Raw genomic sequence first — 72,089 nt, 5'->3', positions numbered from 1 at the left:
TAAAGTCAACTCCCGGTCAAACTTTCTAAAAATCTTTTATTTTTTAACTTTCGCCAAAATGCGTCAAATTGTCCCACGGACTTCCAAATCTAAATACGGACATACGCCTAAGTCCAAAATCACCATATGAAGATATTGACATCATCAAAATCCTATCCCAGAGTCATTTTCTCAAAAGTCAAACTCCGGTCAACTCTTTTTATTTAAGCTTCAAAAATAAAGATTGTTCTTCAAATTTAATTCCGAACTTTCCAAAAACCAAACTCGACCACACACGCAAATCATAATACGCATTACTAAGTTGCTCGAGATTTTAAATCGTCGAACGTGATTCTAATTCTCAAACGACAAGTTGGATCGTTACACTTACAGAGTATATGGGATCGGTTGTACTCATACTACACTAGAGTTGGTCCCAACGTCATACTGTAGATTTGCTCGGATTCAGATATGAGAGGAGACTTGAGGTATATCTGCACAACATTCGCAGCTCTGAAATCCCCTTCTACTTTATCTTAGCTATGTGCTTTCTTTCAGACAACTTTATTTTTTTCAATCCCTTGTTTGTATTAATCTAGAAGCTCGTGCACTTATGACTCCAGTTATGGGATGGTATTTAGACATCGTTATTATTTTGGTTTGTTAATTTAAAATTCAGATACTATTCCGGCTGTTGGTTTCTTTACTATTTAATTAAGATGAATTGTTAAAAATGATTAAAATTATTCTAACATTGGCTTGATTAGGAAGTAAAATGTTAGTCGCTATCACGGTCCCGAAGGTGAAAATTTCTGGTCGTAACACCCGTGTTATTGTCTATGACTTCAAAAATGTACTTTACCATAACTTCGCCTTCTCTACCCCTCGTTAGGCTCCTGCAGCGTAGACATATCGAGAAAACAATTTGCACCAGGTATATTATATGTATAGCATAAACAAGTACTTAAATCACCACCCACGACTGTTAGGTCCTGGGTTCGATTCATATTGAAGGGGAAGTATGGAAAACTATATGTCCTCCAAATTTGGGAGGAATTTTTTTTAATTTTGATGATTACAATAGCTCTGTATGGTGATTTTGGACTTAGGAGCATTTCCGAAAAATTATTTGAAAGCCCGTAGCTAAATTAGACTTTAAATGGCTAAAATAGAAATTTAAGTTTGACCAGGGAGTTGACTTTTTGATATCGGAGTCGGAATCCGATTCTGGAAATTGGAATAGGTCCATTATGTCATTTATGACTTGTTGCAAAATTTGAGGTCAATCGGACTTGATTCGATAGGTTTCGGCATTGAATGTAGAAGTTGGAATTTTTTAGTTTCATTAAGCTTGAATTGGGGCATGATTCGTAGTTTTAGCGTTGTTTAATGTGATTTGAGGCTTCGCCTAAGTTCGTATGATGTTTTAGGACTTGTTGCCATATTTAGTTGAGGTCCCGAGGGGCTCGGGTGAGTTTCGGGGTGGTTTCAGACCATTTCTAGGCCATTTTTAATTGCTGGTTTTTGTCTACAGAGGTGTGCACCGCGATCGTGAATATTTGGTCGCGTTCGCGAAGAGCAAACAACAGTTTGGGGCCTTGTGAATCGCGATCGCGGAAGCTCTTTCGCGATCGCGTTGAATAAAATCTCTGCTGCACTGACCCGGCTTTGGAAGCTTATATCTTGCAATCTATAAGGAATTTGGAGATAATCCAAAAATGAAAGTTGTAGTCTTGATGTCTAGTTTTCAGAAAGTCAAACCATTTGGCATTTGGAGTTTTGTAGAAAAATCTATGACTATTAAACTAGAGGCTATCTGGAAGACTTGGGGAGTTTGTTCTTCGCGATCGTGAGTGGTTTACCGCGATTGCGAAGGGCAAATTTTGGGCTGAAATTTTTTGTGTTTCGCGATCGCGAAGCATTTTCCGCGATCGCGAAGAGAATGCCTGGACAGAAGCTATATTTTGAGGTTTCGGCCATTTTAACACATTTGGAGCTATGGAGCTCGAATTGAAGCGATTTTTGACGTGATTTTCACCATATGGATTGGGGTAAGTGATTCTAACTCAGTTTTGGTTAAATTATACGAATCTATTGTTGTTTTTATCAACATATTAGTCTTTTGGGTTGAAAATAGTAGAAAATTTCATAGACTTTAATTTGGAGATTTGAGGGTCGAGTTGATGTCGGAATTTGATAAAATTAGTATGGTTGGACTCGTGGTTGAATGGGCATTCATATTTTATAACTTTTATCGGGTTTCGAGCCGTGGGCCCTACGGGGTATTTTTGAGTTACTTTCGAATTTTTATTGAAAAATTAGTATTTTCTTGTGGAATTAATTATAATAATTGGTATTGACTGAATCGAATTAATTGTGGCTAGATTCGAGCCGTTCAGAAGTTGATACATGCAGAGTGAGCCTCATGGGATTATCGTGAATGGAATATGTGTTAGTCATTCTAGTGCTGGAGTTAGGATCAGTTACGCTGATTCATGTGTTCGATGAATTTGGAGACTAGGAGTTCTCAGAAGTAAATTGTTTCGGGTTGCGGCCTATTTGAGGTGAGTATTTTATTTTAACTCAGTGGAGGCACTAGTTGCGTTAACTATTTGTGATAGCTACGCACTATAAGTGTGCATATATGTGAGATTTGAGCCAATGTGCGGGCATTGGGGCAGGTATTTATACTCGAAAGAATGCTTAGGCTATGATATGCCTAGAGTTGACTGTTAAGTATAAAGTTATAACATTTCTCGTGTTCTTACCTTTGTTGAGAACTATCTGGGCTACACTTGAGGTTACAAAGAGGCCAATTCTCTGAATAAATGGGGTAGTTACTATTTCTGCGTTAAATTGCCGATTTGAAGTGTCATAGTAGACTTTGCACATGCTTACACTATGACGTGTTATTTATACCAGTCCTAGAGCATGAGAATCTTATTTCATTATCATATACAAGTGTACTTATTTAATTGCTCCTGTATGATATGCTTGAACTGGAAGCCTGTGACCATGTCGGGCGATTCATATTATTGGCACGTGAGTTGTCCGTGCCATGTGTGGGAATTTTATTTCTATGATAATTTGCCTGATTCATTAATTTCCTTCTTCTACAATTGTGCACATGTGCCTATGGTTATCCTCTTCACGAAATTTGAGGAGTTGGTTGTAACATTGTGGTTGTAGTGGTGCTTGTTGAACTTGCAATATGGTTCTCTTCCTTGAGACATCTCCCATATTTGGGTACACAGATTGCGCAGTGGTGGCTGGAGTTATATTAATGTGGTGTGTCGGTGGGATAGTTGTGTTTAATAATATGAGGTCATTGGACCTAGAATGGGTACTATCAGGTTTGATTACGGTATATTCGGGAGTATAATATTGAAAGTCAACTTAGGAAGTGATTATTGTTATAGTTGGGGCGAGAAAGCTCCATGAGTTGTTGATCTGATAAGGGGTCATGAGATTTTCACGTGTTTCTTTCATTATCAGAAGTGTACGAAGGTTTTGGAACGAGGTTATGTTTGATATGAGGTTTAATATCAGTACCAGGTTGTTTTTGGAGTAGTTACTGTGATCGGGAATGGTGCTACGAGCATACAAGTGGTGTAGTATGTTATGTGATTGTATCCGTGGTTATGGTTATGGCTTGATGCAGCTTGTTCAGAATTATACAGTGTGTAAATGTGAGATTCGGGTCTTGTAAGAAATTCAGAATGTTGGGAATTGAATTCCAAGGGTTTTACAGACTAAGGTTAAAGTAATGATCTTCAATTGTGTTGTGTTGTCAGGCCTATATGGAATAGGGTGGCGTGGGATCACCCCCGGGTATGTGCGTGGTAAGGTGGAATAGTGATTCGATGGCTTGGAAATAACTCTTGGCATGTTCGAGGACGAACGTATGTTTAAGTGGGGAGAATATAACGACCCGACCGGTCGTTTTGGGCATTTATGCTCCTTTCTACTATTTGAAGTCTTGAATACCTTCATACGATGTATTATGACTTGTATGAATTGTCGGTTTGGGTTTTCAGTATTTCGGAGTTAGTTTGGAAGAATGAAACCTAAGGCTTAAAGCTTAGGTTAAAATAGTGACCGGATGCCGACTCATCACATTCTCCACCTCTAAAACAACCGTTCGTCCTCGAACGGACATAGAAAAATACTCGGGCTGGTGAAAAGGTGGGGATATCTACTCCACATATCGGACTCGGACTCCCAAGTAGCTGCCTCAATATGCTGACCTCTAAACTGCACTCGAACTGAAGGGTAACTCTTGGATCTCAACTGGCAAACTTGTCGGGCTAGAATTGCCACCAGCTTCTCCTCGTAAGTCAAATCCTTGTCCAACTGGACAGAGCTGAAATCTAACACGTGGGACGGGTCACCATAATATTTTCGGAGCATAGACACATGGAATATCGGATGAACTGAGGATAACCCTGGAGGCAATGCAAGTCTATAAGCTACCTCCCCCACTCTCTCGAGGATCTCAAATGGCCCGATATACCTAGGGCTCAACTTGCCCTTCTTTCCGAACCTCATTACACCCTTCATGGGTGATACCCGAAGCAGTATTATTTCTTCAACCATGAATGCAATATCACGAACTTTATGGTTAGCATAACGCTTTTGCCTGGACTGAGCTGTACGAAGTCGATCCTGTATAATCTTGACCTTGTCCAAGGCCTCCTGAACTAAATCTGTACCCAATAATCGAGCCTCCCCCGACTGGAACCACCCAACTGGCAACCTACATCGTCTACCATATAATGCCTCATAGGGAGCCATCTGAATGCTCGATTGGTAGCTGTTATTTTAGGCAAACTCTGCTAACGGCAAAAACGGATCCCAAGAACCTCCAAAGTCAATAACACAGGCGCGGAGCATATCCTCCAAGATCTGAATAGTACGCTCAGACTGCCCGTCCATCTGAGGATGAAATGTTGTGCTAAATTCAACCCGTGTACCCAACTCACGCTGAACTGCCCTCCAAAAGTGCGAGGTAAAATGCGTACCTCGATCAGAAATGATAGACACGGGCACACCGTGAAGACGGACGATCTCACGAATATAAATCTCTGCCAACCGCTCCGAGGAATAGGTAACTGCCATAGGAATAAAATGCGCTGACTTAGTCAGCCTGTCCACAATGACCCAAACTGCATCGAACTTTCTCTGAGTCCATGGGAGTCAAACAACAAAGTCCATAGTGATACGCTCCCACTTCCACTCAGGAATATCTAACCTCTAAAGTAAACCACCAGGTCTCTGATGCTCACACTTTACCTGATGGCAATTTAGGCACCGAGCTACATAGGCAACTATGTCCTTCTTCATTCGCCTCCACCAATAATGCTGCCTCAAGTCCTGATACAACTTGGCGGCGCCCGGATGAATAGAATATCGGGAACTGTGGGACTCTTCAAGGATCAACTCACGAAGTCCATCCACATTAGGCACACAAATACGACTCTGCATCCTCAAAACTCCGTCATCTCCAACAGTAACCTGCTTGGCACCACCGTGCCACACTGTGTCTCTAAGGACAAGTAAATGAGGATCATCATCCTGCCGATCTCTGATGCACTCAAATAAAGAAGACCGAGCAACTGTATAAGCTAGAACACGGCTGGGCTCAGAAACATCTAACCTCACGAACTGGTTGGCCAAGGACTGAACATCCAATGCAAGCGGTCTCTCACCAACTGGAATATATGCAAGGCTACCCATACTGACTAACTTTCTACTCAAAGCATCGGGCACCACATTGACCTTCCCGAGATGATATAATATGGTGATATCATAGTCTTTTAATAGCTCCAGCCACCTCCTCTGCCTCAAATTGAGTTCCTTCTGCTTGAACAAATAATGCAAGCTCCGATGATCAGTGAATACCTCACATGGCACGCTGTAAATATAGTGCCTCCAAATATTCAGCGCATGAACAATGGCTGCCAGTTCTAGATCATGAACATGGTAATTCTTCTCGTGAACCTTCAGCTGCCGTGAAGCATATGCAATAACCTTGCCACCCTGCATCAATACCGCACCCAGACCAATACGAGATGTGTCACAATATACTGTATAAAATCCTGAACCTGTGGATAACACCAATACCGGTGCCGTAGTTAAAGTTGTCTTAAGCTTCGGAAAGCTTACTTCATACTCGTCTGACCACCTGAACGGGGCACCCTTCTGGGTCAATCTGGTCAACGGGGCTGTTATGGATGAAAACCCCCCCACAAATCGATGGTAATTGCCTGCCAAACCAAGGAAACTACGGATCTCTATAGCTGATGTGGGTTTAGGCCAGTTCTGGACTGCCTCAATCTTCTTAGGATCCACCTGAATACCCTCTGCTGATACAACGTGACCCAAGAAAGCAACTGAACTCAACCAAAACTCGCATTTTGAGAACTTAGCATATAACTGGCTGTCTTTCAGAGTCTGAAGAACGATCTGAAGGTGGTGCTCATGCTCCTCTCGACTGTGGGAGTAGATCAAGATATCATCAATAAACACAACCATAAAGGAATCCAAGTAGGGTTTGAACACCCGGTTCATCAAATCCATAAATGTTGCTGGGGCATTTGTCAGCCCAAATGACATTACTAGAAACTCATAATGCCCATACCGAGTGCGAAAAGTTGTCTTAGGAACATCGGATGACCTAATCCTCAACTGATGGTAGCCAGATCTCAAATCAATCTTTGAAAATACCTTGGCACCCTGAAGCTGATCAAATAAATCATCAATCCTCGGCAATGGATATTTGTTCTTGATGGTGACTTTGTTCAACTGCCGATAATCTATACACATCCCCATCGATCCATCTTTCTTCTTCACAAACAACACAGGTGCACCCAGGGCGAGACACTAGGTCTCATAAAGCCCTTATCAAGCAAATCTTGCAACTTCTCCTTCAATTCTTTCAACTCTGGCAGGGCCATGCGATATGGCGGAATGGAAATAGGCTAAGTACCCGGAGCCAAATTAATGCAGAAATCAATATCCCTGTCGGGTGGCATCCCCGACAGGTCTGCAGGAAACACCTCTGGAAACTCACGAACAACCGGCACCGAATCTAAGGAAGGAACCTCCGCACTAGAATCGCGGACATAAGCCAAATAAGCTAGACACCCCTTCTCGACCATATGCCGAGCCTTCATATAAGAGATAACCCTATTGGCAGAATGGCCAAGATTCCCTCTCCACTCTAATCGAGGCAACCCCCGCAAGGCTAAGGTCACTATCTTGGCGTGACTATCTAATATAGTATGATAAGGTGACAACCAATCCATGCCCAGTATGACATCAAAATCAACCATGTCGAGAAGTAGAAGATCTACACGAGTCTCAAGACTCCCAATGGTGACCACACACGAATGATAAACACGATCTACAACAATAGCATCTCCCACTGGTGTGGACACATACACAGGAGCACTCAAAGAATCACGGGGCACAACTAAATAGGAAGCAAAATAGGAAGACACATAGGAGTAAGTAGATCCCGGATCAAATAGAACTGCAGCATCTCTACTGCAAACTGAAATAGTACATGTGATAACAGCATCAGATGACTCAGCCTCAGGCCTGGCTGGAAAAGCATAACATCGGGGTTGGGCCCCACCACCCTGAACTACGTCCCTGGGATGACCTCTAGCTGGTTGGTCTCCACCTCTAACGGCCTGACCTCCACCTCTAACTATCTGGCCCCTGCCTCTGGCTGGTTGAGCAGGTGGTGCAACAACTGGTGCCGGAACCATGGCACGAGAACTCTGATGCTGTGAGCTGCCCATTGCCCGAGGGAAAAATCTAGCAATGTGCCTCGGATCACCACAAGTATAACATAACCTCGGCTGTTGTGACTGCTTACCTTGAAACTGACCTTGTCAACCTAAATAACCACCCTGATAACTCTGGAGTGGAGGTGCACTAATATGAGCTGGTGGTGCATTGTAGGCTAGCTGTTCGGAATAATGCATCTGAGGACCACGACCACTTGAGGCACCGTGGGATGCTTGGACCGCTGAATGAAACGGCCTGGGAGGATGGTGGCCTCTACCAAAATCACTCATGCCTCTAGATGAGGCACCACTGAACTCACCAGAATGATGAGGCCTCTTGTCAGACCCCTGACCTCCCTAAGTAAGAACCATTTCGACTCGTCTGGCGACATTAGCAGCCGCTTGAAAAGAAATATCACTCCCAGTCTCCTTTGCCATCTGCAATCTGATAGTCTGAGCAAGTCCATCAATAAACCTCTTCACCCTCTCTCTCTCGGTGGGAAGCAGAAGAATGGCATGACAGGCCAAATCCACAAATCGGATCTCATACTGAGTAACAGTCATACTGCCATGTTGGAGACGTTCAAACTGACGGCGATGCTCCTCTCTCAATATGATAGGCAGAAACTTCTCTATGAAGAACTGAGAGAATTGGTCCCAAGTAAGAGCAGGTGACCCAGCTGGTCTGGTCAACAAGTAATCTCTCCACCATTTCTAGGCAGAACCAGTCATCTGAAATGCAGCAAAATCGACCCCATTGGTCTCCACTATACCCATGTTCCGTAGAACCTCGTGACAGCTGTCATGATACTCCTGGGGGTCCTCTGAAGGAGCACCACTGAAGTGAACAGGAAAGATCTTGGTAAACCTGTCCAATCTCCATAAAGCCTCAGAAGACATAGCTGGCCCATCTTCGACTTGTGCCGCAATAACCGGCTGAACTAATCCGAATGGCTGAGCCGCTGGAGCCTAATACTGGGGAGCTATCTGCTCCGGAGCGGGAGTGGTAGGATTCTGGGCTCCTCCTCCAGCCTGAGAGACTGCTGGTGCCATGGGAAATGCGCCAGTCTGGGCCACACTCTCCATAAGGCCCACCAAACGGACCAAAGCGTCCTGAAGTAGTGGGGTAGCAATGAAACCCCTCCAGAACTTGAGCTGGTCCGACAGGAACAGTCTGGGATGGAACTTCCTCGTCAATCTCTATATGAGGCTCCACTGCTGGGGCTGCTGCTCGGGCCCTAGGCTGAGCCCTGTCCCTGCCTCGGCCTCTGGCACAACCTCGGCCTCGACCTCTGCCCCGCGTAGGAGCTATCACTGGAGGCTCTGGATGCTGCTCAGCTGAGGAAGCGGTACGTGTTCTCACCATCTGTGAGAGAATAAGAGTAGAAGAGTTCAATCAGTATTGAGAAAGCAAAATCGCAAGACAGAGAAGAATAAAAGTGAAACTTGTTCCTAAACTTCATATCCACTGGAAGATAAGCACAGACGTCTCCGTACCGATCCTCAAGACTCTACTAAGCTTTCTCGTGAATCGCGAGACCTATGTAACCTAGGGCTCTGATACCAACTATCACGACCCAAAATTTCCCACTGACGGGACCGTGATGGCGCCTAACATTTCACTTGCTAGGCAAGCTAACGTTAGAAAATCGTTAAACCAATTCCTTATTTCCATTCAGTAAATAAGAATAATTAACTCAATTAAAATATAATAAGTGCGGAATATCATAAAATGGTATTAATTACTACCACCCGGATCTGGAGTCACAATTCACGAACATTCTAGAATTTACTACAAATAATAGTTTGAAAGAAATACAACTGTATGAATGAAAGAAAATAGTAGGACATAAAGGATAGACGGGGACTTCAAGGTCTGTGAACGCCGACAGATCTACCTTGAGTCTCCGGACAACGGACCAATAGCAAATCTCGATCAACCTGAGCCGGTATCAAAATCTGCATAGAAAGTGCAGAGTGCAGCATCAGTACAATCGACCCCATGTACTGGTAAGTGTCGAGCCTAACCTCGACGAAGTAGTGACGAGGCTAAGGCAAGGCACCTACAATCAACCTATACAATTTAACAGTGTATACGCAAATAACAAGAATGAAGAACTAAACAGGAAATGTCGGGAGGGGAGACATACTGAGGGGAATACAAGATAAAGAACTACAACAGAATGATCACCAGAGCAGTCAATATACCATGAATCAACATGAATAGTGAATACAGTAAAGAAAAATGCACGACATCACCCTCCGTGCTTTTACTCTCAATCTCACCATAAAATTAATATAAATGGCACGGCATCACCCTTCGTGCTTTTACTCTCATATCATGGCACGGCATCACCCTTCGTGCATTAACACTCACAATATGGCACGACATCACCCTTTGTGCATTAACACTCACAATATAGCACGGCATCACCCTTCGTGCATTAATACTCACAATTTGGCACGGCATCACCCTTCGTGCATTAATACTCATAATATGGCACGACATCACCCTTCGTGTATTAACACTCTCCCTTACCATAATGCAATACATAAATAACAACAGGGAGATAGAATAACAAGTACAAACCTTACTTCAATATTTGATTCCATAATATCAATCTCAACTTTGAAATAAAGACTTAATTATCACCAGAAAAATCCATAAACATAGTAAGAATGATAATTTGGACAACACTAGTATAACACGTAGCAATTTGGCATAGGAATGAGACAATATCAGAAAAACAGAGAAATATGGAAAAATAGGTAAATTGGCGGCGCATAGGTACTCGTCACCTCACATATACGCCTCTCACATGAATTTCACTTAGCAAATAATCTAAGGTTCCTAATTTTCTCAAGTCAGGGTTAGACACAACACTTACCTCGCTCCGAAGGCCACTTAATTCTCAGTCACAGCTTTTCCTTTGAAATTCACCTCCAAACCACTCGTATCTATTAAAAATGACTCAATAATATCAAATATTGCTAAAGGAATCAATTATATTGCATAAATTAAAATTTTCAATTTTTCCTCCAAAAAGTCAAAAAATCGATCCCGGGCCCGCTTGGTCAAAACCCGAGGTTCTGACCAAAATCTTTTTACCCATTCACCCCCGAACCCGAATATGTAATTAGTTTTGGAATCCGACCTCAAATTGAGCTCTAAATTCCCAAATTTCCGAAATCCCTATTTTCTACCCTAACCCATAATTCTACCATGAAAACTCTAGATTTTAGGTTAAAAATTCAAGAAATATAATGGGTAATTGAAAGAAAATGGTTTAGAATCACTTACCAACAATTTGGGGAAGGAATGACTCTTGAAAAATCGCCCCTCACCGTTTGGTTTTTGAGAAAAATGAGTTTTTTGTAAAAATCCTGTTTTCTATTCTGTTAAATGCTGGGCGACAGTATTCATCGGGTTCGCGAGAGCACTGTCGCGTTCGCTAAGTGTATGGGCTGCCAAGCCTTCGCGTTCGCGATGAAGAAAAGGCTAACTCCTCCTCCCCAGTGCCTAACGCTACGCGTTCACGATGAGAATTGTCGCGTTCGCGATGGGTTACGCCCCCATTGCTTCGAGTTCGCGACCAAGCCTTCGCGTTCGCGAAGAAGAAATCCTCAGCTGCCCAGTTTACTCTTCACGTTCGCGAGAGTACCTTCGCAAACGCGAAGAAGGACATGCCAGAATACAGATTCTGCAGAAAAACTAGATTTCAAAAGTTCAAAACATCATGTGGCCTATCCGAAACTCACCCGAGCCCTCGGGGCTCCAAACCAAATATGCACACAAGTCTAAAAACATCATACGAACTTGCTCGCGTGATCAAATCGCCAAAATAACACCTAGAACTCTAAATTTAGCACCAATTCAAATGAAATTCTCAAGAACACTTTTAAACTTCTTATTTCTCAACTGGATGTCCGAATCACGTTAAATCAACTCCATTTCTCACCAAATTTCACAGACATATCTTAAATATCATAGTGAACTTGTACCGGGCTCCGGAACTAAAATACAGACCTGATACTAACAATACCAAATATCAATCAATTCTTAAAAACAAATAATTTTCAAACTTTTAATTTTCATCAAAACTTCATAACTCAAGCTAGGGACCTCCAAATTCGATTTCGGGCATACGCCCAAGTCCCATAATTCGATACGGACCTATCGAGATAGTCAAAGCACGGATCCGGGCCCGTTTACCAAAAATATTGACCAAAGTCAACTAAAATTAACTTCTAAGGCAAAAATTCTTATTTTTCATCAGTTTTCAACATAAAAGCTTTCTGGAAACCTGCCCGGACTGTGCACGTAATTTGAGGAGGGTAAAAAATGAAAATTTTAAGGCTTAAGAGCGCAGATTCGAGTTCTAAAACATATATATATATATATATATATATATATATATATATATATATATATATATATATATATATATATATATATATATATATATATATATATATATATATATATATATATATATATATATATATATATATATATATATATATATATATATATATATATATATATATATATATATATATATATATATATATATATATATATATATATATATATATATATATATATATATATATATATATATATATATATATATATATATATATATATATATATATATATTTGATATTAAATATTGAATATTAAAATTTAGGATGTTATAATTATAAAAAGTTTGGGGTTAAAATAAAGTTGGGGGATTAAATGGCTATTTTATAAATAGCCAACAGCAATTTTGGCAAAAAAAAATGGCTAGATTTTAAATGCGATAATGGCTATAATGTGGCAGATTTTTTTAAAAAAAAAATTAGCCATTGGGCCCGGATAGGCCCGTTTAGGACCGCTTGAACCGGCCCACTTCCCAGCTGGTCCCGGTCTCGCGGGCCTCGCCTATGGGACCAGCCCACTACCTAGCCCACCTCCCCGCAGTCCCGGTCCTATCCGGTTAGGACCGTTTAGGCCCACCGTCCATATGGGCTTGCGGTTCTGGGCCGGGACCGGTCCTAACCGGTCCACATGCCACCCTAAGTAAGCAAGCATGTTGACGGAGAGGAGCCTCCTAATTCCCACTTATTGAATAGTAGAACAAGCGATCAATTTGATCTTTCTATAAAGTTAAAAGTAGTAATTTTTCAAAATCACAATTGAATTTCACCATGATTTATACATGAATATGCTAAATTTAGATTTTCTTAATTCACAATAACAAAAAAGAAAAACCACTTTTAATTTATAAAAATGATTGTTTATCAAAAATGAATTTTACTATTATTTTATAAAATTTTAAAAATGTTTATGCTAAAGTTAAACCAATTTAACTTGCAGTGGATAAAAGAGAGATCATTTTTCTTTTACGAAAAATGAGCTTTGTTTCGTTGAGTGTAATTACTATTGTAAGGAAAGATGCTTATAATTTAAAGATGGAAAAACATGTTTAAGAAAAAATTGTGAAAGCACAAATGCCCAACAAAAAAAAAGAAGAAGATGGCGGTGACCCATGTGAACAATAGTTATGAAATATGGACTCAAATGGGCCCCAGTTTTGTACGTTCTTCAAAGTTACATATGAAAAAGATAGAATTTTTTAGGCCCACAATTCAAACAACATATAAGCAAGTAAAAGTACACCTATGATGCAATCAAGTGCAGCAACATTAAAGTAGAAAAATCATGAAATTACAAAACTATCCCTTTGTAAGCAAGCATATTGACGGATAGGAGCCTCCTAACCCCCCAAAAAAATTCCTATTAGCATGCAATTTATTTGATTAGTTATTAGTTAAGAGTAGAATTTTCTGAATATTTAATTTCATTGGTAAATCTACTCCGCCTTTTAAACTGATTATTTTATTTAGATTGAATAAAATTTCCGCTTTTTTCTCTTTACTTTACTAGTACGCGTATCATCTAATTTTTTAGGGATCATTACATTATCTAAGATAACATCAAGCGTCATATATTGTAGCATATATGATAACAAAAAATGTAGACTTTTGATTAAACTAATTAATATTGTATGACGAAGGGTTAAACCTAGTTAATGATAATAACTTCAGATCTATAATCGATTAACACCAATCACGCAAGAGCGGTGTTGAGAGAAGATTAAATGTGATGTACATTCAATGTTTCAAGATCATTAATGATGGGGGAATATCAAGCAATAAATAACGATAAGTGACATTAAAGTAAATAAGGAGAATGATTCACCCAATATTGAATGAGGTGGATGATTCTTCTTTCTAACAATGGTGAATAATAGACAAATACTAGAATGTTGGGACCCTTCTCGGATCTAATGGAAAAAATGTAGAATAATAGACAATCGAATCTCTTTAGAAAGGTAGTGATTGTCTTTTTTCTAGAGAGAAAGTCTTCTTTTACAAGACTGTTCTTATAAGATAATATTACCCCCCCCCCCTCTCCCTATCTCTTTTCTATTTATATGGGACATTTCCCAGTCAACCCTAAAAATATAGACACTAAGAATATTCAATAGAATATTCTATTACAAAAACTAGTCGTTAGCACTCGAACTCGGTCGTTATTGACTACTCGGCTATGAGCCTCGTTATCTACTAATCGACCTCGACCATATTACTTTATACAATACCACTTCGTGTCAAATATTAATGAAAGAAGATTTTGACCCATACAGTTAGTCCCTCTGCTTGTTGATGTCGGCCCTGGGCGACCTCGATGAGCGGACTCTGTCTGTCAGGCTTGAGGAGTTTTATGCGAGCAAGTTGAGTAGTAGCGCTTCAGACAAGATGGAAATGTGGCCTTTTGTGATCCACAACCTAGGGTCACATCGTTTCTGTCACGCCTCAAAATCGTGGAGCGCGACCGGCGCTCAACCGAGTAAACCCAGTCGAGTAAGCCTAATTTACATTAACATCTCATCATTACTCATGCATGATTTACCATAACATAATAAAATCTTGACTTTCATATTAAATACACTTGGCTCGATGGCCCATATTTTCTTTCTTGTGGTGGTTACACAGCTCTATAAATAACTGTAAATACTGTAAACATAAATACACGACAAAACTTAAACATTTAATTACATGACCCACAGTGTACATGGAGCTTCTATGACAATGGATACCTATATACATAAAACGAACAAGACCCAAACACCCACTAGAACTGTAGCGGGCTCACCATAAGCTGAGTAGTGAAGAAGAATCCTATCAAAGGTCCATATCATCCTGTAAAAGTATACCTACATCCATTAAAAGATGCAGTGCTCCCGGCAAAAGGGACGTTAGCACTGTCGAATAGTACTAGTATGTATAGCTAAAAATCTTCTTTCAAAATAAATGCCCATATAAAAAAAAGGCAACACATAGAAACAAATAGTCACAATCCACAATATCTAAATGTCTAGTTAAAAACATGATAATTTTCTAAAATACGAACTTCATATACGATTTTGTTTGGGAGATCATTAACATCGATATACCACTATTCACAATATCACTATTCACAATACCAATGTTCACAATACCAGTGTCCACAATACCAATGTTCACAATACCAGTGTTCACATATCATATTGTACACATATGCATCTCATAAACCGTTCACAGTGTTCTCTTACACAATACAAGTACACAAATTCAAGGGCTTAGAAATTCGACATGAATACGATGAATCATAGTAACAATAAATGGGCTTAGATAGCCGTCAACGTTAAGAAAATTTATTTAGAGCTTCCATTAACATTTATAGACACTCAGTCGGGGATCCTCTATAACCACCTTCACACAAAGCGGCAATGTCGCCTCACCCCAACATAAACGGGTGGAGGTGTATCACGATACCACAATCTCTACACAAAGTGGTCATACCGCCTCACCCAAATACATGCAGGTGGAAGTGTATCACGATACCACAATCTCTATATAAAGAGGCCATACCGCCTAACCCCAATACATGTAGGTGGAAGTGTATCACAATACCACAATCTCAACACAAAGCGGCTCTACCGCCTCACCCCAATATATGCGGGTGAAAGTATATTACAATACCAAAATCCTAACACAAAGCGGCCCTACCGCCTCACCCTAATATAAGCGGGTGGAGGTGTATCACAATATCACAATCCCAACACAAAGCGGCCCTACCGCCTCACCCCAATATATGCGGGTGGAAGTATATCACAATACCAGAATCCCAACACAAAGCGGCCCTACCGCCTCACCCCAATATATGCGGGTGGAAGTATAATACAATACCTGAATCCCAACACAAAGCAGCCCTACCGCCTTACCCCAATATACGCAGGTGGAGGTGTATCACAATACCAGAATCCCAACACAAAGCGGCCCTACCGCCTCACCCCAATATATGCAGGTGGAGGTGTATCACAATACCAGAATCCCAACACAAAGCAGCCCTACCGCCTCACCCCAATATATGCGGGTGAAAGTATATTACAATACCAGAATCCCAACACAAAGCGGCTCTACCGCCTCACCCCAATATATGCAGGTGGAGGTGTATCACAATACCAGAATCCCAACACAAAGCGGCCCTACCGCCTCACCTCAATATATGCAGGTGGAGGTGTATCACAATACCAGAATTCCAACACAAAGCGGCCCTACCGCCTCACCCCAATATATGCAGGTGGAGGTGTATCACAATACCAGAATCCCAACACAAAGCGGCCCTACCGCCTCACCCCAATATATGCAGGTGGAGGTGTATCACAATACCACAATCCCTACACAAAGCAGTCATGTCGCCTCACCCCAATATATGCGGGTGGAGGTATATTCCACAATACCACAATCCCTACACAAAGCAGTCCTACCGCCTCACCCCAATATATGCGGGTGGTGGTGAATACCACAATACCACAATCCTTACACAAAGCGGTCCTACCGCCTCACCCCAATACATGCGGGTGGAGGTGTATCACAATCACAATACCATATATAAACACAAAGCAACATAGTTTGTCATTACATTTAACGTTGTAATTACTCATATCATTGGAATATGGCATGTTCATGTTCATGCTCATCATGGAGAAATACAACTCATTACATTAGCGCATGCATGATAAATAAATAAGTCGATTTCAATGGCACATGGGCCCAATTCCTTTTCTTAAGGTTTACCGTCATTTATCAATGGACATCTCCCTTCCATCTTATTATTCACTCCCTTGACCTCTTGAGGTCATTATCTAGGTTCATGACTCTTGGGGACTTAACAATCAAAGTCATTTACATATATTATTTCGTTGGCTCTCTTGGCCATACACAAGATTCTTCTTTCATGGCACAATGGCCGTATTTCATATTCCACACTTTCACCCCTTTCAATTTCAAAGATCACCATCGAATATCAACATGTAGAATATTTCGGAAATCATATACTTCAAATCCATTTGAAATAGAAACTTCAAACACACATGGTTTCTTCCCAAGAATGAGGCATACCAACAAGCAATTGAAACACACATCAAAATCATAAACAATCAATACACCATTTATTCTTGCAATACTCTTCCCCAGAAATGACAATGTACAATTTCAACACATGAGTATATGGAACTCAAATCACCCTGAATATATTTATAAAGCAAAGCATTAGCTAAAGCAGCCACTTATGGGCATTAATTGAGTACAAAAGCTTTTAGGAAATTCTATTTTCGAAGTCCTTTTTAAACAATTGAGTCGAGTCTCATTTCATATTCTTTATCACATCCTCTCAAATCATTTGCACTACTAGCCACAATCATAACTTAAATTCTTGGCACGTTGGCCACATTCTATATCCCCAATTCACTTATTACACTTCCAACCATCTTTATAGATTATCAACAATAAGACATTTACAAATCAATACTTTAGGTACACCTATGAGCAATTAAAAGTCTTAGGAATATTAAGATTTTCTCACACAATATGGCCTCATAACCTTCATTTGGAACACGACTCAAAGACATAGCATTTTAATACACATATCATTCTTGAACACATTCCCAAAGGGTAACATAATATGATAGGAATATTCGGGACAAGTTTTGATTACACAATTCTCATCACTTTGCTTATTCGGGACAATCGAATTTATTGGAAACAACTCGGAACATAGAATAAGGAACTTGAGACGAACATACTTGGAACTTACAGGAACATCATGGAATTCGTTTCCAAGAGAGAAAGTTTAGCCAACATACCTTGCTTTGAGCTTTCCTTAAATTACTACAACGTTCTAGAAATTCTAGCAATCCCAATCTATTTTGAGACATAACAAAATTGAACCATTATTAGGAAGATATTCATGGTCTCAACTCATTTGAGCATTTTATCTAACAATATATGTGCAAATTGGTTACAAGATTCTTCCACAAGATTTCTTTCACTTCACAACCCGATCTTTACCCATTTGAGCTCAACAATCTCCCCATAAATACTTATTGGTACATGAATGTATAAATAATACTCTCACACCCAAGAATCATACTCCAAATCAACCATCTTTTACCCAAATTTGAAATTGAAAACTAGGGTATGGAACCTTACCTCTTAGATGAAGAACTTGAGGGATTTCTTGTTGGATTTCAAGGCTTGGACAAAATCTTGATGAACAAAGCACTTGAGCTTCTTCCTCTCTCTAGAACACTCTCACTTCTCTCTAACAATATCAGATTTGTTTTGCTCCAAAATGAGCTTCAAAGCTTATTTATCGAAGTTGGGTCGGGTTATAACAATAAAAGAATGGATATTTCTGAAATTCCGGACCAAGCTACAAACCTGGCCTCGCTAGGCTAAAGCCTGGTTAAGCCTGGCTTTTGGCTGGCCTCGCCAGGCTAAAGCCTGGTATTCCCAAATACCGTTGGCGTACTTTAAACTATTAAATCGTTAGAGAAATTTTTCGGGGCCTTACAGTTTCATCGTGACATCATGTCATCATGCGTCATTATTATGCGTTTCTCAATACACCATGTAGTTTTTTGTGCCTCTGCCGCTTCAATTTTTGAGCTAGGCAACTGCGGTTGCTTCATCGGTATTGATGCCCTAACTCTTATAAATGGGGATATCCAGTTCTTAGGTTCACTCTTTGATTTCTAAAAATCCGATTTTCATACCCTCTTCTTCCTCAATCAGAATCTGTGCTTCCTTGAGCTTACTTCATACTCCTGCCTTTACCGATTTCGGTGGTTTTTGCTACTCGACTCTTCTGCATCTGCATCTGCACCCCCTCTATTCATAAACAAAAATGATTAATGTGTCTTCCCATTCTGGGGGGATACCTAATCCTGCTCCTTTGGTAGTGTACATGGCTCCCCATGACGGTGGGGCTGCCATTACCGTAGAAGATGAAAGCTTACTTACGGTGGAGGAAATAATTCCCCATAGCGATAAGGCTAGAACTGACTTCTAAAAGCTACCCGAGGATCACCCTGAGGCCGTAGAGTCTAAAATGGACGCGGCTGCCTTTGCTAATTTCAGGGCAAAGTTCAAAATTCCAGTTCACATCGATCTGGTCCCGGCTGGACGCGATTTGGTGCAGATTCATCGCCCTGGATATTGTGCGTTCTATGCATATCCATTCTATGTGGGCTATTCTTTTCCCATTATCCCATTGGCAAAGGAGCTCTACCTCTACTACGGCGTCTGCCCGGCTCAGCTTTCTCCTTATATCTACAAGCTCATCCTCATGCTGTCGAAGTACGTGGAACTGGCTGGCCGCGAGGTCTCTCTTCTCCACCTGATGCACCTTTTTGCACTGAGTTTTTATAGAGGGACGATGTTGCACCTTCGTCACCGTGGAGGCAAAAGTTTGGTAGTAAAGATGGACGATAAAGTGAATCATCGATTCTGGTTTAATTATTTCTTTGTCAAGACTGAGGACGTGGTGGCGAACGAGAACGGATTTCTTGAGGCATGGAATTACACTCGTAAGTATTTTCACTAAGTTCTCATTTTGCTCGTTCTGGTCGTAGTCTAACCGTTCTGTCTTTTTCTCCTTCAGCTATAACCAAGCCCCCTCCATTGGTCGCAGATATTCACAAATAGGTTAGCCATATCTTGCCCTACACAGTGGGGATTCATGGATGGCCGACCTTTTTCCAAAAGTTTGGGCCCAAGCTTTTAGCGACTGGTGAGTTTGTCCGTTCATATAGTGACTTTTTACTTATACCGTCCTAGCCTTGTGGTCACGTGTTCGTCATGGCTTTGATAGTTTCCGTTCTAATCACTTTTGCAAGATGGTCTTCGAAGAGGCGAAAAGCTCCTGCTCCGGCATTCCGTAAGAGGAAGGTCGTTTCTATTCCTATTGTTGCGGTGAGACCTGCTCGGTCGTCGACTACTGTGATGGGTGTCTCAACTTTGCCTCTATGTCATCTAGTTGACGAGGACGATGAGGAAGGATCATCACCACTGATGATAATTTGCTTTGCCACAAGAGGCGATCTGTCGGTATAGGCGAATGAAGTGTCCACGTGGGAAGTTCGGTGATGGATAGTTTCGTCATCATAGAAACAACGACTATAGATCTCAGAGTTGGTGATGAGCAGTCATCCAGGATCTTGTCGCAGTTGGGGCAAGGGATGTACTTTGCTCCTTGAGGTCGAAACGGGTTTTGAAGGGTTAGGATGATGGGGGAAGGACTTACCCGGTTTGAGGTGAGGTTGGAAGGGAGCATGTGGACCATTGCGATCCCTTTAGACCGGGACCTATTAGTTGATACAGAGGACGTGGTCCCTTCTCTTAGTCCACTCTGATCCGATGTGAAGGGTAAGACCCTCGAGAAGCTGAAGGATTCCACTTTGTCGAAGAGCATAGTCGGCCTTGCTCTTAGGGTATGTTTGGTATTGTTTCCTTATTTGCTTTTTATGTTGATTTTGACTTTGTTCTTACCCGCTCTGGCTTTCTTTTCAGACCGTGATCTTGGAGATTGAAAATTCCCGCCGAGAGGAGAGGCGTAAGGCTATCTTTTTAAAAGATGGAGCAGAAATATCGCGAATATCGTGATAAACACCGTGAGCTTTGTCGGCGAGTTGGTGGTAGCAGCAACTTTCGAGCCCTCTGAAATGAGCTAAAGGAGAAAGATGATGAATTGGTGAAGGTCATCGGAAAATGTAGTGAGCTTGAGGGGGCTTTGAAGGACAAAGAGGAGGAGCTCGAAGTGAGTAGGGTGGTTGAGGCCCAGTGCACCAACCTTCAGTCCCAAGTGGTCTCGATGCGTGCCGAGCTGGAGGAGTGTCAACTTCGAGCGGCCGTTTTGAGTGGCGAGGTCGCCAAGAAGGTAGCGGATTTGGAGAGGGCAGAGTCGGCCCAGTTATTAGCTGCGCGTAGAGCTGCAGCTTTAGAGGACGAGATCCGTGTTATTCATTTTGAACGGGATTGCGCCATGGAGACGGCCAGGCTCAGAGAGGAGCGGCTTGATGAGCAGATTGGGGAGTTAGAAAAAGAGATCGCGTACCTTAGTGGTCGAGCCGAGAAGGCACAGTTATTGGCGCAACCATCCTCATCCCGTACTGCTTTTCCTGATGTTCCTCGGGATCTGTATGAGGAATGGATTCACGCAGAGGCCCAGCTGGACATATTCAGGGATCTGATGGGGACGGTGGCTGTTTTGGAAGCCGACTTAGCGAATGCATGTGCAACTCGGTTTGCTTGTGGCTATGACCCCGCCACACCATAAGCTGGTGATGTTGAGGAAGACATGGAAAGGATTGAGCAAGATGTCTGGTACGACGATGAGTATCCCTGCGGTGAAGGTAGAGAAATGGGTGGAGATGGTGCTGCTGAGTTAGGTAGCACGTAGTTGTTTTTCTTACTTTTGCTTGTAATTATTGTACATACTTTTGCTGGTATCTGTTTTAGGTTTTGTAAGGAATATTTTTGAAGTAAGAAATGTCGTTTTAATCAAAAAAATTGGTTTTCGCCATGGTCTTGGATTAGCAGATGTTTATTCAAACGAGGTCAAACATAACCTGTATTGAGTTGGTTCGAGCAAGGTCGAATGTGAGTCGACTCGAACAAGGTCAAATGCGAGTTAGCTCGAACGAGGTCAAATGTAGTTTAATTCGAACGAGGTCAAATGTTGTTTAATTCAAACGAGATCGAATGTGAGTTAATTAGAACGTGGTCGAATGTGGTTTAATTCGAACAAGGTCGAATGTGGTTTAATTCGATTAAGGTCAAATGTAGTTTAATTCGAACGAGGTTGAACGTAGTTTAATTCAAACAAGGTCGAATGTGAGCTAATCCGAACGAGGTCGAATGTAGTTTAATTCGAACGAGGTCGAATGTGAGTTAATTCGAACGAGGTCGAATGTAATTTAATTCGAACGAGGTTGAATGTAGTTTAATTTGAACGAGGTCGAATGTAAGTTAATTCGAACGAGGTCAAATGTAATTTATTTATTGCGGCCAGGGGCCGGGTTGATATTGAGACGATGTTGTTCTCGCGAGAACATGGGTAGACTTCATACATTTGTGTTTTGCTCATACTTGGAGAAATTTACATGTTTTTCGGGCTAGCATTCCAGTCCCAGTCTATCTAGTCCCTTCATTGATTGACCTGGAGACGTGTTGAGAGGTTGGGCAATAAACTAACCGTCCGGTGTCTCTTTCCATTCTCATTTCGACTTAGAAGTGTCCCCCTTGTCGCCTGGTTAAAAACCTCCCCGAGAAAACCCGATTGGGACAAAACTCAAGCGAGGGAAAAAGAGTGCGACTTGGAGGACACTTTTTCTTAAAAGTTGAAATACTTGAGGTGGGCGATGTTCCAGTTGTTTGGCATTAGTTTTCCTTCCATTGTTTCTAGTTGAAATGACCCTTTATTTGTTGCTGCCATGATTTTGTATGGGTCGTCCCAATTTGTCCCTAGTTTGACTTCCCGCGGGTCTTTACTTGCTTGTGTTTTGGCCTTGAGCATGTAGTCCCCGACTTTGAGTGGTATGATCTTGGCTTTTTTGTTATAATAGCGTTCTGCCTGCTATTTTTGGGCGACCATCCTTATGTAGGCCATCTCTCCGTTCTTCGACTTTGTCGAGCTCTTGCCTTTTGCTTTCATCGTTTCTCGGCCCGCTCTCATGGGCATATCGCAAACTGGGCTCTCCGACTTCGGCTGGTATTACCGCATCAGTCCCATAGACAAAATAGTAGGGTGTCTCTCCCGTACTCGTCTTTGGCGTTGTCCGATAGGCCCAAAGAACTTCTGGTAATAGCTCCGACCATAATCCCTTGGCGTCTTCAAGCTTTTTCTTCATGATGTTCAGTATTGATTTATTGGAGGATTCCGCTTGCCCATTGCCCGCGGGGTGGTATGGTGTGGAGACTATTCTTTTGATATGCCACTTCTCAAAAAATTTGGCGATCTTTTTTCCAGTAAATTGGGGTCCGTTGTCGCAACTGATCTCTTTGGGGAGGCCGAAGCGGCACACGATATTTTTCCATATAAAGGCGATCACTTCTTGTTTGTGTATTTGGGCGAATGCTCCCGCTTCTACCCATTTTAAAAAATAGTCAGTTAAAACCAAAAGAAATCATACGTTACCTCACCCCGCAGGGAGGGGGGCGGCGATGTCCATTCCACATTTTATGAAAGGTCAAGGGGAGGTGACTGAGTGGAAATGATCGCCTGCTTGATGGATCATTAGGGCGTATTTTTGGAATTGTTCGCATTTTTTTACGAAGTCTGCGGCCTTTTTTTTCATGGTAGGCCAGTAGTATCATGGCCGTATGAGACATCTGATCAGAGCTCGATTGCCTGAGTGAGCTCCATAGTGGCCTTCGTGGACTTCTTCCAGTACACGCCGCGTTTGATTCGGGCCTAAGCATTTCGCTAAGGGGTCGCCATACGTCCTTTTGTATAGGTCTTTGTGAATGATGTTGTACCTGGCCGCTTGCATCCGGAGTTTCTTGGCTACCTTTTTATCATCTGGGAGCACGCCGTCCTGCAAGTATGTAACAATATGGTTGCGCCAGTCCTAGGTTAGATTTATGGTCCTTACCTCAATTTGATCTATCGATGAGTGGAGGAGGGTGATGTAACGACCCGGCCGGTCGTTTTGACTATTGCAATCCCGTTCCCCTATTTACTGCTCAAATTGTGAATTATAGTTGTTATTTGGCTAGCCGGGGTAATTGGTTTGGGTTCGGTAAGGCTTTGAAATGAGTTAGAGCGCTTAGTTCCAAGGTTTAGAATTTAAGTTGAAAAGATTGACCGGATGCTAACTTATATGTAACGACCTCGGAGAGTGATTCTGCGACCATTATGCGGTCGCAGAATCACTCTACGGACCGCATAATGGTCGCAAAGTAGAACAGGAGGAGGGCAAGATTTGAGGAAAATCTACGGCGCACTATGCGGCCGCATAACTGTTTTGCGGTGCATTATACGACCTCAGAACAAGTATGCAGACCGCATAATGATCGCAGAATAGGTCAGTAACGCCCAGCTTTGGAGGCCAAATTATGCAGCCGGTATGCGGACCGCATACCTGTTATGCAATCGCATATGCGACCGCATAACTGCGTCGGAGCTTCCATTCTTTCTAATTTTTGACCCGACCCAAATTCGATTTATAGCCCTTGAAGCTCATTTTTAGCCAAAATATGATATTTTAGAGAGAGGTGAGAGCATTTTAGTGAGATAAAGTGAAGACTTAGTCATTTATCCATCAATTCTTGTTCAAGGTTTGAAGATTTCACAAGGATCTTGCTAGGGCTTCAAAGAGGTAAGAATTTCTTTCCCTAATTCTTCAATTTTGGATTTAGAGTAAAGATGGGTGATTAATAGTATGATTCTTGGGTGTATAGTATCATATATACATACCAATAAGGTTATGGAAAGATTGTTAAGTTCAAATGGGTAAGGATTGGGTTGAAAATGGTAGAAATCTTCATAGACGTTAATTGAAGATTTGAGGGTCGAGTTGGTGTCGGATTTTGGTAAAATTTATATGGTTGGACTCGTGGTTGGATGGGCGTTCATATTCTATAACTTTTGTCGGGTTTCGAGATGTGGGCCCTACGGGCGATTTTTGAGTTTATTTCGGATTTTATCGGAAAATTAGTATTTCCTTATGGAATTAATTACAATAATTTATATTGACTGATTCAAATTAATTGTGGCTAGATACGAGGATTTTGGAGACCAATTCTAGTGGCAAGGGCATAGAGAAATAAAGAATTACACGGGTTGAGGTAAGTAACAGTTATAAATCTGGTCCTGAGGGTATGAAACCCTAGATTTTGTGTCATGTGATTATTTTGGAGGTGACGCACATGCTAGGTGACGGGCGTGTGGGCGTGCACCGAAGGGATTGTGACTTGGTCCATCCCGTGAAACTGTAAAGTTGAATAACCTGTTGTTAGCTATAAGCTCTCTTTGTGTTGAAGAAATTTGACTGTAAATCATGTTAAAAATCATGCTTAGGCTATGTGATAGTACTGTTGGGACCCATAGAGGTCACGTACTTGTTGAATTATTTGCTAATTGCTATCTTGTGCTCAGTCATGATTTTACTAGCGTATCATACCTCAGTCTTTCTTGATATTTGTTGATGCACTATGTTATCTTTGTTTGGGCTGATCTTTGTGATTTCTGAGAGCCCGAGAGACTAGAGAGGTGAAGGACTGAGTAAGGCCGAGGGCCTGTTAGTGAGGAAAGGATATTATGGCACGTGAGTTATCCGTGCAGGATATTATAGCACGTGAGTTGTCCATGCAGATTATGGCTCTTGGGCTGTAGGAGCCCCTCCAGAGTCTGTACACACCCCTAGTGAGCGCAGGTACCCATTGAGTGTGAGTGCTGAGGGCTGAGAGCCGAGTGGTTGAGTTGTTGTGATGAGCTGAGTGACTGTTGCCTGAGAGGTTGTACTTGCTTTGCATTTGTTGTTACACTTGGTTGCTATCTGTCATTGTTGTGAAATCTCTAAAAGATTTTATATCTGGATTACATGAACTTGAACTGTATAAAAATTGGTTTGACTTAAACCGCCGGATTTGAAAGCATGTCTAATCTTTGCTAGAACTACTGAAAGTGAACTATGACTGTGTAGCTCGTCATTATCTTCAGTTCCTTAGTTATTATTGCTACTTGCTGAGTTGGTTGTACTCATACTACACCCTGCACTTCGTGTGCAGATCCAGATGTTCCTGAACATAGCGGGTGTTGATCATTTCACGCAGTTGATTTTCAGGAGATTTTGAGGTAGCTGCCGTGTTCCGCAGACCTTATCTCTCCTTCTCTATGTCCTTGTATACTGTATTTGATCTCAAACTATTATAGACCGTATTTTCCATACTGTACTCATATTAGATGCTCTTGTACTCAGTGACACCAGTTTTTAGGAGTGTTGTATCTAAAACTGCTAGATTTTTGGTATTGTATTAAATGTTACATTTTTAAATTTAAAGAAAATCATAGGTTATTGATATTGTCAGCTTGCCTAGTACTGAGATAGGCGCCATCATGACAGGTTAGGATTTTTGGGTCGTGACAGGTGACCATGTTTCCCTCTCCGGTTATGCTTTTAGTTGCTGCCGCTAATTTGGTGAGGCCGTCTGCTTCGATGTTTTGTGCTCGAGGGATTTGGTCGAACTGGCACTCATCGAACTCGGACAATAGTTTGCAGAACTCGACCTGGTATTTTTGTAACCTTTGCTCTTTGATCTGGAAAGTCCCTGTGACTTGGTTGACAACGAGTTGAGAGTCGCAGCATAGGATGACCCGCCTCGCCTCGTACTTGAGTGCTAGCCTTAAACCTGCAATCAAGACCTCATACTTGGCCTCGTTGTTAGTCATGTCCGGGCACCTTATGCACTGGCGAACCACTTCGCCTATTGGGACTTCGAGTACAAGTCCCAGTCCAGCCCCTAACGCATTGGAGGCGCATCGGTGTACAAAATCCATCGATTTTGTGTTCGCGGAGAAGTGTGGGCGGCTTCTTTTTCGACTTCTGGCATTATTTTTGTGCTGAATTCGACGATGAAGTTGGTGAGGACTTATGATTTTATCGTCGTCCGTCGTTGATATGTGATATCATGCTCGCTCAATTCTATGGCCCACTTAGCTAATCTTCCCGATAGCTCGGGATTATGCAAGATGCTTCTCACGGGGAAAGTTGTTATTACCGAGATCGGATGGCATTGGAAGTAGGGTCTAAGCTTTCGTGAAGCTATGACCAAGGCCAAGGCCATTTTTTGAGGTGGGGATACCTCGTCTCGGCGTCGACTAGGGTTTTGCTAATGTAATAGATAGGGGATTGTGTACCTTTGGTTTCTCGGACTAGGACTGCACTTACCGCTACTTCAGATACGGCGAGGTAGATGAGCAGACATTCCCCTGATGGAGATGATAGGTAGGTTTTTAACTCCTTTAGGGCTTGAACGCACTCGGATGTCCATAGGAGGCCGTTGTCCTTCTTGAGCACGCCGAAAAACTTGTGACATCTATCAGATGATCGTGAGATGAATCAGGCTGGTTAAGTGTTATGGTATTCCCTCAATGACTTTGATTTGGTTGGGATTGACCTCGATGCCTCTTTGTGATACTAGGAAGCCCAGGAATATTCCTGAAGTTACGTCGAACGCACATTTCTCATGGTTTAGTTCATCCCATATCGCCTGAGTATGTCGAAGGCCTCTTTTAGGTGGTCGATGTGATCTTCTTTATTTTTGGACTTGACCAACATGTCGTTTATGTAGACTTACATGGTCTTGCCAAGTTGGTCTTTAAACATTTTGGTCACCAACCTTTGGTATGTTGCCCTCGTGTTTTTCAGTCCGAAGGTCATCATCCTGTAGCAGTGCATTCCTTGGTGGGTGATAAAGGTGGTCTTCTCCTGGTCCTCCTCTTCCATAAGGATCTGATTGTAGCTCGAGCATGCATCTAAGAAGCTCAGCAGTTCATGCCCGACCGTTGCGTCAATGAGCTGGTCGATGTGTGGTAGCGGGAATGAATCTTTGTGACATGCTTTGTTTAAATCCATGAAGCTTGCGTACATCCGCCACTTTCCGTTATTCTTTTTTACCATGACCATATTGGCGACCCACTGGGGATATTTTGATTCCCTGATGGAGCCATTTTCTAATTATTGTTTGACCTCCTCGCGGACTGCATCGTTTATTGCGGAATTGAACTTTTGCCTAACCTACCTTACCAGGGGGTAGAACAGGTCGACGTTCAACTTGTGTGTGGTGACCTCCTTCGGGATACCTGGCATGTATGCATGGAAAAAAGCAAACAAGTCCGCGTTAGCAGTTAATAATTGATGAAATTTACCTGGTTCTTGAAGCTTGCGACCGACGTAGGCTTTCTTGATGTGGTCATTTTCATCAAGTTGGACGGGGTCGAGGTCTTCTACGGTTGATCCCGTGTCGTCTATTATTTCAGGATCTCTGATGACGTCCACCTTTTCATCACAGCTCGACCTCGACATAGTTAATTGCTATACATCCTCTGCTTTGCCCTTCATTTGTTGGGTGTATGTACAATCCTAGGCGATGTGATAGCATTCTAGAGATGTGCGTTGTTCTCCTCGTATGCTGAATACTCCCCATGGGGTTGGAAATTTGATAACTTGGTACAAGCTGGAAGGGATAGCCCTCATGGCGTGTATCCAAGGTCGAGCTATTACGGCGTTGTATGTCGTATCCTGGTCCATGATGTGGAATGTGTTTTCCAGAATGACGCCGCCAGCCAGGACGGGGAGTGTGATTTCCCCGGATGTTCGTTCAACTGCATTGTTAAAACCTGTTAGCGTGATGCAGCGCAGTACTATCTTATCCTCGAGTCTCATTTGTACAAGTACTCGAGGATCTAAAATACACGTGCCGCTCCTATCGTCCACCATAATGCCTCTTACATCTGTATCTAATATTCATAAAGTGATAACAAGGGCATCATAGTGAGGAAAAACCAAACCGTGGGTATCTGACTTATCGAAGCTGATACTTTCTTCGAGTTCGTCGTACCGTTCATAAGTGATTGACCATTTGAGCTTGTGGGTTATGGCGAACTTCACGCTGTTGATCGAAACGTTGTCGCCACCCCCGATGATCATTTGAATGGTGCGAGTCAGTAAGGGTGGTTTCGGTGGTCCCTGGTGTTGTTCACGTCCTCGGGCAAAGTTGGCCCTTCCTCGGTCGCTCAATAATTCTTTGAGGTGTCCTTGATAAAGCATGTTCACGACCTCCTATCTTAGGGCGATGCAATCCTCAGTTTTGTGACCTCGCTCTTGGTGGAACTCGCAGAGGGCGTTTGATTTTCTAGTGCTTGGATCTGATCTCATATTTTGTGGCCACTTTACTTTTGGTCTGAGCTTCTCCAATGCATAGACTATTTCTGAGGGTGACACACAAAAATTGTGAACGGATAGTAAAGGGGGCATACCTCTCTCGTTCCGGTAAGTCCTTGTCCTTGGCCTAGATGGCCCTCTTTGTGGCGGGAGAGGGGCATGATGGCGCTTCTGACATATGGCTGATGCATTTCTCGGTTGGATCATTGAGCTGCAAGATCTTTCTTGGCATCAAGTCTTCGATCCTTCCTAGTTTCGGCTTGTACTGAGGTCAATCGATGAGTCGACCCATTCAGGTCGTCTTTGTCGGTACGGACCTCAGCACAGTAAGCATTGTGTATTTCATCCCAAGTGGTTGGAGGATATTTCATAAGCCGGTTTAATAGTTTTCTGGTCACCTTCGAGCTATTCCTGTTCAGCCGTTCTGGAAAGTTGCTACAGCCATTCCTTCTGATACATTCGGTAAGGTCATCCTTACTCTGTTGAATCAAGCGAGGAAGTCCCTCAATCCCTCTACGGGTGATTGTTTGATGGAAAATATATCGTTCACTCTTGCCTCCACCTTTTTAGCCCCAATATGGGCCGTTACAAACTTGTCGGCCATCTCTTCGAATGTTTCAATGGAGCGCACGGGCAGCTGTGAATACCAAGTCAATGCTCCTCCGGTAAGGGTCTCGCCGAACGTTTTCAACAAGATGGAGGAGACTTGTTCCTTGGCGAGATCATTGCCCTTTACCACGGTGACATAATGAGTTACATGATCTTCGGGATTGGTCGTACCGTCATAAATTTTTAGATAAGGTGGCATCTTGAACGTCTTGGGTATGGCATGTGAGGCGGCTTCATCATTGTATGGTTGCTCGACGAACCGACCAACATCTCTTTTTGGCAAGAGTTTTGGGGCACCCGGTATTTTGTCGACTCTTTCTTGGTGTTCTCTCATTTGATCCCGAAGCATTTTGTTTTCATTTTCCATTTCTTCCATTTTTCTCAGAATGGCCGTGAGGGTGTCGTTATCTGCATTATTAATATTGTGAGTGATACCTATTACTGGGGGGGAGGGGGGTGCTGCTGCTTGGCCATTGCTGGTGCAATGCAAGTCCTTGCATTTTCTCTAACTGCCTCCTGAGTGGGCTTGTTGAGGATGCCGGTCAGCGTATTTGTCAGCCAAGCTTCGAGTAGCTGCTTCACCACTAGTGGCGCCTCTTCCGCTGTGGACGTGGAAGCTCCTTTACCGCGGGATGCTGTGATACTGCCGTGAGGGAGGGGTGATCCACTTCGTCGGGGAGAGGTGTTAGGCGTTATGCCTCCGCCTTCTGTTTCGGAGACCTCATTGATGTTGTTTAAGAGGTTGGTAGTGAGATCGGCTACTGCCTTCATCCTTTCTTCTCCCTTACCTGCCATGTCAGATCTGGGTGTACGAGGAAATTTTTTTTTTTTTTGTGAACTGTGCCAGTTATAGATCTAGAAGAAACTAAAGATTTAACTAGGAATCCCCACAGACGACACCAAATTGTTTGACAAAAAAATGTAGACTTTTGATTAGACTAATTAATATTGTATGACGAAAGGCTAAACCTAGTTAATGATAATAACTTCAGATCTATAATCATTAACACCAATCACGCAAGAGGTGTTGAGAGAAGATTAAATGTGATGTACATTCAATGATTCAAGATCATTAATGATGGGGGAATATCAAGCAATAAATAACGATAAGTGGCATTAAAGTAAATAATGAGAATGATTTACCGAATATTGAATGGGATGGATGATTCTTCTTTCTGACAATGGTGAATAATAGACAAATACTAGAATGTTGGGACCTTTCTCAGATCTAATGGAAAAAGTATGGAATAGTAGACAATCGAATCTCATTAGAAAAGTAGTGATTGTCTTTTTTCTAGAGAGAAGGTTTACTTTTACAAGAATGTTCTTATTAGAGAATATTACCCCCTTCTCTCCCTATCTCCTTTTTTATTTATATGGGATATTTTCCAGATACCAAAAATATTCAATAGAATATTCTATTACAAAAACTAGTCGTTAGCACTCGACCTTGACTGTTATTGACTACTCGGCTACGAGTCTCGTTATCTACTAATCGACCTCGACCATATCGCTTTTTACGATACCGTTTCATGTCAAATATTAATGAAAGCATATTTTGACCCATACAATAACACCAAAATTTCGTAACAACCAATAGAAACTATGTTTCATATATCAATTAATTATATACGAATGAAGTGTTTTTATCTCTAGAAGAATGTTTTAATAGTCAAGAAGTCTTTGATCTTTATAGAAGTAATGTAACATGTTTTATATTCTTTAGTTATGGCTAATTTAATTGGGTGTTGTCGATTAGTTACTTTGCCGTCCCACGCCGGCACAAGCGGTTCGAGTTCGGCGGCAAAAGGAAAGAGAAAAGGAAAAGAGAAAGGATGTCCAAATGGCACGTCCCTATTGTATTGTATGGTATTGTGTTGTGCCGTTTTATAAATATAATATTTGGATAGATTGTATTATTTATTGTTGTCAAATAATATTTTGTTATTTGGTTTGGCTGTATCGTACTGCATGTAACTGATAAGCTTACTAAAATACCCTCAATTGTTTTAAATATTATCAAGAATTACACATAAAGTAATTAAAATTTAAATTAAAAATTAATATTATACAGTTAATTGGAGATAAAATAATTAGAATTAGAGTTAAAAATCAAAGTAGAAGAAAGAACAAAACAAAAAGAAGGCAAAACCTATACCCGACGTTGGAGTTGAAAGTGGCGTAAGGAAAAAAGGAATAAAGCGTAGGTTATAGGTTAGGAGAATTGTATAAAAATAAAAAAAATTAAAGGCTAAAATAAAATTGTAAAGTAATAATTTAGGATATAATTAAAAAAAAATAGGAAACAAACCACCACATCAAATCGATTATTTTAAAAAATTGACTTTTTATTATTCTGTAACAATATATTAACAATAGAATACAACAACTAAACAATCAATCAACAAATGAACTAAACAATCAAAACGTTATTTTGGAATAACAATATAACATTGTACAATGGTCAACAACCATCCAAACAAACTATAAAAATCGAGGCGCTATAAAACATCTTAATTATAGAATGCCAATTTCAAACAGTTGTGTCAAGTTAGCAAATCTCCTTTTTGTGGATAAGGTTTTCGCTTCCGCATCCATGGAGATGGAGCAGAAGCTCTCTTCAGTAGCGAAAAGGCTAACATCGTCGCCCATACAGCAACTCTCATATCTCGCCGAAAGATGTAATGCCATCAACCTTGCTGAAGGTTTCCCTGATTTCCCTGCTCCTTCCTACCTCAAAGACGCTGCCATTTCCGCTATCCGCTCTGACTTCAATCAGTACAGGTTTATTCCTTTAATTTCTTTTCCTTTCTATTCTTTCCCCTAGCCTGCTAACTATTTTTAATATTTCACTGAATTGCAGGCATGTTCAGGGAATATGTGATTGCGTAGCTAATCAAGTCAAACAAATGCATGGCCTAGATGTCGATCCTCTGACTGATATTGTCGTATGTTGTGGCCAATCTGAGGCTTTTGCTGCGGCAATGTTTGCAAGTATGATTTTTCTTTACAAAAGTCAATAATTAACTCCTGCGATTCCGGTCTTATGAGGAATATATGCACAGATCATGTTTCTGTTTTCTTTGTTCAGTAATTAATCAGGGTGATGAAGTCATCTTATTCGATCCCTCCTATGAAACATATGAAACATGCATTAGGTTGGCTGGTGGAGTCCCAGTAAGCAATTTCATAACTATGCTTTTATACTTAACGACTAGTCATACCATGCAGGTTTTGTCACATCTAGATTGATAAGTTCTATTTCTCCTGCGGAAAAATGGACAGGTCTATGTAGCCCTTGACCCCCCTCATTGGAGTCTGGATCCAGATAAACTCGCAAAGTCATTTACTGGCAGGACAAAAGCTATAGTCCTCAACAGGTAAAACAGAAAAGTTTCCAATTCAACATGAGACAATTCTTGAATGGGTTGACATACAGAGTGGAGTGTGCTACCAAGTTAAGTGGAACTCCGTAAACTTCTGCAACTAATTCTTGTGGACTTGTGCCCTTTTTTCTACATTCTGGCCAAGTCCAGGAAGTTGTTAGTCCTCCAGTCTTAAGCTTTGAGAACAATGTAGAGAAAGCCTTTAGAGATTAAATGTCCACATGAAAGCTAATGACTTCATTGACTTTAAGTATTAAACATCGGTTTTGGTTAAAAAGGAATGCTTTCTTTTACTTTTATAAGTGTCACCTCAGAATGTATACTTTGATCTATGATGTGAAATTATTCTGTTGCTGCAATCAGTCTTGACATAAGATGAAAGCAATGCAGATAACTAAATAAACAAATGGAGCTATAGACACCAATGGACAGTTTTGTTGCAATGCACCCCAGGTTGACACACTTGATCGTTCAGATATCACTGTACTGTTGTGCAAAAGATGTTTAGATTTTCATTAACTGATGTTCTGTTGCAGGAAACATAAGCTTTTCCTTCTTTTTAGTCAAACCAATAATTGAGGAGGTTCAGTTTTGTACCTGCACATATAGTGTACAACATGCTATGTGAAGAATGTTTTAAACTGATAATCAATTTTAGCATTGGAATTGAATGTTCTGATACAAAGTGGTGCAGCCCTCACAATCCAACTGGAAAGGTTTTCTCTAAAGATGAACTTGAGATTATTGCTGGAGCTTGCCGAACCTTGGATATTCTAGCTGTAACAGACGAGGTTTAATTTGCTGCACTTTATCACATCTTCTTGTGCTTTTCAAATAGAGAAAAAAAAAGCAATTCAAGCTAATCAGAAGAATGCATTTTATATTTACTACTCCACTGTGTAAAAAAGAGATGCATTTTGCAGTGCTAACTCTTTAAAACCTAAAAAACTTTTGGTGAAGTATCTATAGAAGCTTTCAGAACTTCATGATCATGCATAGATGAAAATAGGAGCTCAGATGTTCCTGAACTATTTTTTTTTTTTTTTTTACCCTTTTTGCCTTAATAGGTGTGTTTCTTCAACCTTGCTTTTGCTTTGCTTTTAGGCAGGCATACTATCCCTTGACTGATGCCCTTTGTGTGTAATAAGGTTGTGGAGTACTTAAACATTAAAAGTATACCTGGATCTGGAACCAGACATATCCAACTTGGAACTTCACTTTATATTTCTTTGTAGGTATATGAGCACATAACCTTCGACGGGGAGAGACATACATCAATTGCCACATTTCCAGGAATGCAGAAGCGGACCATCATCACATCTTCCTTGTCAAAAAGTTTTAGTGTGACTGGTAAACATTTGATATCTTGCTTCCAGTGCCAGCATGTTTAATAGCCTGTTTGGCAAAGCTTCTCAAGAGGCTAAAAGTGTTTTTTTTTCCAAAAGCACTTTTTTTCCTAACTTGAGGTGTTTGGCCAAGCTTTTTTGGGGAAAAAAAAGTACTTTTGGGAAGAAGCAGAAGCAGTTTTGGAGAAACAGAAAAAAATTGCTTTTTCCCAAAAGCGGAAGCAGAAGCAGTTTTGACTTTTCTTTTTACCAAAAATACTCTTAACAAAATATAGTATATACCAAAATAACCGTTAAACCTAATACTTAGGATATTAATGTATAAATATTTCTTATTATTTTTAGGATAACTTTCTAATATACAGTGACTTTAGGGGTGAATGCTTTTATATTTGTTGAATGATTTTTAATATATTTAACTTATATTAAAAGAATTATATACTTTTAAATTTTATTTTCATATTTTACTTAAATAAAATGAAAAGATTTAAATTTTGAGATTATTTATTTACTTATAATATTAACTATTAAGTAAATCTATTCATGTCCTTATTCGTAATTTGATACTTAAAAGCACTTTTTGAAAAGCTTGGCCAAACACAAATTATTGCTCAAAAGTGCTTTTCAGAATGATTAGCCAAACACAAATTGCTTCTCTCCAAAAGTACTTTTCCAAAAGCACTTTTGAAAAAAGCACTTCTCAAAATAAGTTAGATTTCTGCCAAACAGACTATAAGTCGTTCCTACCTCTCCGAAGTAGGTTGATATATTAAATTCTCATTTAACTTCATGCTTTCTCAGGTTGGAGGATTGGCTGGGCAATTGGCCCGGCTTGCTTCGCATCTGCAATAAGGAACATCCATATTAAAATTACAGATTCTGCTCCAGCACCTTTCCAGGAAGCTGCCTTGACAGCTTTGAGAAGTTCCCCTGAATACTTCGATGCATTGAGACAAGTGAATTTCCTTGCAATTAGCAATTAGTAGATCTACTTGTGTCTTTTTTCGACTTATGAGTTAATCTATTTTTACATCTTTGGTGCGCAGGACTATGAATCTAAAAGAGATTACTTGACTCAGGTGCTTACAAAAATTGGTTTCCAGGTGCCCTTCATGTCTAAAGGTTCCTTTTTCCTATTCATGGAGCTTCCTGGGACATGCACGCTTTCTGATGTAAATGCTCACCAAACATCTTTCTTCGATTATCATCTCAAGCACGAATACCTATTTTCCCTCATATAAATTCTTACATTAGGACTGTCCTATTTAATTGGTATCAAAAGCTTCAAAAGGAAAGAGAAACCTTCTCTTTTACATCTTTCATTCTTTTTGACCCGGGGGGGGGGGGGGGGGTTGTTGGAGGAAGAGAACGAAGGGTGATAGGATTGTACTTTGTTAAGATTTGGAACTTAGCTCAACCCAGAAATGCTACTTGAAATTTGTCCACCTAAGAGGATCTTAAATCTTTACTTATGGAGTAGTGCAAAATTAGCGGATTTTGATCTCAAAGTGTATTTGGCTCCATAATATCAGTAAATGGAGTTTGAACTCAAAGTATATTTGGCTCCGTAATATTTTTATTTACCAGACTTCTACTTGCTTAAGTCTTAACCTCTGCTTGTGTGAAGAACAGTCAAACATCGGATGGTCCTGCTTGTATGAAGATTCTACTTAATTTTTGGCGGTTTTATTTTTTAGAGAAGCTGAAGTTGGGTTTAGTTGATCATTTGCCCTGATAATCAAAATTTAGAACTTTATTTGAAAGCATATATAGAACTTTAATATACATGTACATTGAGTGATTATTGCCGGCCGGTTGTACCAGCAATAGGTTCATACTTTGGATAAAGTTTTTACAGAGTGTGGCCTGTAAGAACTTCCGTTTTTTCGGTTGGCCTGTAAGAACTTGACAAAGCATTTTATTTTGGCGTTCTTTATATGTTTAAATTGTGGTAGTGATCAACTCAAGGCATTCCAGGTTGAATTTGTGGAGGAATTGATTAAACAAGCTGGGGTGGTGGCTGTACCAGGCCGTGCATTCTTCCACACCAATTCGTCATTGTTAGAGGACTTCTCTTCGACTGCTATTAGCTACCACAGGAGGTATATCAGATTTGCGTTCTGCAAAAGTGAGGAGACATTAGCTGCTGCTTCACAAAAGTTAACCGAGCTCGTAGATGGTTCAGGGAGACTGGAGCTATTTTAGATTGGATTGCTTTTTATTTGCCTTTCCAATCCACGTCCATGAGAAGTGGAAGCTTCAATCTGTTTGTTCTTTGCCGTATGAAGAGAACGAGAGAAACTCCCACGCTCCTCACCCCTATTGCTATTGAAGTGAATGGGGTCCTGTAATGTTATTTGAAAGATAGACTCGTGAAAATAAGTTAGAAGGATAACAGGTAGTAATTCATTTTCTCGATTTGTAGCTTTTACCAAATGAAAGAAAGTTAACTCGGAAAAGCAACTGATAAAAGGAGGTTGAATATTTACCGCTATGTCAAACCTTTTGCCTTTGAATAACCCCACTGTCTAACCTATATCGTGCAATTGTTTAGGTCTCTTGGAAAGTTCGTTTCCGTATTATGAGACGAATGATGATTAATGAGTTGTTGATTGGACTAATTTGCACTAAAGAGTTATGCCTCATTTTATATTGAACTCTATTAGTACTATCTTTTGTCAAATAGTATTTTAACCTTTAAAGTCATTTTATTTGTAAAAATTACAATCTATTGTGAAACTTGATGGATAAAGCTCAGTCAAAAGGGGGAAGTTGGGATAGAGACAGAAGATCAACTGTATTAGAAAATATATCATTCATCCGCCAGCTAATACACGTAGATAATGCTTATATATACCATATGGAAAATAATAACAATAAAAAACCTCTAAGACAGTGATGTATGTATAAATGAATATGTACAATTAATAGAGCTATGAGTACAACAAATACTCTCCTAAACACTCGCTCAAGTTGGAGTATGTGCAATCCTCAACTTGGAAAAAATAGAATGTGTTGGGATTTTAAGCTTGTGTAGTTTTAAAAGGGTGAATGAGAAATGGAGGAAAAATAAAATATTTGAGTTTTCCTTGACAAAGGGACATTGTCCCATATCGGAGGAAGAAAAGGCTTTTGATGGGTATATATATATAATTGCTCTTCTTCTAGCTCTTAAAGAGTTAAGAAGAAGGCAAGCCTCGCGCCGCCGTCGTCGCTCGCTCGGCTTCGGATTCGGCTTCGGCTTTGGTCAAAGATTGATTGATTAATCTTTTTGGACAAAATTTCTTTCAATTATTTAATTAATTAAATAAATAATTAACGACTGCGCCCCGGTTCGGTCAGGCCCGTTTTCTTTCCCGGATTATTTTAAATACATTTTTCCCGTAATATTTCAAACAGCCATGGCTGTTTCTGAAAGGTTGCAAACCTTTTCAGAAACAATGCCCCCATAATCTTTCCTTACGAAATTTTCTGAGCTTCTTCTTCTTCTTCTGCACAAAAATTCCAGTGTGTTTTGCAGCCTTCGAGTGGCTCGCTGTTCACCGGCGTTTTGGTACCAACACTCCGGTGAGTTAAATCGTTCTATCCTGGGAGGATATATTCCAGCACCTCGGGTACTTGAGGGGAATAATTTTTTTAAGGACACACTGTGTATTCAGAGGGCTCGATTTATTCCTATACTGCTTTTCTAGAATTTATTTCGTTAAACAAGTATTACTAACTTTCTGTTTTGTTTTTTCAGAAAGTTTAATTGTTTATTACAGCAATACAGAATTATAACATTCTTAAAGAAATTAATTTATTATATTCTGTATTTTGTTTGTGGAGATTAAAACCTGTGTGATTTTCTACTCCTTCTGAATTTTACTATTCTGATTTGAAGATATAAAAAACTTCATCAGTGTATTGAAATTCATAAAACGATTTGAAGAACATAAAAACTTCATCATTTTTCTATGAAACAATATATAAAAAATTTCGATTTTATTTATTATACATACTGTTTTTGTTAATAACAGTATTGTTTACTGTTCTGATTTTGCCATTAATTGAACTCTTCTGTTGTTTACAGTGAGAAATGGCAATTGATAACGAAAATTCTTCTGCGACTATTGCGGCAATGACGATAGCCTCGTCAATTCGGACTGTTGTTCCACCGGCAGAGAAACCGGAAAAATTTTCCGGAGCCAACTTCAAAGGATGGCATCAAAGGGTGTTCTTCTGGCTTACCACACTTGGTATGCAGAAATTCACTAGTGAAGAACCTCCAGTGCCTGCTGCGGACATGCCGGACAACGAAAAATTCATGATTGTTGAGGCGTGGAAGCAGGCAGATTTTCTTTGCAAAGGCTATATCTTAAGCGCTTTAGAGGATGACTTGTACAATGTGTACAGTGCGATGAATACTTCGAAAGAATTATGAGATACACTTGAGAAGAAGCACAAGACTGAAGATGCATGCTTGAAGAAGTTCGTGGTTGCCAAATTTCTAGACTATAAAATGATAGACAGTAAAACTATTGGAACCCAAGTTCAAGAGCTTCAATTTATTTTTCATGACCTTATTGCTGAAGGTATGTTCGTGAATGAAGCATTTCAAGTGGCTGCAATGATTGAAAAATTGCCTCCTTCGTGGAGAGATTTCAAGAACTATCTTAAGCACAAAAGCGCAAAGAAATGAAGTTGGAAGATCTTGTGATTCGTCTCAAGATTGAGGAAGATAACAAAACAGCCGAGAAGAAGTCTCGTGAAAATTCAACGATCATGGGAGCTAATATCGTTGAGGAGACTGCTCCAAAAAGTAAGAAGAGAAAGAGGTCTTCTGGACAGACTAAGGAGCAGAACAAAAAGAAATTCAAGGGCAGCTACTACAATTGTGAAAATATTGGTCACAAAGCCCCTGATTGTCGTCTCCCGAAAAAGTATAAGAAGAAGGGACAGGCCAACATAGTGGAGAAGAATGATGACATGGATGATCTGTGTGCAATGCTTTCGGAATGCAACCTAGTTGAAAATCCGAAGGAGTGGTGGATTGACTCTGGAGCCACTCGACATGTTTGTGCTGTCAAGGAAGCATTTGCGACTTACTCTACTGCTGGTCCCGAAGAAGAGCTTTCCATGGAAAATACTGCAACAGCCAAGATTGAAGGTTATGGGAAGATATTCCTGAAGATGACTTCCGACAAGGTGTTAATGCTCAACAACGTTCTTCATGTTCCTACTATTAGGAAGAATTTAGTTTCTACTTCTTTTCTTGTTAAGAATGAATTCAAATGTGTATTTGTTTCTGATAAAGTTGTTGTAAGCAAGAATGAAATGTATGTTGGAAAGGGCTACCTCACAAAGGGCCTCTTCAAACTAAATGTAATGGTTGTTGACAGTATGTATAAAATTGCAGCTTCTTCTTATTTATTGGAGTGAAATGATTTATGGCATATTCGTTTAGGACATGTCAATTACAAAACCTTGCGAAAGTTAATTAATTTAGAAGTGTTGCCTAAATTCGAGTGTAATAAATCAAAATATCAAATATGTGTTGAGTCTAAGTTTGTAAAACATTCTTATAAGTCTATTGAAAAGAATTCAAATCCTTTAGACTTAATTCATACAGACATTTGTGATATGAAGTCGACACCATCTCGAGGTGAAAAAACGTATTTTATTACTTTTATTGACGACTGCACTCGATATTGTTATGTTTATTTGCTTAATAGTAAGGATGAAGCAATTGAAGCATTTAAGCAATACAAGAATGAAGTGGAGAATCAATTGAATAAAAAGATCAAAATGATTAGAAGTGATAGGGGTAGAGAATATGAATTTCTATTTGCAGAAATATGTTCGGAATATGGAATTATCCATCAAACTACTGCACCTTACACACCTCAATCCAATGGAATGGCGGAAAGGAAAAATTAGACATTAAAGAAAATGATGAATTCTTTATTAATAAGTTCCGGATTACCGCAGAGTTTGTGGGGCAAAGCTATCCTTACAGCTAACCGAATACTCAACAGAGTACCCCACAGCAAAACGCAATCTATTTCATATGAAAAATGGAAAGGAAGAAAACCCAACTTGAAATATTTTAAAGTGTGGGGGTGTCTAGCAAAGGTACAAGTTCCTTTACCTAAAAGGGTTAAAATCGGACCAAAAACTGTTGATTGCGTTTTCATTGGATATGCTACAAACAGTAAAGCATGTCGGTTTTTGGTTCATAAATTTGATAATCCCGAAATTCACGTTAATACGGTAAATAGAATCAGATAATGCTGAATTCTTTGAAAGCATCTATCCGTATAAAACTGAATGTGAGTCGTTAAGTGAAAGACCTAAATGACCTTGGGAAGAACCAAAGTAAAATACTCCAAGTATAAAATATCCAAGGCGTAGCAAACCTCAAAGAACATCTACTTCCTTTGGACCAAATTTTATGACATTCTTGCTTGAAAATGAGCCTCAAACTTTTAAAGCAGCTATGTCATCTTCTGATTCAGCGTTTTGGAAAGAGGCAGTTAATAGTGAGATTCAATCAATTTTGGATAACCATACATGAGAATTGGTAGATCTTCCTCCGAAAAATAAGCCTTTAGGTTCGAAATGGATCTTTAAACGGAAAGTGAAAGCTGATGGCACTATTGACAAATATAAGGCAAGACTTGTTGTCAAAGGTTATAGACAAAAGGAAGGCCTTGATTACTTTGACACTTACTCGCCAGTAACGAGGATAACATCTATTAGGGTGTTAGTGGTACTAGCAGCTGTGTATGGTCTTGAAATCTATCAAATGGATGTTAAAACAACTTTCTTAAATGGAGAATTAGACGAAGAGATTTACATGGAACAACCTGAGGGTTTTGTGGTAACTGGTAAAGAAAAGAAAGTGTGCAAACTTGTTAAGTCGCTTTATGGACTTAAACAAGCACCCAAATAATGGCATGCCAAATTTGACCAAACAATGTTGGCAAGTGGGTTTAAAATCAACGAGTGCGACAAATAAGTTTACATTAAAAACACTCCAGGTCATGAAGTCATTGTTTGTTTATATGTTGATGACATGTTGATAATGAGCAAAAACATGGCAGATATAAGTACTACTAAGCGCATGTTGGCTAGCAAATTCGATATGAAAGACTTAGGAGTTGCTAATGTGATCTTAGGAATCAGAATTCACAAGACTCCACAAGGTCTAGCATTATCACAGTCTCACTACATTGAAAAGGTACTTGACAAGTTCAAGTATTTGGATTTCAAAATTGCCAAGACTCCAACTGACGTGAGTTATGCACTTCAAAAGAATGAAGGTGAAAGTGACTCACAACTGGATTATGCAAGAGTATTGGGAAGTTTGATGTATATCATGAATTGTACACGACCAGATATAGCATGTGCTATTAGTAAACTGAGTCGGTTTACAAGTAATCCCAATCACATACATTGGATGGCAATGAAACGAGTTTTGGGGTATCTCAAACATACCCAAAATTATGCTTTGCATTATAACAAATATCCCTCCATGATCGAGGGATATAGTGATGCAAATTGGATCACTGGATCATCTGAAGTTAAATCCACGAGTGGATATATTTTCACAACTGGGGGTGGAGTAGTGTCTTGGAAATCATCCAAAAAAACGTGCATCGCCCGTTCTACAATGGAATCTGAATTCATAGCTTTAGATAAGGCAGGTGAAGAAGCTGAATGGCTCCGAAATTTCTTGGAAGATATTCCATTTTGGCCCAAACCTTTGGCACCTATTTGTATACATTGTGATAGTCAAGCGACAATAGGCAGGGCAGGGAGCGTTATGTATAACGAAAAATCTCGTCATATACGACGGAGACACAATACCGGTAGACAACTACTCTCTAGTGGTGTTATCACAATTGACTACATAAAGTCAAGAGATAACGTGTCGGATCCACTTACAAAAGGTCTATCTAGAGAGGCAGTTGAAAGATCATCAAAGGGAATGGGGTTAAGGTCTAGGACAAGTCATCATGACGGTAACTCTACCTAGCAGACTGGAGATCCCACGAGCTAGGTTCAAAGAGATCAAACAAAGTTATGAATGACGGTTCAACATTGTCAAATAACTCAACCCATTCTCGTGATGAAGACAATGTTCAGAAATCGAGGTAAAGCATTAAGGCTTTTTGATGAGTCAACAAAGCTTAAAGGTTTTTTAATGATTTGCTAAGTCTGGCAGGATATGACCAGATAGTGTGTCTATAGGATTACACGTTTAGAAATCACCTATGTGAGTGTGAAGTGTAAGCCGCTTCAAAGGGAATGAAAGTAAAGGCCCATTCTCTAAGCACTCATGAAACCAGGCGGTGTTCATGGCTGAAACGAACACAACCGTAAGAACCATAGATGGTTAAGGGTTAATTGTGTGACTTATGTTGTCTAGGTATACAACAAAGCTCGACGGTTCAAAGATATCAAATCTACCGATTGACCGAGTATATCCGATATAAGTTCACTATGAAAAGTTCAAAGGGAAACCTACTTATCCAGATGCAATTATTTCTTGCATGTAAAACACACACGTGTCCGTGCATTCCTTTATTTTATAGCCATTCCCCATTCATGTGGGGGATTGTTGGGATTTTAAGCTTGTGTAGCTTAAAGAGGGTGAATGAAAAATGGAGGAAAAATGAAATATTTGAGTTTTCTTTGGCAAAGGGACATTGTCCCATATCGGAAGAAGAAAAGGTTTTTGATGGGTATATATATAATTGCTCTTCTTCTAGCTCTTAAAGAGTTAAGAAGAAGGCAAGCCTCGCGCCGTCGCTCGCTCGCTCGCTCTGCTCGGCTTCGACTTCGGATATTCAGATTCGGATTCGGTCAAAGATCGATTGATTGATTAATCTTTTTGGACAAAATTCCTTTCAATTAAGCCCAATTCCATCAGGTGAGTTAAATCGTTCTATCCTGGGAGGATATATTCCAGCACCTCGGGTACTTGAGGGGAATAATTTTCTTAAGGACACACTGTGTATTCAGTGGGCTCGATTTATTCCTATACTGTTTTTTATTTTCCAGAATCTATTTCGTTAAACAAGTATTACTAACTTTTTATTTTTATTTTTTTCAAAAAATTTAATTGTTTATTACGCAATACAGAATTATAAAAGAATGATGGAGGCATTGTGTAGAAACGGAGAATGATAAAAATGGTCTCTTAAGTTTGGGAGTAGATCTAAAATGATATCTTTAATATTTTCTCGAGTACTTTTGATTCTTTAAATTTATAAAAAGTGATCACCTTTGATCTACGTTTAATATGTAACAAACTTTGCTAGTTAAATTTAATAAGAATGATAAACAAATAATTTGATAGAAAAATACCAGGAAAGTTTCGTCAAATTCTAAAAGTCACAACATAAAAGACTACACAAGACACCATAAATATGTTTACAAATTACTAGAAAAAACTACACTGATAAACTATACTAGACAACAAAAATAAACGACAAAATAATAAAAAATAAATCTTACTTTTTTTCACAATTCATGTTTAACAATCAGATAAGGCATTAGCGCAAATAATATTTTTAACCCACTGAACGTGTGTGTGGGTGGTGGGGGAGGGATTTACAGAATGGTCTCGAGAAAAGCCTTATGGCGCAAATATTCGGAAACGGAACATAGCAAAAGTAAAGTACATTTGTTTAGTTTACTTATTAGAGAAAGTATAAACGTTGGGAGTTGCAGTAGCAGGGAAAATTAATCCACGGTGGATATAGTCAACGCTAAATAAATTCTAACTCTGTCGGGATGTCCTCGCAGCCGCTTACGGTAGTCACAGATTCCGGCGAACGAGCTCCGCTTCTTCTTTCCAATTCTTCGCCTGAATTAATATTGTCGCACTCGCACGCTACAGATGGAGAAATAGTCTCCGAGCCGGCCGGATCAAAACCTACTCCCAAACAACGTTTGCTTTCTCTCGATGTCTTTAGAGGCCTTACCGTCGCTGTATGATTTTTTTTTTGTTGCTTTTCGAACTGACTGTATCTCCGCCTTTGCTAGAACTTAATTGTATTTTGACTAGTTTTGCATGCTTTTGCAGTTTAACTTCTCTATGAACATGAAAGAAACACTTTGATCACAGCTTTTCCTGCAAAGCCCCTATATCAAAATTTGTATTTTTCTTCTGTGATTTCGCCTTCTGAATTGGGCTTAATTGCGCAAACCAGCAACTAACAATCCTAATGGAATGTTGATATGAAATTTTAAGCTACTCTTTTTGTAGCTGAAAATATCTTCTCTGTGCTCTTTTGTCTTCACTGATGCTGTTTATTTCCTAAGTCAACGAGTAATACTAATGCAAAATGCAACCTTTTCTAGTGCTAAAATGCAATTTTGCAGTTATGTTCCAGCAGGGTTAATGGAGCAATGAAACAACGGAATTGAAAATTTCGAATAAGTCTGTTTCTGATTCTAGGATGTATTATAAACTTGTCCTTTCTTTTGGTTTTCTCTGCTAAATTATGTGTGTCTTCTGCGGTTTCATGTGGTCTCTTCTCTTTGTTATTTGACTTACTTTAGTCTCCTTTCTTCTTCACCTTAGTTTTCTTTTATGTGGTTTATTTGACAGTTGATGATTTTGGTTGATGATGCTGGAAAGGCTTTCCCATCCATAAACCACTCCCCGTGGTTTGGAGTGACCCTTGCCGACTTTGTGATGCCCTTTTTCCTCTTTATTGTTGGTGTTTCTGCGAGTCTAGTATTCAAGGTACCACTCGTCATGCTTTTTTTGTTAGGTAATCCAATTTTTTCGATTCCAACAGTGATGAGAATCTATTGTTGATGCAGAAAGTTTCCAGCAAACCACAAGCTACAAAGAAAGTCTTACTGAGGACAGTTAAGCTCTTTATTTTGGGAGTGTTCCTTCAAGGTATGCCATTGGCTGAGCACCTCACAACGAGGGAGAGGGAGGGATTAACACTTAAGTGTTATTTGTGAAATGCATTGTATACGTAGGAAAGAAATGACTATGTTCAACTCATGCTCTGCCTTCATTTCCTCCTTATCAAAAAATAATAAGTAAAACAGCGCACCCAAGAGTGTGACCTAGAGTTCAATGAAGTGGGTAAAATTCTTGGAGTCTAGGGTTCAGATTCCAGGAAAGACAAAAAAAGCTAGGTGATTTATTCCCATTTGCGCAATCCTTGGTGCGCCAGAGCTACTTGGTTCCTGTGCTGGTGGGAGGTAGCAGGTATTCAATGGAATTGTCTAGGTGAGTGCAAGATGGCCCGGACACAACCTTTATTAAAGTAAAATCCTTGTTCATTATAAGCTCTTCCTACTTACCATGTTGAAAAAAAATACAGAAATCATGTTGTCTCAACTATACTTGCAAAAGAGCCGAGCTTGCTCAGAATTTAGGATCAACTTATAAAAAACAACCTATAATTTGGCTCATTACAATTTGTTGTCTATGTTGTTTGCTTAATCAGACCCTCTGTTTACAAATCGAGGCCCAACGCGGGCTAGCTAATCGCAAAGCTTGATTTCTTTAAAAACTCACCAATCTGAAATGAACTCTTTCTGTTAGCACAAAACATAGTACATACGAAACTTCAAGGTCTAAATAATCAAAGCCTCATTTATTTGACATAAAAGTGAGGATAAAAAATAATCAAACGAGTTTTTAGATGTGAGGTTGAAGTCATTGTTGTCTAAAACCAAGCTTCCGTTGTGGTGGTGGGTGCCCCCTGTACAACAATCAACCATGGTGGACTTATTCAAACAAGGATCATCTATTTGGATGGTATTAGGAAATTGTATAGCTATACTTTCAATAGCCATGGGTTCTTTTGTTTCCAGAGTCCACATATTATTGATTATCAAGGCCATATATTACTGATTATCAGAGAGTTGTTTGTAAATGGAACCTTTTGCTGACTTTGTCAAAATTTAAGTTCTGACTTATTGTTTTGACAATACATAAGGAGGAAATTTGCAGTGAGGTAACACCTGGAGGAAAAAGGGCTCAATTGCTTCTCTCCTACATGAACTGAAAATTTGCCATCATGAGCTTTTGTTGTCATTAGCTAATTAGCTATTTTGGAAAATTTAAAAGGCTTCCTTTTGTAAAATTTTCCCTCAACTGCATTTAAACTCACATGTTTTACAAGTCATTGAATCCATGATTACTCATTCTTAGGTGGGTATTTCCATGGGCGCGACAACCTGAGTTATGGAGTTGATATTGCTAGAATTAGATGGATGGGAGTGTTACAGGTACTTTATCTGACAATGGCTTGTGTTCCTTAATTGATTTTTTTCTTTACTCGTATAATTCCAGGCTATCTTCTATGCCCTTAGGTAGATTAAAACCTTTATTGTTATCTGTATTTCAAGTTCCTTTATATCCTAGCATTACTCTATGTGCTTTTCTGCTGTAGAGGATTTCTATTGGTTATCTATTTGCTTCCATTCTGGAAATTTGGCTTGCCAATGATTATCCTGTTGATTCAGCAAAGGCATTCGTCAGGAGATACTTCTTCCAAGCGTAAGTATACCTCTTGAGATTATGGATCATGTGCTGCTTGGTTCGTTCATGGTTTATTTTAATATTTGTTTTGGTGATGCACATGGTTGAATTGTTTGTGTTTCTTAATCAGTGTCTTCCTTGGTCGAGAATATCACACGTGTCTGTTCAAGATTTTTGTAGTGCTCAAAATTTTGTAGTAGCAGCAGAATATTTATCTATACACTTGTGGATGAACTAGTACTCTTGAGAATCTGTAAATGATATTACTACTACCTGTTGCTGCGGGAAAAGATCTATGATACTCCAAGGACTTCATGAAGCGCACAACAATATTATAGTGATTTAAATGGCTATCCATCAGTTATAGGGAAATACTTCTGGTTGGCATTTGTTATCTTCCTATGTTCATTTTAGTTCTTATATAGCAATCCTTTGACCAGATCAGTCAAATGAAAATCTCCTTTCCTTAATTTTGCCTGTTTAGCTTTTCTGTTTCTGTTGCATTTTTTCCTGAGATATACATGGTCCCATACATGATGACCTTTAGCTTTTTGCTTGTCCAGATATATGGGTCCATGCAATAGTAAGATTTTTCATAGTAGCTATAAGGAATAATGGGATCCCAAATTTGATTAATTACACCTTTATGCCAATTAAAAAATTGTGAATTCGTGAAGAAGAATAAACTTGCCACAAAGTTTTCTGTACATGATAATGCCACTTATTTTGAGAAGCTTTTCCTACTTTTCTGCTAATATACTTCTCAATATGCAGGGTGGCTGGAACCTTAATTGGTTTATCTTACCTGATTTTGCTGTATGCCCTCTATGTTCCAGATTGGTTCTTTGAAATATCGAGTCTTAACATGGAATCACCAGTTTCAGGATATGAATTGAGTACTCAAACTGTAAGAATCTTTCTGAAGTGCTCCAAGATTTTACTTTTCTCTGATTTAATCTGCTGGTGGCTATTAAACGCCATTCCTTTTCTGCACCAGACATCTGTTAAGTTTTGTCACTCTACATGCCTTATGTTAAGTTTCCTAGAAATCTGAGTCTTCACTTAGTTATTAATTGGGTATTTGGGAGGTCTGTGCCCTTGGTTTAAGAGAGAGAGAGAGAGAGAGATTCACCCACTCTTGTTCTTACTTTAGGTCCTGATATCTATTTTTAACAGGTTAACTGTGGAGTGAGGGGCAGTCTTGATCCTCCTTGCAATGTTGTTGGTCTGATTGATAGGCTTCTTCTTGGTGAAAAACACCTTTATCAACGTCCTGTCTACAGAAGAACCAAGGTTCTTTATAACCTTAATTGTCATGTGCAAACTCTGATTTGGTGGATTTGAACTTTACATCTCTGTTCTCATCATCTTGCTCGTGCTGATAATTTTCTGTCGGCAGGAATGCAGCGTCAACTCTCCTGATTATGGACCTCTACCATCAAATGCACCTGGATGGTGCCTTGCTCCATTTGACCCTGAAGGAATCTTAAGGTAAATAGCCTCTTTTCCCTGTGTACACTTTTCCAGCAGATTGCATCCAGCTTAATTTTGTTAGCTAGAGCCTAGCCCCTAGGTACACAATCGAAACAACTTTTTTTTTTTGACGTGATTTGCTTTTTTGAGGTACTAATTCATAAAGGCCGATTGATAAATCTCTGCACTTTGTTAGATGTATAAAGTAGCATATTCTTTTGCTGTACCATTTGTTTTACGTATGTTTGGAGGCTCCTTTTTCTTTTTCATGTAAATCAAATTATATATGAGCCTCATTGTCAGCTAGCAAATTCTGTTCCTTTGCTTTACTTTATTTGCTTCCAGCTCATGTCCTTTTCTTTTCTTATTGAAACTATTCAGTTCTTTGATGGCCGCCATTACATGCCTTGTGGGCTTGCATTTCGGCCACATTCTTGTGCATGTTAAAGTAAGAAAGACATGATACTCTTTTGAAACATTTGCTAACTATAGAATTGCTTTTTGTATTTTGTTGCATCCTCTTTCTCATATAAATACATCTTTGCTGTAGGGTCACATGCAGAGGGTAATCTTTTGGTCCGTATTTTCTGTCTTTCTAACAATTGTAGGATATGTGTTGGAGCTTGCAGGTATGCTGTTTAATGGATGATGTTGGGTTGAATTTTGTTTTCAAGACATGTTTGCTTTATAGCTGATGCTTACAGCACATTTTTGATGTTCCAGGTGTTCCCCTTTCTAAACCGCTTTACACATTGAGCTATATGTTCATCACGGCTGGAGTATCCGGTTTGCTCTTAGTAGTTCTTTATTACATTGTGAGTCTGACTAGATTTTCCAGTTATCTTCTCTATTTATGAAATTAATCCTTTTGTGATATTAATTTTCCGAAAAATGATATGTACCAAAAATGAGAAATTCTCTTGCATTGTGATATTAATTAAATAAAGTACCAGCTTGGTACTTTATTTAATAAAATCTTTACCTTATATTAAAAAAAGAGCTCGATGTTATTAACATACTGTTTTCGTATACTCTACTTAATGAAAAAGCGCCTGGTAGGTTAATAAATGGAATTAAACTGAAGTTCACAACATGAGTCTTTATACAAGATCTATACGTGCAAACATCAAGGTCGTCAATACTATTTTCATTGTTGACTTTTTGTTGGTAAGTAACTGATAAAAATACAGTAGACTCGAAAAGTTTAATCATTACTAATGTACAACAATACTAAACCCAGTAAATTCCCACATGTGGGGTCTGGTGAGAGTAGAGTGTACGCAAATCTTATCTTTACCCTGGGAGGGTAGAGAAGTTGTTTCCGAATAGATCTTCGGCTAAAGAAAAGATGAAAAAGAAGCAGTGGCAACAAGCAGTAACAACAACAAGATATTAAGAAAACCGAAACGAAAGATAGCAATAGAATAGTGGGTAGTAATAGCAATCTAAGAATAAAAAGATACCATACTAACACTAATACTACCGGTATGGGAAAGAACGGAAAACCCTCGACTACCTACTAACCTTCTACCCTAATTCTCGACCTCCACACCCTGCTATCAAGGCTCATATCCTCCGTAAGCTTAAGATGCGCCATTTTCTGCCTAATCACCTCCCGCAGTACTTATTTGGCCTACCTCTAACTCTACTCATACCCCCAAGGTCAACCTCTCACATCTCCTAACTGGGGCATCTATGATTCTCCTCGTCACATGCCCAAACCATCTCAGCCTCGCCTCCCGCATCTTATCCTTCGCGGGAGCCACTCCCACCTTGTCTCGAATAACTTCATTCCTAATCTTATCTATCATGGTATGCCCGCACATCCATCCCAACATCCTCATCTCAGCTACTTTCATCTTCTGGACATGAGAGTTTTTGACTAGCCAACATTCTGTCCCATACAACATAGTCAGTCTAACCACCATTTTGTAGAGCTTACCTTTAAGTTTTAGTGGCATATTCTTATCACACAAGACGCCGGATGCGAGCCTCCATTTCATCCCCTGCTCCAATACGATGTGTGACATCCTCATCAATCTCCCTATTATTAATGTAAATGTATATTTGGTCGATGGAGGTGGAGTACGATGGTTCCGTTAAACAAGAACAAGGGTGATATCCAAAATTGTAACAACTATAGAGTATAAAGTTGTTGGGTCACACTATGAATGTTTGGGAGAGGGTGGTGGAGGCCAGGGTGAGGAGGTGCATGTCTATTTCTGAGAACCAGTTCGGATTCATACTGGGGCGTTCGACTACGGAAGCGATTCATCTGGTGAGGAGATTAATGGAGCGGTATAGGGAAAGGAAGAAGGACTTGCATATGATGTTTATTGACCTTGAGAAAGCGTACGATAAAGTTTTGAGGGAGGTTCTGTGGAGGTGTTTGGAGGCTAGCAACGTTCCGGTAGCGTACACTAGGGTGATTAAGGATATGTATGATGGTGCTAAGACTCGGGTGTGGACTATGGGAGATGACTCGGAGCATTTTCCTGTTGTGATGGGGCTGCACCAGGGATCGACTCTTAGCCAGTTTTTATTTTCCTTGGCGTTGGATGTGCTGTCGCGACACATCCAAGGGGATGTGTCTTGGTGCATGCTATTTGCTCGATGATATAGTGTTGATTGACGAGACGCGAGGTGGAGTTAACTCCCGCGAGGCTGGAGGTTTGGAGACAGACCTTGGAGTGTAAAGGTTTCAAGTTGAGTAGAACCAAAACAGAATACTTGGAGTGCAAATTCAGTGACGGGATCCATGGAACAGACGTAGATGTAAAGCTTGATGCTCAAGTTATCCCCAAGAGAACTAGTTTCAAGTATCTCGGGTCTATTATCCAAGGTAACAGGGAGATTGACGAAGATGTCGCACATTGCATCAGAGCGGGATGAATGAAATAGAGGCTCGCTTCTGGTATTTTATGTGATAAGAATGTGCCGCCAAGACTTAAGGGTAAGTTTTATAGAGTAGTGGTTTGACCGACTATGGTGTATGGGCTTGAGTGTTGGCCAGTCAAGAACTTCTATGTGCAGAAGATGAAAGTTGCATAAATGAGGATGTTGAGATGATGTGTGGGTGTACCAGGAAAGATAAGATTAGGAATGAAGCTATCAAGGACAAAGTGGGAGTAGCCTCCGTGAAGGACAAGATGCGGGAGTCGAGGCTGAGATGGTTCAGACATGTCAAGAGAAGAAACATTGAAGCTCCCGTTAGGAGGTGCGAGAGGCTGGCCATGGCGAGTTTGAGAAGAGGTCGAGGTAGGCCTAAAAAGTGTTGGGGAGAGGTGATTAGGCAGGATATGGCGTTGCTTCAGCTCACTGAGGACATGAACCTTGATAGGAGGATGTGGAGGTCGAGAATTAGGGTAGAAGGTTAGTAGGTTGTTGGAAGTTTCTTAGTTGCTCACCGATAGTCTTAGTAACACGCATGTCCCTTCATATTCTTAGATCTTTACTGCGTTATGTGGTTTTGTTTGCCTCAGGTATTGTACTCTCTGTTATTATTTGATACTACTTATCCTCATCTCCCTCTTTTTCTTCTCTTCCTTTCTTGCTTTTCTCCTCCTTCTCCTTCTTCTTCTCCTCATTCTCACCCTTTCCGAGTCGAGGGTCTATTGGAAACAACCTCTCTACCTTCATTAGGTAGGGGTAAGGTCTCCGTACAGACTACCCTCCACATACCCCACATGTTGGGAATATACTGGGTATGTTGTTGTTATTGTATATTTGGTCATGATGCATTACAGTCTAGCGTCTAACTGAAAGCAGATATGTTTATATATTTGCTAAAGCAATGCTTGATCTGCAGTCTGCACTTCCAAATTCAATTAGATGGCTTTCTGGAAGATTCCAAGACAGGGTACCAAATAATGAAATTCCGATTGTGCACAAGACTGTTTTCCTGATAACTTTATGTATCTTTCAAATCATCTAGTGATTGCATTCCTGGCACTGACTTATGGCTTTTGAAGAGAAACATCTTTATTTTGAAGTAGAAACCTTTTACTTCTCATAGAGTATATTTGTATTGCAAGCTGTTTGGCTCTGTTACAACGCTTTCTTGTAAACTATTAAATAGGAAAGGTATTCCCTTAATCTTTTATATCATTAGAGGAAAAGGATAATATTGCTGATCTAGGGCATGGAATTTGATTTGCATTCTCTATATGGTGCAGGTTGATGTCAAATGTTTCAGGAAGCCATTTATACTATTTCAGTGGATGGGAATGAATGCTCTCATCCTCTATGCTTTGGCTGCTTGTGACCTCTTTCCCGCAGCACTACAAGGTTTCTATTGGTATTCACCTGAAAACAACTTGGTAATCATCTTCTTTCCATCAAATGTCTGTTCCTCTAGTAACTTACTCATCTCCTGAGAAGCTATTTCTGGTCATTGTAAGGCTGTGGTCCACGAACCTTCTTTCGGCAAGCAGTGTTTGTGGAAGATCAATGATCAACTAGAGCACACCAAAGATATTTCTGTTTTTGTATCCTGATGGATAAATTAGTAGTATGAATTTGGATGATTCTCAGTAAAATGGTTTTGGACTCTGGTGGAAGGGGGTGGGTTGGGGGGTGGGGGGTTTCATTTGAAATTGGGACCTCTTGACCAGTTAAACTAGGCTGACTACCCATCAAGCACTCTGCACCTGTCCTCTCTCTCTATCTATTACAGCTTTTCTTCCGCCATCATATAGCATAGTGATATTTTATGGCGTCATGCACATAATAGCTTTCATACTAGTATATTCTCCTCAAGTCGCTATATGTTCAATTTTTTCTTGTTAACAATATTCTCTCCATCTTTTGTGTAAGAGACATCATCAAATTAAATAGCATCCTTTTCTAGCAAATCCGCTGCTTCCTTTAGGTTTCGAAGTTTGTTTACTGCATACTGTTAGGTGGTTTTAGAGACGTACAGATAGTATCTATATCAAAATGATGCTTCTCTTTAATTAAATCTAAAGTTACAAATAAAATGGAATATAGGTTGACATCACAGAAAGGTTCCTTCAAGCAGTATTTCATTCAAAGAAGTGGGGTACTCTGGTATTTGTGATGCTTGAGATACTGTTTTGGGGCTTGGTTGCTGGATTCCTTCATGCAAAAAAGGTTTATGTAAAGCTGTGACGTTGCTGACGGAAATGCTTTTTGCACTGAGTGGGTGCCACGCTCTCTTGATCATTGCCCAAATGTTTCAAAAGCATGCATTCAGTGAGTTCTTCGGCAGCAAATCCAGAAGACAACTCAGATTCTCATAGCATTGTACTTTACTGTCCTCATGGCATGTATATAGCTGCGGATAATTTATTACAGTAGAATGGTAGATTATTAACAGTTTCTAGCTTCTCCTCGTCTAGTTATGGCATTACAATGTGCTTCTGGAAGATATGTATTTAGTCCTGTCACAAGATGACATCACGCTGTAAATTAAACTTCTACAATATGTAGCTCTCTTCGTTGTTCTTCTCTTCTATTACTCGACTTAGCTGGTCCTGATATGGAATGAAGTTAAAGCTATAGCATCAAGTTGATGATAATATATTCAAGGAACCTTTTCATAGAAACCCTAGACTCTTCCAATTTTGGGCAGGAATAACTGGCAGTAGGGACAAATTGTGTTGGTGGGGTGTGGGGGGACAAGTTACTTGTAGACGAGATATTGTGGAAAGCACCTATCTTATAAATGTGACACGATGGACAAAGAAGAAATGGAGTAGTAAAAAAGAAGCTGCTAATGAGTCCCGCTATCATCGGTTAAAGATGTTTTGGATGGGAGACAAGGAATTGTTTCGATGTGAAGCATCCTCTTTCACTCTTCAGTAAGGGAAAATGCAATTCCAAAAGTTGTGTTGTCCTAATCAGGAAAAGATTCACACAGGCGCAGCCCCTAAAGGTGCAGAGACCCAACATTAGTTGTTTCTTATGATTAGTGATGTTCAAAATAAACTGAAAGGCATCGGTACAAATGTAATAGTTTCACCAACGTGGAAATGTCAAGAGACGCTGTTTTTACTCTATAGACTATGGTTTTTGTATCACGTAAACATGGCCTTCTTAGCTTTAGTTTTTTCCAGGATCACAAGAGTTGCACCACCTAATGAAATAATTAGCACCTAAATTCCCATTTGATGCGCAAGATATTGAAAAGATCTGGACTATTTGTGCTCTCAGGTCTATGGTGAATGCAATTTCAAGCTTATTCATCAAGGGAAATGATGAGTCTCCTCGCCCAATGTTTGATAAGCACACGATCAGATTCTTTAATCAGAGAGAGAGAGAGAGAGATACTAACACTTCTCTTTTAATTAAAGATAGTACTGTATAGAATTACTGCTAAGCTCTAGTGCAGTAATAATTAAGGGGTAAAACTATAATGAAATTAAAGTGGCAAAATTGAAGGATTGCCAAAGTACACTTTAGCAATCTTTTCATCACACCCCCAACGGTCTGATGTAACCCTTAGCATATTTGTCTTTTGCCTTAAATCCTCAGACAAAAGGAAAAGGGCCAATTATAAATGGGTATCCCTTCTTAATTGTTTCCTTTACAGCACCCTAGCTCTCCTCTTGGAAAAATATGGCCAGTGACAAAGCAGCAATATGTGAAGTTACTGAAACCTACAAGAGCTGCCAAGAGGAATATGATCAAGAGAGCTGCAGGGTGGAGGTGGAGCACCGGTTCATGGGTAAAGTACTGGCACATAGAGCCATATATGGTTCAACTAGCCGCCGAGGAAGGTCAGTCAGAAACCTGAGAAACGTAAACTATCTGATTAAGACATTACCCAGCAGGCTAAGCAAAGTCTCCTTGGCTGACCAACCTCAGCACAACTAGACTCTTAATTTGCTTCAGGCTTCCAAGTACCCCTTTAATTTGATGCCATTATTATCATTTCTTAGTTATATCTCTATCCTGTCATTATTGTTGTTACAACTTACAACCGAGTAACTAATGTAAATGTTACAACCGCAATACCGCACATTTTATATTTATATATTGCTACACCTGTAAATGTTAAAAACCGAGTACAAGCCTATTTAATTACTCCTACTAACATATATAGTTGGTAGGTGTTGTAGAGTTTAGACCATCTTTTGATCGCCCATTGGCTGATATGTACTTTTGGATTGAGTACTTTGTAATCAGACATTAATTTGCATGATTTGGAACCTCCGAAAAGAATCACATGATTACCTGTATCTTGGGAGCAGTTCAAACATATAATCAATCTAGCTCCAACCGTTCTTCACCTTTTTGTTATTTCTTTTAGCCCTTGAGTTGTGACCAGAGCATTACCTCTATATATTCTCAAATGAGAATTCCAACTTTCCAAGATTAACTTTGAGCAATACATTCAGCATCCTCAGCTTCCGAAAGAATTAGTGAGTCTGATAGGTTCTGCCTTTTGGAAGCAATAATAACCCCCCCCCCCCCCCCGGTGTAATTTTGTCGCAAGCGTGCAACACCAAGGCTTCCCTCTTTTACTACGTGATTCAGTATTGAGTTCATGGCCTGCAATATGTGCGCTTTCACTATTAGAAATTCGGTAAAAACCGACCAACTTTGATTGGTAATGGCCAATAACTGTTCAAAACGCGACCATTTACGTGTGGACGGTATTTTAGAGGTCGGAAAGGAATACCGACCAACCTTGGTCGGTATGCTCTACACGACCATCTGACACTTTAATAGGATTACCGACCAAAATTGGTCGGAATATTATTTTATTAATTTAACATAACCGACCAAGCTTGGTTGGTGTATTAAATTTATTAATTTTTTGTACTGATCAACATTGATCGGTATTGAATTTTTTTTAAAATTATTAAAATTTAAAAAAATCGACCAACTTTGGTCGATAAACTAGACTGGGTAGGCAGAAAACTGACCAAAGTTGGTCGGTAATGTTGAATTCTGGGAATTCATTGTACATTAACCGACCAAAATTGGTCGGTAAACTGCAATTTAATTTTTTTTTATAGGTAACCGGCCAAGGTTGGTCGGTTTTCTGGGTTTAATTTTGACAGAAAATGCCTGTTTTTGAAGCTACACCACCTGCCAACTCAAAACAGCATACCAATACCCCCAATTCAACTCTAACAACCACCAAATCACCACAAATCCAACCAAAAACCCAACAACCAAACATCCAATTAATACTTTAAAACTAACAAATTAAAGTTCAATTGAACATAACAATCCAAAACCAAGTGAAAACTAATTACAACAAAGTTCAAAATTGTTCAATCTAATTCAAAATTGGTTCTATTAGTCTAGTTCAAAGTATTTAAAAGTATTGGTCAAGGGGTGTTTTGTACAACATCATCATCACCGTCTGATGAACTTTCATCTACAAGACGGTATAGAAAACGGTCTTGTGGAGGACGGGAAGAATGATCACGGGGAGGACGGGAGGAACGATCACGGGGAGGACGGGAGGAACGATCACGAGGAGGACGGGAGGAACGATCATGTGGAGGTCGAGTCTCTGGCGATGACTCACGAGACCGGGGTAACGGAAAAGCTCCAGTAGATAGGAGAGTTCTGATCTGAGCTTGCATACCAAGGAATTGAGCATCTCTAAGCCTTTCTCTTTCCTTGGACGCTTCTAGCTCGGCTAAAAACTTTGTCACTGTCTCCCGCATAGCCGAGAGGCTCTCCCTATTAAGTTCCTCGCCTTGCGAGGAAGTCCTTATTCTTTGCATTCCACACCTATAGCGATAGAATTTTTTCGTAGGAAGCCCATATACCTTCCCCTATTTTGGACCGCCAACAGCTTCCAACCATATTCTTTCAGCATCCTCGTCCGAAGGTTGGCTTGGCTCGCCCGATTCACTGGATGGATGACTACGAATGAATTCCTCCACATTACTTTGGTAGAGACCCTACATTATTTTAAATTAAATTAGTATTTAAAAATTCTTATAAAAGTAAATTATAACACTTACAGAAAATTAAAAGTTTACATATGCAGTCTCTGCCCGGTCCTCGACCCACCTATCTCTATCCCCCTCATTCTTCTTCTTTACAATATGCGTATCCTTAAATAGCTCATTATGGCTCATTGGATGCCCATACTTCTTTTCCTGAAAACAAATTAATTTAGTTAATAAATAGAATTGATATACTTAGAAAAGTAAAATAATTTAAGCAATTACCAAACCATCATACCACAATTGTTTTAGCTCATCAATCAAAGGTTGCAAATATACATCAATCAAACTTTTCGGATTACGTGGACCGGGGATAATACAATTTAAAAATATATATGGACTAGTCATACACAACTCAGGTGGTAGATTATAAGGTGTAAGAAAGATAGGCCAACATGAATATGGTGTCGCAGATATAGAAAAAGGCGTGAAGCCATCCGCACACAGACCTAACCGAATGTTCCTTGGTTCACTAGCAAAATCTGGATATGTCCTATCAAAGTGCTTCCAAGCTTCTCCATCTGAAGGATGACACATAATACCAGGTGGTCTTCTATTTTCAAAGTGCCATCTCATATGCGGAGCAGAACTGATCGACGCATATAACCTCTTTAACCTAGGTATAAGAGGTAAATAATGTATCGCCTTTACAACGATCATATTCCCGCTGGAAAGCCTCTTGAAATGAGGCATTTTGCAAAATTTACAACTTTCTAAAATTGCATCATCTTTATAATATAACATGCAACCATCTTCACAACAATCAATTCTCATTGACGAAAGTCCTAACTTAGAAACCAATCTCTTTGCCTTATAGAAATCACCAGGTAAGTTGATATTTGGGTCAACTAGTTCACTCATAAGGTCAATGAAAGAGTCCATGGCTGCTTGAGAAATATTCCAATCAGATTTGATACTTAGTAATCTAACTGCAATAGACAGCTCAGAGTGCAAACTTCCTTCACGTAGTGGACGACTAGCCTCCTCTAACTGTTCATAAAAATATTTTGCATCATCATTAAGAGTTTATTCAACATTTTCATAGGGCTCACCCCCAAAGTGCATCCCAAAAGCATCCGCAACCATATCCTGAATTCTAGAATCATGATTTGTATTCTCCACCGACCTACTATTTTTACCAACAACCATGTTATGAAATATTCCATGGCTATCATCGATCTCTCCATAATTAGTCCACACCAAGTAATTCTCTATAAACCCCTTCCTATAAAGATGAAACTTAACCTCCTCCGATTTTTTAAACTTCATACAATCGCACATGACACAAAGGCATCTAATTACTCCTTCACTTTGGTATGGTGAAAGTGACATTGCATGTCTAATAAAGTCATCAACCCCTTCTACAAAATCCTCCCGCAATCCCCGCAGATTAGGATAATTCCTATTGTACATCCAAGTACGATGTTCCATCTATACAAATAAAATAAGAACAAATTAATTTATTCTATAATTATAAATTAATTAAATATTTTTAATTAATTCAAGATAATTATTTTTTCCTAATTACACCAAAAATTAAATTATAGTAAATATAATTAATTATAAACTATAAGTTCAATTCATATCCTAAGAGTTTAAACATAAACGAAAAGTTCAATTCATATCCTAAGAGTTTAAACATAAACTAAAAGTTCAATTTATATCCTAAGAGTTTAAACATAAACTAAAAGTTCAATTTATATCCTAAACGTTCAATTCATATCCAAAAGGTTCAATTTATATCCTTAAAGTTCAATTCATATCAAAAAGTTTCAATTTATATTCTAAAAGTTCAATTCGTATCCAAAAAGTTCAATTCATATCCTAAAAGTTCAACCCATTCCCTAAAAGTTCAATTCACAAGAACAAATCCTAAAAACTCAATTCAATTCATATCCTAAGAGTTTAAACATAAACTAAAAGTTCAATTCATATCCTAAGAGTTTAAACATGTGATGACCCAAAATGTCATCTTTAAATTTAATAATTAATTCTATGTTCTAAGATTTCGAAAAGTACTATTTATCACTCCTCGACTTGCGTGCACAATTCGTATAATTTTTCGGAAAGTTTTTATGTGAAAAATAGATTAAAATGTGAAATAGGGCCTTAAAACTCAATTGAGTTGACTTTGGTCAACATTTTGAGCAAACGGATCTGGATCAGTTTTTGACAGTTTCGGTAGGTCCATATCGTGATTTGGGACTTGGGCGTATGCCCGGAATTTAATTTAGAGGTCCCTAGCTCAAGTTATGACCATTTAATAGAAACTGATAATTTAAAGGCTAAAGATTTCCAAGTTTGACCACGGGGTTGACTTTTTGATATCTGAGCTGGAATACGATTCTGGAAATTTGAATAGCTCCGTTATGTCATTTATGACTTGTGTGCCAAATTTGAAGTCATTCCGGATTCATTTAATATGTTTTGGCACGAGATTTGCAAATTGAAAAGTTTAAAACTCAAAGTTCGAATCGAGGCGTGAATTGTAATTTCAGCGTTGTTTGACGTGATATAAGACCCCGAGTAAGTCCGTATTATGTTATGGAACTTGTTGGTATATTCGTACGGGGTCCCGAGTACCCCGAGAGTGATACGGATTGAAATCGGATCAAGAATTGAACTTAAGGAAGAATCTGAAATTCGGCCTTCTGGTGTAATCGCACCTGCGGAATTTTGACCGCAGGTGCGAGATCGCAGAAGCGAGCCTTCCATCGCAGAAGTGTCCTGGGCAAGCTGGGCAAAAGTCCGCAGGTGCAGAAACTTGCACGCACCCGCGCGTTCGCAGAAACGGACTCAACGATCGCAGATGCGGAAGGCAGCGCAGGCGCGCATTTTCCTCCGCATATGGGAGGCCTCGCCTGGCAGTCCCATTTCGCAGATGCAAGATTTTTCTCGCAAATACGAGCTCGCAAGTGCGAGCCCAGGTACCGCATGTGCGGAAATGCCTGGGTAGTGTATAAATCGAAGAGTCCGAGATTTTTACTCATTTTGGTCATTTTAAGTCTCGGATTTTTGCGATTCTTGGGAGATTTTCATGGGAAAACTTTGGGGTAAGTGTTTCTTATCCTATGTTGATTATATTTCATGATTCCATACTCATTTATATCATGAATCCGTGAATTTATGGAAGAAAAATCATTTTTTTATAAAATCTTCCAAAAACGAAAATTTAAGATTTGAAGGTCCATTTGACATCGGAATTGGATAAATTTTGTATGGTTGAACTCGTATCAGAATGGGTATTCTGATTTCGTAAGTTTTTTTGAGATTTGAGTCGTGGGCCCCACTATCAATTTTTAAAGTAAATTTCGGATAATTATCCGAAAAATTAGTAAATTCATATGGAATTAATTCCTATGATTCGTATTGAGTATATCGAATTGTTTGTGAATAGATTTGAAGCTTTTGGAGATAGATTTAAAAGGAAAAGCTTTGGTCGAGTAATTGATTGGAATTTGCAAAGCGAGTTAAGTGTCGTGGTTAACCTTGGCTTGAGGGAATAGAACTCTTAAAATATTTGTTATGTGAAATGTATGTTAACGACGTATAGGCGAGGTGATGAGTGTCTATACGTCGTCAAATTAATTGTTTGCATAATTACTTGAAAAATCATAAATCGTTTTAAATCATGAATTAATTGTTATAAAAATTATTTCTCTCATATTCTTTGTCAAATATTAATTCTTGAATTCCTGCAATAATTGTTACATGTTATTTGATTTATGTGTCTTAATTGTTATTTGACATTTAGCATACTAAATATTAACTGCCTATTTTCTCCATGATTTTCACAATTAATTGTTAATTGCCATTATTTGTTCACAAATAAATTATAATTATGGTGTGCCTTGATGCTTAATAATTTCTCATTGGACGTGGTATTTATTGGAGTAATATTTATTATATTTATGAGTTGTTTAACGGGTTGCACGCCGCAACGTAAATGAAAGTATGTAAAAGTCTATATTCGGGAATCGGATTGCACGCCGCAACAGACTTATTTAAAAGTCTATATTGGGGGATCGGATTGCACGCCGCAACAGACTTATTTAAAAGTCTACATATACTTGATTAAAATAAATATATGGGAGGATTGAAAATGAATATGTTGTATGAGCTGGTTGCATGCAGCAACGAAAATTGATTGAAATAATAATTGGTTATGACTGCTGAGTTGGCTTCAACTATTAAAAATGAGTTACCTGACTTATTTCTATTACTGTTGTTGTTACTACTATTGCGTACAGGTTAATGTAAGTGACCTGCCTTAGCCTCGTCACTACTTCGTCGAGGTTAGGCTCAACACTTACCAGTACATGGGATCGGTTGTACTGATACTACACTCTGCACTTCTTGTGCAGATTTCGGAGTTGGTCCCAGCGGCGTACCATAGACTTGCTCGGATTTCAGCTACTCAGAGGAGACTTGAGGTATAACTGCACAGCGTCCGCAGTTCTGAAGTCCCCGTCTATCTTATTTTAGCTGTGTATTTGCTTCAGACAGCTTTATTTTATCCAGACCTTTATTTGTATTATTCTAGAAGCTCGTGTACTAGTGACACCAATTCTGGGATGGTATTTAGACACCGTTATTTTTATGGATTATTCACTATATTTCAGACCTTACTTCCGCATTTGTTTCTTTGTTATTAATAAATTTAAAAATTATTTAGACATCGCTAATATTATTCTAACGTTGGCTTGCCTAACAAGTGAAATGTTAGGCGCCATCACGGTCCGAAGGTGAGAATTTCGGGTCGTGACAAAACATAAACTAAAAGTTCAATTCATATCCTAAGAGTTTAAACATAAACTAAAAGTTCAATTTATATCCTAAAAGTTCAATTCACAAGAACAAGTTCTAAAAACTCAATTCAATTCATATCCTAAGAGTTTAAACATAAACTAAAAGTTTAATTTATATCCTAAAAGTTTAATTCATATCCTAAAAGTTCAACCCATACCCTAAAAGTTCGATTCACAAGAACAAATCCTAAAAACTCAATTCAATTCAAAGTTAATAATTCAATTCTAACTAAACTATTCAAAATAATACAAACTTAAACATTCAATTTATACCATATGTAATCAATTCAATTAAAACAAGACCTAAACCCTAGATTTCAATCAAATGTAAAGTTAAATAATCAATTGAAAGACTAATTAACTAATTCATAACTAACTAACAAAATATTAAATTTATACACAAAATAAATAAGTTGTAATTCAAACCTAGAATTTTTAGGAGGTGGAGAAGGAGGGGCGGCAGCTGGGCAGTGGCTAGCAGCGGCAGCAGCGACGGCGACAACTGGACAGTGGCGACGCGGGGTGGGGAATGGGATTTGTGTGAGGGAAATTGAGAAGGAGAGGGGAAGGTATTGAGTGAGTATGAAAATTTGGAGAAGAGAGGTAAGAGAAATGGAGAGGATCCCGTATATTTCAGATCTAATTTTAGAATTACCGACCAAAATTGGTCGGTAATTTTGGTCGATACATTAAGTGTTGACCGTTTGACTATAAATCGACCAACTTTGATCGGTTATTTTTTTTAAAAAAATATTTATTTTGTGTTTTTATTTCTTAAAATATTATAAACTATAAAAAAATTATTATAAACTATACGCATTTATTTTATTTAACTATACAATTATTATAAATAATTATAAACTATAAGCATAATCTTTATAAATAATTATATTAACTAATTACTTTTAATAAATTATAATAGCATCTATCTAAGTAAATTTTCTAAGTTATAATTAAGTATATGAGTAATTTCACACACACACACATACACTATATTGTAATTGATGATCAATCGCATACATTACTACGTACGAAAAGTTTATCAATTGATAAACCAATATTATTCTATTTTAAATATGTTTATTCGTTAATTTGACCTATTAACTCGTTTACTTAATGCTAATAACTTCTTTCGTTTCTTTTATTTGTAACTCGTTTACTTAATGCTAATAACTTCTTTCGTTTCTTTTATTTGTGATCCTTATATATATATACATGTCAAAGATGTTTAGTATTAATTCTTCTATTTTTCATTCGTTCATCACTAATAATGCATGACATAGATTAATCGATATAGGTCGAGACATTTTATTTTTAATATTAATCGATATAGGTCAAAATATTTTGTTTTTAATATTCATCGATGCATCTAAGTAAGTTATAAGTCGATAAATTAATTTACAAATAGATATATTTGATGATGATAAATTAGATTATTGTTTCTTCACAAGTCTATCCCTAAAAGAACCCGACCCTGTGGTCCTAGCGCTTTGTCTTCTTTTATATATATACCTGTCACGACCCAATTTCCCCTCCGTTGGGTATCGTGATGGTACCTAGTCTTAGGGACTAGGTAAGCCTAACATTAAAGTTGGTAGGTAAATGCTTCCCCTGCAATAACCGACCAACTTTGGTCGGTAATCATAAGAATAAATTCTTTAAATTTTATAAAACATTTTAAATAATAATATAATTATTAAAATTTTAAAAATTGGGTCCACATTACCGACCAAAGTTGGTCGGTAAATGCTTCCCGTGCATTAACCGACCAACTTTGGTTGGTAATCTTAAATATAAATTCTTTAAATTTTATAAAATATTTAAATAATAATATAATTATTAAAATTTAAAAAATTGAGTCCACATTACCGACCAAAGTTGATCGGTAAATGCTTCCCCTACATTAACCGACCAACTTTGGTCGGTAATCTTAAATATAAATTCTTAAAATTTTATAAAACATTTTAAATAATAATATAATTATTAAAATTTAAAAAATTGGGTCCACATTACCGATCGAAGTTGGTCGGTAATCAAAAAGTTGCTTTGACTAAGCAAGTCTGACCAGCTCGGTCAACTTTTTGACCAATTTACCGACCAACTTTGGTCGGTATGTAATTTAAGAAAATATTTTATATTTTTTTTATAGTTTTCGTCCATGTTGGACGGTTTTTTGTCGCTTTTTGTGATGACCCAAAATGTCATCTTTAAATTTAATAATTATCTCTGTGTTCTAAGACCTTGCAAAGTACTATTTATCATTCCTCGACTTGCGTACGTAGTCCGTATAATTTTTTGAAAAGTTTTTATGTGAAAAATGGATTAAAATATGAAATAGAGCTTTAAAACTCAACTGAGTTGACTTTGGTCAATATTTTGAGCAAACGGACTTGAATCAGTGTTTTGACAGTTCCAGTTGGTCCGTATCGTGATTTGGGACTTGGGCGTATGCCCGAAATCGAATTCTGATGTCCCTAGCCCGAGATATAGAATTTTGATGAAAAATTAAAATTTTGAAAGTGTGATGATTTTAAGAATTGACCGATGTTTGGTCTTGTTGATACCGAGTCTGTATTATGGTTCCAGAGCCCGGTATTGGTCCACTATAATAATTATGTCTTGTCTGTCGTATTTGGTGAGAAACGGAGTTGATTTGACGTGATTAGGACGCCCGGTTGTGAAAATATAAGTTTTAAAGTTTTCTTGAAATTTTTTTTTGATTTGGTATCTGATTCGTAGTTCTAGGTATTATTTTGGGGATTTGATCATGCGAGCAAGTTCATATGATGTTTTAGGACTTAGGTGCATGTTTGGTTTGGAGCCCCGAGGGCTCGGGTGAGTTTCGGATAGGCTACGGGATGATTTCGAACTTAGAAAAATCTGGTTTTCTGCAACTTTAGGCTTCTGGTGTGTTTTTCTTTGCGTTTGCGAAGGTACTCTCGCGAAGCGAAGAGCAAATTGGACTGGCACATTTTGTGCTTCGCGTTCGCGACAGAGGGAACGCGTTCGCGAAGGGTCGACGTGCAAAGCTTCGCTTCGTGATCGAAGCCTCGCGTTCGCGAAGGGGAAATGACCGGAGAGAAATTTTGCCTTCGCGCTCGCGAATGGCATCTCGCGTTCGCGAAGGCCAAGTTTCACGACCTGAAATTTTCACCTTCGGACCGTGATGACGCCTAACATTTCACTTGCTAGGCAAGCCAACGTTACAATAATATTAACCATTTCTAAAAAAAATTTAAATTTATTAATAACAAAGAAATAAATGTGGAAATAAGGTCTAAAATATAGTGAATAATCCATAAAAATAACGGTGTCTAAATACTATCCCAGAATTGGTGTCATAAGTGCACGAGCTTCTAGAATAATACAAATAAGGGCCTGAACAAAATACAACTGTCTGGAAATAAACACACATCTAAAGTTAAATAGACGGGGACTTCAGAACTGCGAACGCCATGCAGTTATACCTCAAGTCTCCTCTGAGTAGCTGAAATCCGAGAAAGTCTATGGTACGCCGTTGGGACCAACTCCAAAATCTGCACAAGAAGCGTAGAGTGTAGTTGTTACATCCCGCATTTTCGTATGTTAAAGTTTCGTCTTCAGTTAATTGATGTAGACTCGGGGATGAGATTTTCTTGAGATTATAAGCATTATACTATTTCAAACACATGATGAGTAAATTCGTGAAGGAGAGAAGGTAAGCAAATAGAAGAAAATGAGTTTCGTTAAAGGTTGTCGATTTGGGATATAATACGGTCCGAGCCAAAATACTCGGTATTTATAGACTAGTGTCACACAAGGTACTCCATGACCATAATAGTATGATGTATAAAGTGTATTAAAAATAAGTAAAATTTTAAGTAATTTGAGATAATTTTTAATTATGTGGGTAATTGGTTAATTACCGGGTAGCGGAATATTAATTAATTAATTAATTAATTGATTGATTATAGGATAAGATTAAAATCCCCACCCACCCCCACGTGGCAGCTTTTGCCTTAAACAAATTGTGACTCATGCTTTTAGTCCATTCAATTAGCAGGCACATGGACATTAATTTATTTAGTCAATTTAGCAAGTGGAGTAAGTGACTCTTGCATTCTTAAGCTATTTACACGTAGAAGGTGGAGTCATATTAGTCATTAAACTTGTCTTCCATGGATATCTATCCATTTTGACAAAAGCATGATATACTCAGAAAGGCTACATAAAGAACAAAAGTGAGGAAAATTTTGAAAACTTCATACTACAACAGCAGCAATTAACAATCAGTTGCTAACTTCACTTTCTAGGATTTTAAATACAAAGACTATTTCATTCTCAAAGACTACAAATCAGACATGAGGTTTTGGAGATTAGCAAGGTGATTTGCTACAAATTGCTACAAATTCGTAGAAATTCTTACAAAACACTACAATATAATTTCTTCAATCAATAAGGTTTCTTAGCACATTAACAACGGGATTTTATAATTCTAAGGGAGTACGGTGCAATCCTTCTCAAGAATATCGTACGGAGTTTTCCCTACTCCAGGTATGTTAAGGCTATTCCTTCTTTCTTTTGGCATTATCTATACGACACGAACGAAATGAACAAATATACAATTTCTATAAATGACTCTATTCATAGAAATATTAGGGGTGTCTATATTCTTGATTCCCCATGTGAATTATTATCATATCTTCTGTTCATGGGTCTTAAAAAAATATGTATTTGATAAAATTTATCCTACAGGCATATTATTTTTATGACATTCCGAGAAAATCTTATTAACATATTTCTTATGCATTTCATGCATTTATACATGTACATTGACCCATGACCAGATGGCGTTATATACTCGTATATTATATGTATATGGGATATGGAAAAATTTTATGGCATTATATACGCACCACCACCTGATCAGTTGGTATACGTTGATAATTTGCCCACAGTGGCCGAAATAATATGATGGGATGCCCTCAGAGGCTTGATGATGTTATGAACACATATACCTATGCATGGTATGACATTTATACGCATATGCATGATATTATAAATATGAAATGGTTCACAGAGCTATGCAGACGTACATGTCGAGTATTTTACTCCATGTTTCTCTCATGTCTATTATTTACTGATTTTTATTCCTTACATACTCAGTACATTATTTTTACTGACGTCCCATTTGCCTGGGAACACTGTGTTTCATGCCCGCATGTCTCGATAGATAGGTCGAGAGTCCTCCAAGTAGGCGATCAGCTCAGTAGAAGATATTGGTGCACTCCATTTTCTCTGGAGTTGCTTGTTTGCTCAGTATGATTTAGATGTGTATGGTTTGGTATAGCGGGGCTCTATTCCGACCTTTATGACAATTATGTACTCTTAGAGGCTTGTAGACATATATCGTGTACGTGAAAGATTGTACGGTCGTGCCGGCCTATGTTTTGAGTTTATAAATGATCATGTTGGCCTATTAGGCCCGTATGTCACGTGTATATGATGAAGTAATAAGAAAGATACGTTACGTTGGTACTCGGTTGAGTAAGGTACCGGGTGCCCGTCGCGGCCTATCGGTTCGAGTCGTGACAAAAGTGGTATCAGAGCAGTTCTATCCTAGGGAGTCTACAAGCCGTGTCTAGTAGAGTCTTGTTTATGGGTGTGTTGTGCACCACACTTATGAGCAGGAGGCTACAGGGCATTTAGGACTGTCACTCTTTCTTCTTACTCTAGATCGTGTGGTAGAGCTCACTTGTAAGAACTCAATTTTCTAACTCTATCTTATTCATAATATGACGATGCCTACATCCAGAAAGACGGTTGGAAAGAGATATAGCTGTGGAAGAGTTGAGTCAGAGGAACTCGATTTTTGCATTATGCTTATGATGGATAAATATGAGTTATTCAGCAAATCATGTGTATACTAAGATGTGTAAGCTTCTTGATAAGGATCCCTAAATCAAAAATGCCAATCCACTCTTATGATAAAAAGGAATAAGGAGGGAGACACAAGTTTCAGCAAGTAAAAGAAGCAAGGTGAAGAAGGGTACGAGGCACCCAGTTAAGGAAGATTATCAGTATTACAGTTCCGGCAGAAAAATATAAGCATTGTGAGCTACCCTCAACAATAACAGAGGTATGTATAATTGGCCACACTCATCTTAGTTATACCTTATTGGAGGCTAACAGGTGTAGATTAAGAAAATGACGGGATATCAGAATCCGGCTGGGGTTAGAGTAACCCAAAATGGTGAATCGATTGTTTGCGTTAGTTGACATTGCCGAAGGATATTGAAAATGTGCTAACATGTCTCCTTGTGAGACACCCAGATGGTGCACTCTAGGATAGTATAGCTAGATATGAATACTAGAATGTCCAAGGACAGGCACTGGAATCCTGTAAGGAATAAATATTATCTTAGTATGGATCCCGTCCCTAGTAGAGAGATAATGTTAGGCAACCCGAAGAGCCAGTGGATGGAGCAAAGGGGAGCTAAAAGCAAAAGAATATCTTGTTAAAGTTTTCAGAATAAGAAGAGAGCTAATGAAGCATTAAGAGTAAGATATGATACATGGATGACAACGGTTGATCAAAAGATGACAGTATTATAGAATCTATAGTCAAGTGAAGGAAGAGACGAGAGGTGACAAGCCTTAAGACAACAAAAGAGTATAGCCATAAAGTCATATCCTCACTTCGAGATATAAGTTCGTGATTCCAACGCAACTACCGGAAGGAAAAGTTAGACCCCAGAATAATAGGAATTAGTATGGGCTGGTGAACAAGATAGACTAAACATGAATAAGGGACTGTATGTGCCAGTTACACTAAGTGTCACCCTCGCGAGCGAGGAATTTCGTCATCCTCGGTGTAGAAAAATTACCGTAAGGCGAGTAAGGATCATCAATGATGTGAAAAGACGATAAAGATGAAGAGGTAAAACATCTATAGGTAGATCGTTGTAGGGCTAAATCTCAGTACTCCCCTGGAGGGGGGAATATGGAGTGATGTGGCATTAAGTCAGAATTAAGTAGTTCTAGTAATTATGGAATGGTAAAGGAGGAATGCGATAAAAATAAGAAAGGAATGAGATTTCACTTATTCAAACCCTACTAATATGCTACGATTCCAGAACAGTATGCAAGCATGACGTCAAGGAGAGGAAGTAAGGGTTTTTGCCCGAAATGTTATGGATAAATAAGGAGCCAGTGCAAGACATAAGTTAATACAAAGGAAATAACCCAAGAAAGATTACGCGGAATATTGATATGAGAATGGGCTAACGATTAGTTAGTAGTTAATCCAGGAAGAGCCTAGTTATGGCTAGACAAGAGGAAACAGACAAATCAATAGATCGTGCAAGATAAACAGAGTGAACCCCAACATGGGGAATTCAGTCTCGCAGATATGACATCGCGAACTTGAGAAATATTCAGATAAGAGTTGGAGTAGTTAAAGATACCGTATAAGTGTTATGAAAATAAAATAGAGTCCCACTGGGAAAACAATCAAAATTTCAGTTCAGAAGATACCGTACGAGCACATGAGCGTGGATGAAAGTAACTAAGGATAATTATATGTGAGTACGAACATCAAATATTCTATCGGGTATACGATGTAATAAGCTCATAGCTTTACAAGAGTCAGAGGGTCCTCCCTAAATACTACAATGAAAGACTAGTTGAGAAAGTAAGGAAGAAGGCTTTAACCTAAGATCAGTGACCTAAGGAGGGAATGGTCTTATAACAACAGTCTCACAACAACATTGTATGCACTCCATAAGAAAATGGCACCTACCGTGGCTAATGAGCGGGAAGTAAAATCAGAAGTAATATTCGAGATCATATGAGTTGCACGAAAACTCTGACATGTGTGGGAACTAAGATAAGATAAGTATGCACGCAACAAGAGGGCAGAAAGACTAGGGAAAGTAATAGCTTACGTTAAAGAAAGCTAAGAAGGAACGAAAGGAATTATTCGATCAATGATCCCGAGTTGGTGACATTATGAACGCACTTAAGAGTTTGGAGTTTTATACCTGCAGCATATACAGCCGTAGAAGATTCTGGTATATGTTAAAAGAAAAAATTGAGCCCAGGTCATAGATGAAGGACTGAATTGTTAGAGGATTGTATCATGGATATCCCTCAGCGCCCATGAAAGTCTAAAGTAATAACTAATACCAGGAGCCGCAGGTCGTAAGATAGCTTAAGCCTACATAAAGGCTGATCAGAAAGAAGAGGAAACTAAAGAGTTACATCGACTAAGTAAAACAAGAGTAGACGAAGAGAATTATAGACCTCAGGATCACTCTTTAATAGCAGAGGTATAAGAGAGATGGTACAATAGCCATATTTTATAACGGCTCTACGTTGGAGCCAACTGAAGAGTACCAGCCTCATAAGAAGTCAGTATGAAGCTCCCACCGGATTGTGTATGCACCAGAGGTACAAGTATTATAATAGAGCTTCAAGTTATAGACGTGAATTACACCTAGATGGAAGGGAGGTCATGAAAGATATAGAAAATATCATGCGAAATTTAAGGTAAGTAAGGTAAAGGTGAACAATGTACGAGATACTCAAAGGCAGAAGATCATGGATAGTTCATACATCGGATAAAAGGCTAGAAGCGCGGGAATTCAGTATCTAGGAATAATAGCGGCATCATCAGTAGCATATCTTCCAGCCTATGGTCTAGGTATCGAAAAGCCTGACTAAGAGAGTAAAGAAGAGTTATAGACGATGTGATGTCTCGCTTGATGTTCCAAAATGACACAAGGAAGTCTATGATGCAAGCAAGTTGAAAGGTTGCAAGTAATATAAATATATATGTGTAGGTCGCAAGCTATTGTATGGTGACGCGACAAGGTTTTAGGAAGACAGGAGTAAGGATAAGAAAAAGCAAGCGAGAAGGTGACAAAAATGGATAGGTCCTTAGGATTAAGCCCGTGAAAACAAGAAGAGTGATGGTTTCTCTAAGTTATACAAAGCTCACTATAGCCTGAATGAACTCAAAGGAGTCTAAGACTAATAGTATTTAGAAGAGATGGAATGCTACCCTGGTAATAGAATGAGGGTGTAATTGTGATAGATAAAGGATGACGTTTGGGCCTTTGATTGAGTAATGATCTGACGAAGAAAAGAAAGGGATATCATGAATTGGACAAGATTAAAATACCCACGCAAGGTAAATCACATTGGGATGCTGTGAGATACGATCATGAAAGCATGGTATCGCCCCAGATGGATCAGTCTAATTATTTCAGACGTTCCCCGATGAAACATGAACCCTAGCGGCAGTGTTACATAAAAGGTTAAGTTATCAGGGGTAGATTATAGATCAATATTGAGGTGAATCAACAATGGATGGATGAAAGTTATAAAGTATGAGATAATATTAGGCCGTCATTCTTGAGATGAACAGTAATGAGGAAGCATTAAAAGACATAGATTTATATATATGGGATAAGCAACGAACGTAACCTGGAGTTTGGTAGCAGACCTCAGTAACGATAAATCAAGGTAAGAGTTATGGTATATTATGACCTAATTAGATACAGTAAAGTCAAATGGATGGATAACCGGGTCTATGAAACAAGATATAGCCATATTCGTAAGTTCGACACGGTACTGAGCAAAGAACTTCAATATGCCTATAGATGCCCAGAGGGACATCTTGTCAAGCTTTATATATGTTTACAAAGCGAGGCCTAGAGATGGGCTAAAAGCTGGAGGAAAAAAGGAGAGAAGAGACGCATAAGCGCACTTACAAGGTCAGAGTCGTACAGGCCGCATGATAGAAGGTAGCAACAGTTACGAGACTGGAAGGATTCCGACCATAAGTCATGGTGTGAGAAAAAGGCCTAAAGGGGGAATGATGTTACACCCCATATTTTCATACAACAGTTGCCTAGATGGCAAGAAGAGTATTAGAGTATTCGCAAGA

General features: G+C 39.1%; 2 protein-coding genes across 4 annotated transcripts; both read left to right on the top strand.

The window, feature by feature from the left end:
* Positions 1–32,212: 32,212 nt before the first annotated feature.
* LOC107768050 (uncharacterized) lies at positions 32,213–36,928 on the top strand. Of its 3 annotated transcripts, none has more exons than XM_016587162.2 (9): positions 32,213–32,488; positions 32,568–32,698; positions 32,796–32,881; positions 32,990–33,084; positions 33,785–33,881; positions 34,326–34,440; positions 35,238–35,392; positions 35,483–35,515; positions 36,414–36,928. In XM_016587162.2, the coding sequence occupies exons 1-9, from the start codon at positions 32,229–32,231 to the stop codon at positions 36,639–36,641; spliced, it is 1,200 nt and encodes a 399-aa protein (XP_016442648.1). In that variant the 5' UTR covers positions 32,213–32,228; the 3' UTR covers positions 36,642–36,928. The 3 variants fall into 3 exon arrangements, with proteins under 3 accessions (XP_016442648.1, XP_016442647.1, XP_016442646.1); XM_016587161.2 differs by having other exon boundaries at positions 32,214–32,488; positions 35,483–35,539; XM_016587160.2 differs by having other exon boundaries at positions 32,214–32,488; positions 35,483–35,608.
* Positions 36,929–44,006: 7,078 nt separating this feature from the next.
* LOC107768052 (uncharacterized) lies at positions 44,007–53,890 on the top strand. The gene is made up of 13 exons (XM_016587163.2): positions 44,007–44,417; positions 45,040–45,177; positions 45,258–45,339; positions 46,612–46,688; positions 46,853–46,959; positions 47,716–47,848; positions 48,118–48,234; positions 48,341–48,432; positions 48,796–48,862; positions 48,965–49,043; positions 49,138–49,229; positions 52,590–52,733; positions 53,404–53,890. The coding sequence occupies exons 1-13, from the start codon at positions 44,220–44,222 to the stop codon at positions 53,542–53,544; spliced, it is 1,467 nt and encodes a 488-aa protein (XP_016442649.2). The 5' UTR covers positions 44,007–44,219; the 3' UTR covers positions 53,545–53,890.
* The last annotated feature ends 18,199 nt before the right edge of the window (positions 53,891–72,089 follow it).

The sequence above is a fragment of the Nicotiana tabacum genome, chromosome 22, assembly GCF_000715075.1.
Source record: "Nicotiana tabacum cultivar K326 chromosome 22, ASM71507v2, whole genome shotgun sequence".
Lineage (NCBI taxonomy): Eukaryota > Viridiplantae > Streptophyta > Magnoliopsida > Solanales > Solanaceae > Nicotiana > Nicotiana tabacum.
The sequence above is the reverse complement of the archived record's forward strand: the minus strand, read 5'-3'. Positions and strand labels throughout refer to the sequence as shown.

Bases quoted from the DNA above. Each gene is read 5' to 3' on its own strand.
- LOC107768050 (XM_016587160.2), top strand. From the start codon at position 32,229: ATGCCAATTTCAAACAGTTGTGTCAAGTTAGCAAATCTCCTTTTTGTG. The intron at 32,699-32,795 runs GTATGATTTTTC...TTCTTTGTTCAG, and splicing joins TGCTGCGGCAATGTTTGCAA to TAATTAATCAGGGTGATGAA. The intron at 35,393-35,482 runs GTGAATTTCCTT...TTTGGTGCGCAG, and splicing joins ACTTCGATGCATTGAGACAA to GACTATGAATCTAAAAGAGA.
- LOC107768052 (XM_016587163.2), top strand. From the start codon at position 44,220: ATGTCCTCGCAGCCGCTTACGGTAGTCACAGATTCCGGCGAACGAGCT. The intron at 48,235-48,340 runs GTTCTTTATAAC...TTCTGTCGGCAG, and splicing joins CTGTCTACAGAAGAACCAAG to GAATGCAGCGTCAACTCTCC. The intron at 52,734-53,403 runs GTAATCATCTTC...AATGGAATATAG, and splicing joins ATTCACCTGAAAACAACTTG to GTTGACATCACAGAAAGGTT.